Raw genomic sequence first — 72,089 nt, forward strand, 5'->3', positions numbered from 1 at the left:
ACAGGAATCTCCTTTCCTACACTGACTGAATATTCTCGTACACACTCAGCCCCCACACTTCTGTAATTACCTGATCTGTTCAGCATAAGTTTTCTCCAGCTATTCTCTTTCTGAATTTGGCTCCCTTGAAGATTAACTCCAGTGAAAACAAGCGTCTTTCGTTGTCAAACCGGGGTTATTGCCTGGAATTCTCAGCTTTTGCAGCAGGAATGATTCAGCCAGGAAACAGGTCCTTCTCCCAGCTCTGCCAAATCTCGATTGTCCTCCCCCTCTCCTCAAGCTTCCCCAGCAAAACTCTAATCACTGCCTCTAACATGATACTTGCTATGACACTGCTCCAATCAGAATCAATCATGCCATCTCCTCCCTCACTACACAATGGTTCATTTCTACAGTAACAATTTGTAACCACCTGATTTCCTGTTCCTTCGAGCCCTTTCTTGCCTGTAGTTATGTGGACAGAGCAGCAGAGAAAACAAGAAAAAAAAATGAATGTGCGTTTAAAAGTTCACTTTCAGAGTAGGCCTAATTCTGCAGTGGAGACACATTTTTATTAGTGGGTTATGTTAAATGCAGTTTTATTAGTCAGGTTAGTTATTAATAAGGTTAGTTATTAATTTTCAAATGTGTCTCTTGCACCATAGGCATTTCAGGTGAAAAATAGTGTGCATTTTTGAATGTGCACGTGTGCTTTTAACTGTAAAAATAGATTTGCATCTTATATGTAAAAAACGTTTTTGACTGAATAGCCTGTCTTTACTTATATGTCCATGTTACTCTGGCAACACATATAGCAATGCACCACACCCATGTGGTGGTGCTGCATCAAAAAATATTTTCTACCTGTGCAGTAGTGCTGTACTCTGTGCTGTAACACGCCAAATATCCTTGCAGACGCCATTTGAGAATACATTGAAAATACTTTTTTGTTGAATGTGATGAGATGTGCAAGTGCATCTCACCTCTTGCATGAAAAACGTGTGAGAATATGACCCACCGTTTCTTAAAATCTACATGGATGTTATCCTAATTCGAGCCATAGTATGCTATGGCGTGAATTGGGTTTTCTTAAAGGTCTGATTCAATACAAATCAGACAGTAAGTGACTTTGCTTGATGCGGGTCATGAGCAACCTCGATGGATGCTTGAATAGCTCGAGCTGATCCAAACTTTTCCTGCAGAGGCTCAAACCAGCATTCTTGTTGAGCACTTTACTGCTTGCCCATTAACAGTTTAAAGTATTTTAAGTGTGACATTTGTATAGGTTACCTTATTTTCAAATAAATACCTATGTATCAGTTACTGGATCCTGTAAAAACATTCTCAAATGGTTTCCAGTGGATCTAGTTGCTGACATGTGACAGGTCATTATAAATCTTGTGAAATAATGTAAAGAGCCTGTTTGTAGTTATTTGTGTCCTTCCTGGTGCACTCACCACCCCTATGTCCCTGTCTCTACATCTGCAAACATCGCCCTGCAATATACATGCTTCTCCTACCTCCTCGTCTCTATTTTTGTTATGTTATGTTGATTTATAACGCACACCGCTACCACCCCTGGGGTGTTGCGCAGGAGTTCATGTAGTTCTGCAAAAAAGAGGTAGGGGTGAGTTAGTGAGGGTGGAAAGATAGATAGGTCCGAAACCAGGAAAAACTGGTGTCTGTGTGTGTTGGCTTGCAGAGGGGATGATTGCATCCACTGGCTTGTTATATCTGTATGGGTAAGGCCCAATGCCTGGGTTGTTTTTCTATGTGAATGTTTGTTATGTTGGTGGGGTGTTTGTGTGTTTTATGTGTAATTTGGCTGGTAGATTGATTGTGGGTACTGACTTGTTATATCCATAGGGGTGAGGTCCAGTGCCTGGGATTGTTTGTTGTTTGCAAATGTTATTCATGTTGGAGTGTGTTTGTCTAATTTGCCTAGCTCTTAGGGCGTGTATAGTACTTGGGAGGTATGTTGGAGGGGAGCAGGCGGAGGGTGGTTAGTACACTGGGTGCTCCCAAAGTTCTTCCAAGTGTGACCACAGAGCTCAACTTGCTGCAAATCATTAGTACCCTCCAATTGTCAAGTGCAAAACACTGACCGCCCCCAGCATCCTTTCGAGCTCAATACACTAGCCACTCCCACAAATTCCTATAAATGCAAAAACATTGCCTAATCCCACTAGCCTCTCTGCGCAGCAAGGAATACCGGACACAAAGTGGAATTCTGGGTGCAGCAATATTAAACATCACATATGACACATGGTTATTCTTCACAAATCTATCTAAATGTGATGCATGGCTAATCTTCACAATTCTTTCAAAATATATATATATATATATATATATATATATATATATATATATATATATATATATCACTAACGCTGTGGAATTTCGTAATTTCTGTTTTTGAGGGTTTTCTCTTTTTAATTTTGTTTCGCAGATGGTGCAGTTACATTTGTAGATGGTGCAGTTACATTTCCAAATTTATCTGGGGCAGGAGTTTCAAAGTAGTCCCAAATCCAAGATCTTAAGTTTCTACATTGAATGGTACCATAGGTAGTTATCTTTTGCTCACTATTTGCCACTCTCTTTCTCTCGCTCATCTTCTTGTATTCTTGTATAGTAGCATACTGCTTTTGCACTTGGGCTGCTATCAAGTGTTCTATTTATAATTTTTTTTCATTAAATGTGTTATTGGTTAAAAGTCAAACATGTTTGAAGGAAAACAATCATTAACTTAAAATAAACCATTAACATGTTTTTGTTCCAAAAAAAAAGACTATCCACAAATAAAGAAAATTTAAAAAAAACAAAACCAGGAAAAAAAGAAAAATCATTCCCCTAAGATTAAACCGTTAACATCTCCATTTTGGGTACCATCCACAGCTTCAACAAAAACCCCTCCACTAGTTCACAAAATAATACTATGTCAAAGCCAACAGTTGGACAATTCGAATCAACAACAATCAAACAAAAATCCCTTACACCCCACCTTCCCACCCTATTTCCCACCCTGTTTTTTGGTTAGCACAGCCTTAACCATTTTCATCACAGCTATAACCAACCTAGGATGATCACCAATTAAAATCCACTTCCACCATTCCCCTCTTGAAAGAGTTGATTCCCTCCATAACATCTCCTCTAGATATAGCATTGGAATCTTAGTCAATGCTTCACAGTTCATTACTAGATGCTCCGGGGTTTCCACGCAGCAAGCATTCTTACAATACCAACAGTTTGCATTTTCAATCCCCCCCATTTTCCTCTTAAACAAAATCTCTCTTGTGTGTAGGATATTTAAATGACACCTGAGAAGAAGGTCGCAATATTTTGGGGCGGGGGATTTAATCATAAATTTCGGTATTTCATTAACTCTTCCCCACTCCACAGACAGTAATTATCTAGACCCTAGACCACTGCACTGATCCATAGTGGTAATCCAATCTCGGAGCAGCAATTTCTTTCTCACACTCGTTGGATTGCACAGTAGCAAATTTACGGACACATCCTTCTCCCACATAAGGGCTTCCACCTTATTTCTCCATTCATCAAATGATCCATTTACCACCTTATTATCCAATGCCAAGATCTTAAACGGTTTCTCAACTTTCTCTAAGGCACATTTCCTATAAAATGATACCGTCTTCCAAGCTACCAATGACTCCAAAGACTGGAGCCTCAGTTCAAACCTAATTCTACACATTGGGAGATCATTGGGTAGGCGCAATATCTTACGCCAAAAAAGAGCCTCCAATTGCACCCAACAATCACATGAAAGGCGGAGAACTGTCTCAGCTCCATACGTCAGGGTCTGTGCCACCTTTTGTTTATAAAAAGGAAATGATGATGTAAATTTACCAAACTTCCGGTGCAGCACCCTACCCTGGTTCACCAGAGGAATCATTTTCTGCCATAGATATGCATAATGAGCAGCCTCATCAGCGTTTTTATTAACCGTGACCCCCAAATAAACTATCCACTGTCTCTAGGGCAGTTCCTACAACCCTCCAGGTAAAGTTCTCTTTCTTCACCGTTCTTGCCTTCTTCATCGGTAGCACCTTAGATTTACTTGCATTGATTTTCATACCATTGCTCTTAAGATATGATTCAAACTCTAGGAGACGTCACTGAAGGCCTATGGGAGTGCAATCAAGAAAGACCCGGTCATCCACGAAGAGAATCCACGGTACCTGTGCTCCGTTTATTAACGGCGGAAAGGCTCGAACATTCTCCTGGGACAATATCAAGTCGGATATGTATAGACAGAACAGGAGCAGTGCTAGGGCACACCCTGTTTCAGTCCCCGATGGGTGTAAATTTTACTGGATAGCGCTCCCCTTGTGCTGAGCCTAATTCGCACCGCGGTGTCAATATAAAGTGCTTCCATTGCTTCTACGAGATCTCCCGGGCAGCCCCACAAATGCAGTTTTGCCCATAAATAGCTCCTAAGAACACTATCAAATGCCTTTTCGAAGTCCATGAATGCCAAGAACAGCGTTGATCCATTCTCAAAACTCCTCTCCTTAAGTAAATTCAATAGGAAGAGGTTTAGGGAGGTGCCCACTCCCCTCACAAAACCTGTTTGCCTAGGGTCTAAGATACCATTGCCATCAGCCCATATCTTCAGATCGCGGAGGAGAAGAGTTTCAAAAATCTTTCCCAACGCATCCAAAAGGGCGCTAGGGCGATAGTTTTTGGGATCAGTCCTATCGCCCTTTTTAAAGATGGGCACAATTAGGGCCTCATTCCAAGACTCATGGATCACACTGTTAGTCATGATTTGTCTAAACATTGTTAAGATAACACTTGCCCAGTGGTCTTTGTTAATTCGTAGTTTGAAATCCCATCGGGACCCGCCGCACGGGATGCACAGAGCTTTCCAATCATAAGACTTACATCATGGCTATCCAGAAGAAAATTCCATGCCCCCTATCCCTGGCCTTAGAGATAGCCGGACCCTCACCTGGGTCAGAGAACAAGGACTAATAATGCTTAATCCAGTCTCTCTCCGCCACCATCAACAAGGAATTCTCGTGGCGGAAGACCCCACCATTGTTGATTAACTCCCATGTAGATCTAGAGTCCTTCTTACAGACTGCTTGCAGCATGCACTAAGCATCATGCTGAAAACGCAAGTGTTGAGTGCTTCTACACCATTTTTTATAGGTCTGACAGACTTTTCTTAGCCTTTCTTTTTTCTCAGAACCAGAATCTCCCCTTATTTCTTTCAATGCTCTATGCATACCTTTTCTTTTTATGACTAGATCAACGTCGTAGGCATGTTTTCTGACCACGGCAAATCACGCCTCCTATAATCAATATTCCTGGGGTCAATCAACAGCTGAGTCTTGTAAACTCTATTAATTCTCCTGACCTCATATTCTTTCAATCTTAGGCGAATCCTACAACTCCTTAATTCAACCTCTTCCATTACATTCATCCGATTCCGAGCTCCCCAACCCCCAAAACTTATGGTCAGTAAATCATGATCATTGATGGACTGGGGAGTCACCACACAGGTCTCAATACTCTCCTTAAGATTATTAGAGATAAAGCAATAGTCAATGCAAGATGTCAATGATCCATTCCTCCATGTCGGGTGACCAGGGATATCTCCCTCTGTTTGACCATTTACCAAATGCATTTCTCTCGACTTCATATTCCTCATCCACTTCTTCTCTCTTTCATTCCATTCCTTCTTATCACACACTTTCCCTGTCTTGTCTAACAGTTGGATATTAAGGTCACCACACAGCACTATCTTAACTCCTTCCACCTCACAAACAGCGTCATCAATCAGATTAGCTACAGCCTTCGTAAAATCAAATTCCTTCCCCACATTGACTCGCGAATAAACGTTATCAGAACCAAGAAAGATCCACACCATCTTGTTCATCTTTTTAAGTAGATTGCTTGGACATAAGGATTAGGGCATTTGGTTGCCATCACTGACCAACCCAAATCATTCTTCATCATCACCAATAATCCAGAAAATGGGTGGCCCAACAACCCTTTTGGTGCCGGGTTTAAGTACACCACATACCCATCAGACTGAGGAGCATAGCTCCCAACTCACACGCTTTTGGCGGGTGTCACCCGCCTTGTAAACAGCGGACTCACCCGCCAAACCTCATGCAGGCCCATTCATTTCAATGGGCCTCTCACCCGCCAAAAGTAAAATCGGGAGTTTTCACCCGCTTTTGTGACATAAATGGTTGAGAGCTATGGAGGAGGCTTCCTTAACCAAGTTTCTTGGAACACAAGGATATCCAAATCCGCCAAAGCCAACATCCCACCCACAAACGGGCTTCGGAACCCTCTAGTGTTCCAACAGCCAATCCTCAATAGATTCAACTTATTTTCACCAACAGTCCAACATCCTCTGGGATGGCTCAATGCCCCTGCTAACCATGACCAGGATGGTGTAGTAGCAGAGGGAGATTAAACAAGGCCATCCTTCTTTGTTCAAGAGTTTTGAAGAGCCCCATATGATTATCCGACTTATTCACACCCTCTTTAAGGAGAGCAGAGACTTCACCAGGTTTCCGTTTTTCTTCTATATTAAGGGCCCGCAGCAAAATTTTCGCGGGGACTGTGATCAGTAAGAGCATTTCCTTAGACGCTTGATCAACCGAGTGCAAGCCGGGAGCCCTTGGTTCCAAAAGGCCTTCCATTAGTTCCCATTCAGAGTTACTAACGTCTTTCCATTTCACATCTTAATCAGCTCTCTTCAGTTCTTCCACTAACAAGCTCAGCTCCCCTATGGAGGTATCCGGTAGGGGGGGGGGGCAGATCTCTCCTAGGTTTCTTCACAACCGGGAGGCTAAGGGGCACAGGTGGTGATCTAATATTCCGAAGGATGGCTCAAGAACCCTTCACCTTCCTTTTTGCATTCAATGGCATCTTTTTTTTATTTTTTTGTCGCTTTTAATTTTAGCTTCCCCAGGGGCATACTCACAGCACTATCCACGCCATCCTTCAAAAGACTGTGCTCCGTTGCCCCCATAGGTTTAGGGTCCTTCTTTGTATTGAAGACTGAAAAGACATTCTTCGCTGCAGAGGGGGCCTTTTCCCCTGTCAAATCAATTGCAGGCAGCTGCTCATTTGGACCAGGAGGCAAAACCTTAGATGATTCGGCCGCACTTTCTTTCACCGGGGACGACACTCTCGTCAAACCTTTCATCTGAGTCCTCATCCACTAAAAATCTTGGAGAAGGGCTTCCATCATGAGGGACTTGTCCACATTTTCACGACAAGCCAAATTGCATAGTCTATTTTGCCACATAAGCGAGGTTTCAGCTTCCCTATCTAGTCTCTTATCAACACTTGTAGCTAGAGCTTCCATAGTTTGCATTTTTTCTAGCAGCCTACCAATCAAGGCTGATTGGGATTGGTTAGATTCATTCAGACTCTCATATAGCTTTGTGAATGGCCCTAGGGATATGGACAGAGAAGCCATAACAAGTTGCTGCAATTGTATTTCGATTTTCCCCTTGTCCACCATCCACAGCACTTCTCTTTCGTTGTCCTCGTTGTTCATGAATCCTGGGAGAATAGTCTGGAGACAGACTCCCAGATGAGGAGGACTCCGATGGCACCTCGCTTTCCGATTAAGACCTTTGTGAATCACTCCTAACAGGGGGGCTATTTACTACCAAGGGTAGATTAGGACTGTTCATAGGAGCATCAACCGCACCCACTAGGGGAATTTCCAATGACTCGTCCCCCTCAAACAACACCGGACAGTCCCCATTCCGAGGGGAATCGATACAATCCCCAACCCCCACTTCTCCAGCCCTATTCAGCTCATCTGCAGCAACGGCCGCTCTGTCCACCAAGTCCTCTGCTTCCAGGAAGGATTTGGCCAGGAGTCTAAGGCATTCATTCACCCTGGACATACTTAGTCTTTTTTGATTGGCAATTTTGACCGTGAGGTCCGAAAGGTCATTGGCCAGTTTACTCGCCAGCTCCTCATTTGCTCCTTTAGCATTTGCAGGGTTGACACTCAAAACCGCTAATTGCAGACAGGAGTTTACACTGGGGAAAGGAACATCTCGCTCCAAAGGCACCACCACCTCCGGGCTACCCTGCCTCTTCACTCCATCATAGTCTTCCCCTGGGGGTGAGGTAGCGTCCAAGGTACTGGAATTTAAGACATCCCGAGGGATTGGCACCCTGGCCTGAGACCCTGCCCCCAACGCCAAAAGCCCGGGGTGGGCACCCGCTCCATCTTTACTGGGCATCAGTACCTCCGTCATAGCAGGTTCCATCAAGGGGCAACAATCCATTATTCAACGTGTTGAATGGGCCCTTCCTTTGCGGGAACACACAATCATCAATGGCAGGCTCCGACCCCACCACTCCTCTCCTTACCCGCTGCCGGGTTTTCGCACAATGCAGTGAGGAGGATCTTAGTTTCTCCATTTCTTTTAATCACTCTCTGTGGCGCACAATCTCTGTGCCACCTCACGCCAACTCCTGCTAACTCCACTTATCTGCACTTATCACACGCCATAAATAGATTAGGAACTCTACCCAATGCCACTATAATACCATCCTCCTGTATTCAAAGTGGACAAGGGTCTTATTTAGGCAGTTCCATCTTTTGTTTGTGATACTTCTTTGGGGCAGCGAGATCAAAGGACGTTTCTCCCACATTCTCCCGCTGTACCCCAGATGTTAAGATACAGGACAATAAACAGATCTTCCTACTGTTCCTTCTTCAACTGCTGGCCGATGGTATTTGGGAGCTCCGCAGCCCCGCCCCCCAACACAACAGCAAAACAGCACAATTAGCCCTTTCGTCAAAGGTGTCCTATGACATTGTAAAAACCAGGAATTTAAATCAATACAAGCATGAGCATTAAGGACACACACTCAATTTAGGTGGTAGGTCATGGGAGACAGGGATATATGTTTCTTCCTCTGGCTTTTGGGGTTAAATGTATTGATTTATTTTGAGATCTAGGTGGCTATATTCCATGTTAAGCAAATGCCTCTGGCATGGGGAACTCCTTCATGCTGTAAATTAGATTGGTTACAAGGCCAACATAGCCCTTCATCCGTCCAAGCTCCATAAATAGAGTGCCCCTACATTGGGCACTAGCAACAAGTATTATTACAGCGCTTAGAAGTAGGAGGAATTTGTCATCAACCTCTGCATGAGGAAATATTATAATCTTACTGGACGTTCCGAAAACAGATCAAGGCTTTACTCTTGGCCACAAACTTGCCTCGCTGAGCCATCTTGGGCCTCCTATACTAAGAGGCATTAATCCCCTATAATGAGCATCCTGATAACACTCTGCTCTCCTGGCAGGGTTTATCCTCATTCACAATGTAGGTTTCTTGGAATAACTGTGATCTTATGTACCTTTTGTAAGCATCCTTCAGCCATCACCTTCAACTATGTAACCAGTGCCGTGATGCCCATGGGTTTAGTGTGCTCAATAAATGCAATAAATAAATAAATAAAAAACATTCCAGATTTATGAAAGGGAAGATGTAAAGGCACATTTAAGATTTACTTTTAATCATAGGCTTTAGTCAAGATATTGGGCCTCCTTATGACCCTGGCGGTAGGGGGTTAACGGCACCGGTAGAGCTGCCAGTGACGTTTGACCCTCTACCACCTCATTACGAGGTCTGCTTGCGGGACCCGCTAAGGACGCCTGCTAAAACCAGGCGTCCTTAGCGGGTCCCGCGAGCAGACCAGGATGCTAACGACGGGCTCGTCATTAACGGTCCCATTGTTAGCATCATCCCCATTCCCATTGAGCCCTATGGGGGCTCAAATGGGAATGGGGATGTACAGCGTCCGGGTTCCTTGAATGGGAAAATACCGGGCCCTCCAGGGTCGGCATGGCCCGGTATTTCCCCGTTCAGGGAACCCGGACCTGGTACCCGGTATGGGGGTAGCCAAGCCGCTAAAAGAACAGGGTGTTTATTTATCAATTTAAGTTTTATGGAGCACATTAGCGTGGCAGTTGAGAGTCCATTTGGCATCTGATAACTGCAGCTGCACATGAAGTCTCATAGATTGACTGGCAATATTTAAACAGCACACCCATACCTGAAGAGGTCTCCAGGCGCTAGTCTTCTTGCTGTTAGTGGAACTGGAGGGATGTTACTAGGGACCTGAAGACTGTGAATGGCTTGAGGGTAGGCAATTTTATTGGATGCTTTCACCAGGAAATGCAGGCCCCCTTTCAAGGAGAGATTAAAAGGGAGTGGGCACATGATAATGTCTGACTGTAACTTTTTAGGGACCAAGAGTTGTTATAACGATAGGGGCCCTGTTAAGGGGCCGGAGAGCCACTTTATTCACACATGTATAGGCTTGGCAGGCTACAGTAGTGTGTCCAGACTCTTTTGACTGGGGTGGCCCAAGTGGGGCACTGAACTATGCATGGGGTGGCATGAAGTACGAGCGCAAACACACACACACACAATGATCATAGTTTAGGATAATGGGGTGGCACCTGGCTGGGCCAATCAGATTCCCGGGGTAGCATGTGCCACTCCAGGCCACTCCCTGGACATGCCACTGGCAGGCAATTTTAAATTGTATTCTGCCCTGTATGTCCAGCCAGTGAAGATACATTATATCTCATGGGGAGGCCAGGGATGTGCATTACAACATCATTCTGTACTCTACAGATCCAATGCCAGGGCAGCAAGCCACGGGTGTAGAGCATTGGCTAATTCTAAAACAGAGGTCAATGTGCTGTGATGGAATTAAGAGGGAATGAAAAGACTATAACGTCCCGCTCCCGAGTCACCGGAGCGAGACACAGTTACCAGGATCACCCAGACAATGTAACAGGCAGTGAGCGTGTAGCGGAGCGGACCATAGGGGGAACCATGCAGTATCTGGACCACCAGACTGGGCAACAGTGCTGGGAGCACCCATCGGACCTCCGCCTCGGCATTGTGGGCACACAGGCAGGGGGTGGTGCACAGGTTGTGATCACACGGCAACCAGTCATACAATAATGACACAGACACACGTTTTGCCCCTAACTGGGTCTCTGCCGCAGTGTCCTCACGTGCCTGCAGATGCCCCTTTTATTAAAACGAGTCATGACGACATCATGACTCGTATCCTTAAAGGGATAACACACCCCCAGTTAAAGTGGCGACACACAACAATGACCATCTTTAAAAGTCTGAGTTGGTGGAAACAATGGCTAGTTGCAGCCTTAACATGTGATGCTAAGGACATAGCAAAGTAAAAAATGACACCAAGGATCTTTAATTAATCTTAGCACGACTCTGGGAGTCGTCCTGCTTCCAAGACAAACACATTTCCCCTGAGCTATTTCTGTGTAAGGGTAAATGAGAGCAAAACAAGGGTGGGACATACCCGTTCTGAAAGAGTTTCCTTTTCCCTCATGCAATCAAATCACCTCCGTTTTCTGGCAGTTCCAGTCCACATTTGGATATTTATGAAGTTCAACAAAGTCCCAATCCCTGTAAAACTGAACACACATACGATTGGTGACTGTGCAGTGCCCCCAATACCGCCGCACCCACAATAGATGTTGACAAGTCAGAAGCACTGCCAGAACCGAAATCTGGGGAGTTCCCTGCAACATGCAAGAAATGTGGTCATGAAATTACCTTCAAACACTCCCACAAAGAACCCACATTATTCCACATAGACCCCAACTTTGCCCCAACGAATCCAGTGCTATTGACGAGTATGCTCGTCCTTTTTCCATAGACTTGATTAAAGCTCAGCAGTTAAGGGGTTACGGCGGCAAAACTGAAGCCTGTACTATACTGGGTCAGGATCTGGAGTACCCATTTCTGACAAGCTATTAAGAAGCTGTGATTGCCTTCCTAGAATCTCCTCGGGCCATTATATGCACCTGGGTGAGGTGCATTGAAATGGTGTTTAATAGGCTACAAAAGCAAGAGTTATGGGAGTGCCAAGAGCTAATCTCCATGATACGGTAAAGACATGGCCTACTGAGAATGGGAAACAAGGCCAACATAGCCCTTCATCCGTCCAAGCTCCATAAATAGAGTGCCCCTACATTGGGCACTAGCAACAAGTATTATTACAGCGCTTAGAAGTAGGAGGAATTTGTCATCAACCTCTGCATGAGGAAATATTATAATCTTACTGGACGTTCCGAAAACAGATCAAGGCTTTACTCTTGGCCACAAACTTGCCTCGCTGAGCCATCTTGGGCCTCCTATACTAAGAGGCATTAATCCCCTATAATGAGCATCCTGATAACACTCTGCTCTCCTGGCAGGGTTTATCCTCATTCACAATGTAGGTTTCTTGGAATAACTGTGATCTTATGTACCTTTTGTAAGCATCCTTCAGCCATCACCTTCAACTATGTAACCAGTGCCGTGATGCCCATGGGTTTAGTGTGCTCAATAAATGCAATAAATAAATAAATAAAAAACATTCCAGATTTATGAAAGGGAAGATGTAAAGGCACATTTAAGATTTACTTTTAATCATAGGCTTTAGTCAAGATATTGGGCCTCCTTATGACCCTGGCGGTAGGGGGTTAACGGCGCCGGTAGAGCTGCCAGTGACGTTTGACCCTCTACCACCTCATTACGAGGTCTGCTTGCGGGACCCGCTAAGGACGCCTGCTAAAACCAGGCGTCCTTAGCGGGTCCCGCGAGCAGACCAGGATGCTAACGACGGGCTCGTCATTAACGGTCCCATTGTTAGCATCATCCCCATTCCCATTGAGCCCTATGGGGGCTCAAATGGGAATGGGGATGTACAGCGTCCGGGTTCCTTGAATGGGAAAATACTGGGCCCTCCAGGGTCGGCATGGCCCGGTATTTCCCCGTTCAGGGAACCCGGACCTGGTACCCGGTATGGGGGTAGCCAAGCCGCTAAAAGAACAGGGTGTTTATTTATCAATTTAAGTTTTATGGAGCACATTAGCGTGGCAGTTGAGAGTCCATTTGGCATCTGATAACTGCAGCTGCACATGAAGTCTCATAGATTGACTGGCAATATTTAAACAGCACACCCATACCTGAAGAGGTCTCCAGGCGCTAGTCTTCTTGCTGTTAGTGGAACTGGAGGGATGTTACTAGGGACCTGAAGACTGTGAATGGCTTGAGGGTAGGCAATTTTATTGGATGCTTTCACCAGGAAATGCAGGCCCCCTTTCAAGGAGAGATTAAAAGGGAGTGGGCACATGATAATGTCTGACTGTAACTTTTTAGGGACCAAGAGTTGTTATAACGATAGGGGCCCTGTTAAGGGGCCGGAGAGCCACTTTATTCACACATGTATAGGCTTGGCAGGCTACAGTAGTGTGTCCAGACTCTTTTGACTGGGGTGGCCCAAGTGGGGCACTGAACTATGCATGGGGTGGCATGAAGTACGAGCGCAAACACACACACACACAATGATCATAGTTTAGGATAATGGGGTGGCACCTGGCTGGGCCAATCAGATTCCCGGGGTAGCATGTGCCACTCCAGGCCACTCCCTGGACATGCCACTGGCAGGCAATTTTAAATTGTATTCTGCCCTGTATGTCCAGCCAGTGAAGATACATTATATCTCATGGGGAGGCCAGGGATGTGCATTACAACATCATTCTGTACTCTACAGATCCAATGCCAGGGCAGCAAGCCACGGGTGTAGAGCATTGGCTAATTCTAAAACAGAGGTCAATGTGCTGTGATGGAATTAAGAGGGAATGAAAAGACTATAACGTCCCGCTCCCGAGTCACCGGAGCGAGACACAGTTACCAGGATCACCCAGACAATGTAACAGGCAGTGAGCGTGTAGCGGAGCGGACCATAGGGGGAACCATGCAGTATCTGGACCACCAGACTGGGCAACAGTGCTGGGAGCACCCATCGGACCTCCGCCTCGGCATTGTGGGCACACAGGCAGGGGGTGGTGCACAGGTTGTGATCACACGGCAACCAGTCATACAATAATGACACAGACACACGTTTTGCCCCTAACTGGGTCTCTGCCGCAGTGTCCTCACGTGCCTGCAGATGCCCCTTTTATTAAAACGAGTCATGACGACATCATGACTCGTATCCTTAAAGGGATAACACACCCCCAGTTAAAGTGGCGACACACAACAATGACCATCTTTAAATGTCTGAGTTGGTGGAAACAATGGCTAGTTGCAGCCTTAACATGTGATGCTAAGGACATAGCAAAGTAAAAAATGACACCAAGGATCTTTAATTAATCTTAGCACGACTCTGGGAGTCGTCCTGCTTCCAAGACAAACACATTTCCCCTGAGCTATTTCTGTGTAAGGGTAAATGAGAGCAAAACAAGGGTGGGACATACCCGTTCTGAAAGAGTTTCCTTTTCCCTCATGCAATCAAATCACCTCCGTTTTCTGGCAGTTCCAGTCCACATTTGGATATTTATGCAGTTCAACAAAGTCCCAATCCCTGTAAAACTGAACACACATACGATTGGTGACTGTGCAGTGCCCCCAATACCGCCGCACCCACAATAGATGTTGACAAGTCAGAAGCACTGCCAGAACCGAAATCTGGGGAGTTCCCTGCAACATGCAAGAAATGTGGTCATGAAATTACCTTCAAACACTCCCACAAAGAACCCACATTATTCCACATAGACCCGAACTTTGCCCCAACGAATCCAGTGCTATTGACGAGTATGCTCGTCCTTTTTCCATAGACTTGATTAAAGCTCAGCAGTTAAGGGGTTACGGCGGCAAAACTGAAGCCTGTACTATACTGGGTCAGGATCTGGAGTACCCATTTCTGACAAGCTATTAAGAAGCTGTGATTGCCTTCCTAGAATCTCCTCGGGCCATTATATGCACCTGGGTGAGGTGCATTGAAATGGTGTTTAATAGGCTACAAAAGCAAGAGTTATGGGAGTGCCAAGAGCTAATCTCCATGATACGGTAAAGACATGGCCTACTGAGAATGGGAAACAAGGCCAACATAGCCCTTCATCCGTCCAAGCTCCATAAATAGAGTGCCCCTACATTGGGCACTAGCAACAAGTATTATTACAGCGCTTAGAAGTAGGAGGAATTTGTCATCAACCTCTGCATGAGGAAATATTATAATCTTACTGGACGTTCCGAAAACAGATCAAGGCTTTACTCTTGGCCACAAACTTGCCTCGCTGAGCCATCTTGGGCCTCCTATACTAAGAGGCATTAATCCCCTATAATGAGCATCCTGATAACACTCTGCTCTCCTGGCAGGGTTTATCCTCATTCACAATGTAGGTTTCTTGGAATAACTGTGATCTTATGTACCTTTTGTAAGCATCCTTCAGCCATCACCTTCAACTATGTAACCAGTGCCGTGATGCCCATGGGTTTAGTGTGCTCAATAAATGCAATAAATAAATAAATAAAAAACATTCCAGATTTATGAAAGGGAAGATGTAAAGGCACATTTAAGATTTACTTTTAATCATAGGCTTTAGTCAAGATATTGGGCCTCCTTATGACCCTGGCGGTAGGGGGTTAACGGCGCCGGTAGAGCTGCCAGTGACGTTTGACCCTCTACCACCTCATTACGAGGTCTGCTTGCGGGACCCGCTAAGGACGCCTGCTAAAACCAGGCGTCCTTAGCGGGTCCCGCGAGCAGACCAGGATGCTAACGACGGGCTCGTCATTAACGGTCCCATTGTTAGCATCATCCCCATTCCCATTGAGCCCTATGGGTGCTCAAATGGGAATGGGGATGTACAGCGTCCGGGTTCCTTGAATGGGAAAATACCGGGCCCTCCAGGGTCGGCATGGCCCGGTATTTCCCCGTTCAGGGAACCCGGACCTGGTACCCGGTATGGGGGTAGCCAAGCCGCTAAAAGAACAGGGTGTTTATTTATCAATTTAAGTTTTATGGAGCACATTAGCGTGGCAGTTGAGAGTCCATTTGGCATCTGATAACTGCAGCTGCACATGAAGTCTCATAGATTGACTGGCAATATTTAAACAGCACACCCATACCTGAAGAGGTCTCCAGGCGCTAGTCTTCTTGCTGTTAGTGGAACTGGAGGGATGTTACTAGGGACCTGAAGACTGTGAATGGCTTGAGGGTAGGCAATTTTATTGGATGCTTTCACCAGGAAATGCAGGCCCCCTTTCAAGGAGAGATTAAAAGGGAGTGGGCACATGATAATGTCTGACTGTAACTTTTTAGGGACCAAGAGTTGTTATAACGATAGGGGCCCTGTTAAGGGGCCGGAGAGCCACTTTATTCACACATGTATAGGCTTGGCAGGCTACAGTAGTGTGTCCAGACTCTTTTGACTGGGGTGGCCCAAGTGGGGCACTGAACTATGCATGGGGTGGCATGAAGTACGAGCGCAAACACACACATACACAATGATCATAGTTTAGGATAATGGGGTGGCACCTGGTAGGGCCAATCAGATTCCCGGGGTAGCATGTGCCACTCCAGGCCACTCCCTGGATATGCCACTGGCAGGCAATTTTAAATTGTATTCTGCCCTGTATGTCCAGCCAGTGAAGATACATTATATCTCATGGGGAGGCCAGGGATGTGCATTACAACATCATTCTGTACTCTACAGATCCAATGCCAGGGCAGCAAGCCACGGGTGTAGAGCATTGGCTAATTCTAAAACAGAGGTCAATGTGCTGTGATGGAATTAAGAGGGAATGAAAAGACTATAACGTCCCGCTCCCGAGTCACCGGAGCGAGACACAGTTACCAGGATCACCCAGACAATGTAACAGGCAGTGAGCGTGTAGCGGAGCGGACCATAGGGGGAACCATGCAGTATCTGGACCACCAGACTGGGCAACAGTGCTGGGAGCACCCATCGGACCTCCGCCTCGGCATTGTGGGCACACAGGCAGGGGGTGGTGCACAGGTTGTGATCACACGGCAACCAGTCATACAATAATGACACAGACACACCTTTTGCCCCTAACTGGGTCTCTGCCGCAGTGTCCTCACGTGCCTGCAGATGCCCCTTTTATTAAAACGAGTCATGACGACATCATGACTCGTATCCTTAAAGGGATAACACACCCCCAGTTAAAGTGGCGACACACAACAATGACCATCTTTAAAAGTCTGAGTTGGTGGAAACAATGGCTAGTTGCAGCCTTAACATGTGATGCTAAGGACATAGCAAAGTAAAAAATGACACCAAGGATCTTTAATTAATCTTAGCACGACTCTGGGAGTCGTCCTGCTTCCAAGACAAACACATTTCCCCTGAGCTATTTCTGTGTAAGGGTAAATGAGAGCAAAACAAGGGTGGGACATACCCGTTCTGAAAGAGTTTCCTTTTCCCTCATGCAATCAAATCACCTCCGTTTTCTGGCAGTTCCAGTCCACATTTGGATATTTATGCAGTTCAACAAAGTCCCAATCCCTGTAAAACTGAACACACATACGATTGGTGACTGTGCAGTGCCCCCAATACCGCCGCACCCACAATAGATGTTGACAAGTCAGAAGCACTGCCAGAACCGAAATCTGGGGAGTTCCCTGCAACATGCAAGAAATGTGGTCATGAAATTACCTTCAAACACTCCCACAAAGAACCCACATTATTCCACATAGACCCCAACTTTGCCCCAACGAATCCAGTGCTATTGACGAGTATGCTCGTCCTTTTTCCATAGACTTGATTAAAGCTCAGCAGTTAAGGGGTTACGGCGGCAAAACTGAAGCCTGTACTATACTGGGTCAGGATCTGGAGTACCCATTTCTGACAAGCTATTAAGAAGCTGTGATTGCCTTCCTAGAATCTCCTCGGGCCATTATATGCACCTGGGTGAGGTGCATTGAAATGGTGTTTAATAGGCTACAAAAGCAAGAGTTATGGGAGTGCCAAGAGCTAATCTCCATGATACGGTAAAGACATGGCCTACTGAGAATGGGAAACAAGGCCAACATAGCCCTTCATCCGTCCAAGCTCCATAAATAGAGTGCCCCTACATTGGGCACTAGCAACAAGTATTATTACAGCGCTTAGAAGTAGGAGGAATTTGTCATCAACCTCTGCATGAGGAAATATTATAATCTTACTGGACGTTCCGAAAACAGATCAAGGCTTTACTCTTGGCCACAAACTTGCCTCGCTGAGCCATCTTGGGCCTCCTATACTAAGAGGCATTAATCCCCTATAATGAGCATCCTGATAACACTCTGCTCTCCTGGCAGGGTTTATCCTCATTCACAATGTAGGTTTCTTGGAATAACTGTGATCTTATGTACCTTTTGTAAGCATCCTTCAGCCATCACCTTCAACTATGTAACCAGTGCCGTGATGCCCATGGGTTTAGTGTGCTCAATAAATGCAATAAATAAATAAATAAAAAACATTCCAGATTTATGAAAGGGAAGATGTAAAGGCACATTTAAGATTTACTTTTAATCATAGGCTTTAGTCAAGATATTGGGCCTCCTTATGACCCTGGCGGTAGGGGGTTAACGGCGCCGGTAGAGCTGCCAGTGACGTTTGACCCTCTACCACCTCATTACGAGGTCTGCTTGCGGGACCCGCTAAGGACGCCTGCTAAAACCAGGCGTCCTTAGCGGGTCCCGCGAGCAGACCAGGATGCTAACGACGGGCTCGTCATTAACGGTCCCATTGTTAGCATCATCCCCATTCCCATTGAGCCCTATGGGGGCTCAAATGGGAATGGGGATGTACAGCGTCCGGGTTCCTTGAATGGGAAAATACCGGGCCCTCCAGGGTCGGCATGGCCCGGTATTTCCCCGTTCAGGGAACCCGGACCTGGTACCCGGTATGGGGGTAGCCAAGCCGCTAAAAGAACAGGGTGTTTATTTATCAATTTAAGTTTTATGGAGCACATTAGCGTGGCAGTTGAGAGTCCATTTGGCATCTGATAACTGCAGCTGCACATGAAGTCTCATAGATTGACTGGCAATATTTAAACAGCACACCCATACCTGAAGAGGTCTCCAGGCGCTAGTCTTCTTGCTGTTAGTGGAACTGGAGGGATGTTACTAGGGACCTGAAGACTGTGAATGGCTTGAGGGTAGGCAATTTTATTGGATGCTTTCACCAGGAAATGCAGGCCCCCTTTCAAGGAGAGATTAAAAGGGAGTGGGCACATGATAATGTCTGACTGTAACTTTTTAGGGACCAAGAGTTGTTATAACGATAGGGGCCCTGTTAAGGGGCCGGAGAGCCACTTTATTCACACATGTATAGGCTTGGCAGGCTACAGTAGTGTGTCCAGACTCTTTTGACTGGGGTGGCCCAAGTGGGGCACTGAACTATGCATGGGGTGGCATGAAGTACGAGCGCAAACACACACACACACAATGATCATAGTTTAGGATAATGGGGTGGCACCTGGCTGGGCCAATCAGATTCCCGGGGTAGCATGTGCCACTCCAGGCCACTCCCTGGACATGCCACTGGCAGGCAATTTTAAATTGTATTCTGCCCTGTATGTCCAGCCAGTGAAGATACATTATATCTCATGGGGAGGCCAGGGATGTGCATTACAACATCATTCTGTACTCTACAGATCCAATGCCAGGGCAGCAAGCCACGGGTGTAGAGCATTGGCTAATTCTAAAACAGAGGTCAATGTGCTGTGATGGAATTAAGAGGGAATGAAAAGACTATAACGTCCCGCTCCCGAGTCACCGGAGCGAGACACAGTTACCAGGATCACCCAGACAATGTAACAGGCAGTGAGCGTGTAGCGGAGCGGACCATAGGGGGAACCATGCAGTATCTGGACCACCAGACTGGGCAACAGTGCTGGGAGCACCCATCGGACCTCCGCCTCGGCATTGTGGGCACACAGGCAGGGGGTGGTGCACAGGTTGTGATCACACGGCAACCAGTCATACAATAATGACACAGACACACGTTTTGCCCCTAACTGGGTCTCTGCCGCAGTGTCCTCACGTGCCTGCAGATGCCCCTTTTATTAAAACGAGTCATGACGACATCATGACTCGTATCCTTAACGGGATAACACACCCCCAGTTAAAGTGGCGACACACAACAATGACCATCTTTAAAAGTCTGAGTTGGTGGAAACAATGGCTAGTTGCAGCCTTAACATGTGATGCTAAGGACATAGCAAAGTAAAAAATGACACCAAGGATCTTTAATTAATCTTAGCACGACTCTGGGAGTCGTCCCGCTTCCAAGACAAACACATTTCCCCTGAGCTATTTCTGTGTAAGGGTAAATGAGAGCAAAACAAGGGTGGGACATACCCGTTCTGAAAGAGTTTCCTTTTCCCTCATGCAATCAAATCACCTCGGTTTTCTGGCAGTTCCAGTCCACATTTGGATATTTATGCAGTTCAACAAAGTCCCAATCCCTGTAAAACTGAACACACATACGATTGGTGACTGTGCAGTGCCCCCAATACCGCCGCACCCACAATAGATGTTGACAAGTCAGAAGCACTGCCAGAACCGAAATCTGGGGAGTTCCCTGCAACATGCAAGAAATGTGGTCATGAAATTACCTTCAAACACTCCCACAAAGAACCCACATTATTCCACATAGACCCGAACTTTGCCCCAACGAATCCAGTGCTATTGACGAGTATGCTCGTCCTTTTTCCATAGACTTGATTAAAGCTCAGCAGTTAAGGGGTTACGGCGGCAAAACTGAAGCCTGTACTATACTGGGTCAGGATCTGGAGTACCCATTTCTGACAAGCTATTAAGAAGCTGTGATTGCCTTCCTAGAATCTCCTCGGGCCATTATATGCACCTGGGTGAGGTGCATTGAAATGGTGTTTAATAGGCTACAAAAGCAAGAGTTATGGGAGTGCCAAGAGCTAATCTCCATGATACGGTAAAGACATGGCCTACTGAGAATGGGAAACAAGGCCAACATAGCCCTTCATCCGTCCAAGCTCCATAAATAGAGTGCCCCTACATTGGGCACTAGCAACAAGTATTATTACAGCGCTTAGAAGTAGGAGGAATTTGTCATCAACCTCTGCATGAGGAAATATTATAATCTTACTGGACGTTCCGAAAACAGATCAAGGCTTTACTCTTGGCCACAAACTTGCCTCGCTGAGCCATCTTGGGCCTCCTATACTAAGAGGCATTAATCCCCTATAATGAGCATCCTGATAACACTCTGCTCTCCTGGCAGGGTTTATCCTCATTCACAATGTAGGTTTCTTGGAATAACTGTGATCTTATGTACCTTTTGTAAGCATCCTTCAGCCATCACCTTCAACTATGTAACCAGTGCCGTGATGCCCATGGGTTTAGTGTGCTCAATAAATGCAATAAATAAATAAATAAAAAACATTCCAGATTTATGAAAGGGAAGATGTAAAGGCACATTTAAGATTTACTTTTAATCATAGGCTTTAGTCAAGATATTGGGCCTCCTTATGACCCTGGCGGTAGGGGGTTAACGGCGCCGGTAGAGCTGCCAGTGACGTTTGACCCTCTACCACCTCATTACGAGGTCTGCTTGCGGGACCCGCTAAGGACGCCTGCTAAAACCAGGCGTCCTTAGCGGGTCCCGCGAGCAGACCAGGATGCTAACGACGGGCTCGTCATTAACGGTCCCATTGTTAGCATCATCCCCATTCCCATTGAGCCCTATGGGGGCTCAAATGGGAATGGGGATGTACAGCGTCCGGGTTCCTTGAATGGGAAAATACCGGGCCCTCCAGGGTCGGCATGGCCCGGTATTTCCCCGTTCAGGGAACCCGGACCTGGTACCCGGTATGGGGGTAGCCAAGCCGCTAAAAGAACAGGGTGTTTATTTATCAATTTAAGTTTTATGGAGCACATTAGCGTGGCAGTTGAGAGTCCATTTGGCATCTGATAACTGCAGCTGCACATGAAGTCTCATAGATTGACTGGCAATATTTAAACAGCACACCCATACCTGAAGAGGTCTCCAGGCGCTAGTCTTCTTGCTGTTAGTGGAACTGGAGGGATGTTACTAGGGACCTGAAGACTGTGAATGGCTTGAGGGTAGGCAATTTTATTGGATGCTTTCACCAGGAAATGCAGGCCCCCTTTCAAGGAGAGATTAAAAGGGAGTGGGCACATGATAATGTCTGACTGTAACTTTTTAGGGACCAAGAGTTGTTATAACGATAGGGGACCTGTTAAGGGGCCGGAGAGCCACTTTATTCACACATGTATAGGCTTGGCAGGCTACAGTAGTGTGTCCAGACTCTTTTGACTGGGGTGGCCCAAGTGGGGCACTGAACTATGCATGGGGTGGCATGAAGTACGAGCGCAAACACACACACACACAATGATCATAGTTTAGGATAATGGGGTGGCACCTGGCTGGGCCAATCAGATTCCCGGGGTAGCATGTGCCACTCCAGGCCACTCCCTGGACATGCCACTGGCAGGCAATTTTAAATTGTATTCTGCCCTGTATGTCCAGCCAGTGAAGATACATTATATCTCATGGGGAGGCCAGGGATGTGCATTACAACATCATTCTGTACTCTACAGATCCAATGCCAGGGCAGCAAGCCACGGGTGTAGAGCATTGGCTAATTCTAAAACAGAGGTCAATGTGCTGTGATGGAATTAAGAGGGAATGAAAAGACTATAACGTCCCGCTCCCGAGTCACCGGAGCGAGACACAGTTACCAGGATCACCCAGACAATGTAACAGGCAGTGAGCGTGTAGCGGAGCAGACCATAGGGGGAACCATGCAGTATCTGGACCACCAGACTGGGCAACAGTGCTGGGAGCACCCATCGGACCTCTGCCTCGGCATTGTGGGCACACAGGCAGGGGGTGGTGCACAGGTTGTGATCACACGGCAACCAGTCATACAATAATGACACAGACACACGTTTTGCCCCTAACTGGGTCTCTGCCGCAGTGTCCTCACGTGCCTGCAGATGCCCCTTTTATTAAAACGAGTCATGACGACATCATGACTCGTATCCTTAAAGGGATAACACACCCCCAGTTAAAGTGGCGACACACAACAATGACCATCTTTAAAAGTCTGAGTTGGTGGAAACAATGGCTAGTTGCAGCCTTAACATGTGATGCTAAGGACATAGCAAAGTAAAAAATGACACCAAGGATCTTCAATTAATCTTAGCACGACTCTGGGAGTCGTCCTGCTTCCAAGACAAACACATTTCCCCTGAGCTATTTCTGTGTAAGGGTAAATGAGAGCAAAACAAGGGTGGGACATACCCGTTCTGAAAGAGTTTCCTTTTCCCTCATGCAATCAAATCACCTCCGTTTTCTGGCAGTTCCAGTCCACATTTGGATATTTATGCAGTTCAACAAAGTCCCAATCCCTGTAAAACTGAACACACATACGATTGGTGACTGTGCAGTGCCCCCAATACCGCCGCACCCACAATAGATGTTGACAAGTCAGAAGCACTGCCAGAACCGAAATCTGGGGAGTTCCCTGCAACATGCAAGAAATGTGGTCATGAAATTACCTTCAAACACTCCCACAAAGAACCCACATTATTCCACATAGACCCGAACTTTGCCTCAACGAATCCAGTGCTATTGACGAGTATGCTCGTCCTTTTTCCATAGACTTGATTAAAGCTCAGCAGTTAAGGGGTTACGGCGGCAAAACTGAAGCCTGTACTATACTGGGTCAGGATCTGGAGTACCCATTTCTGACAAGCTATTAAGAAGCTGTGATTGCCTTCCTAGAATCTCCTCGGGCCATTATATGCACCTGGGTGAGGTGCATTGAAATAGTGTTTAATAGGCTACAAAAGCAAGAGTTATGGGAGTGCCAAGAGCTAATCTCCATGATACGGTAAAGAAATGGCCTACTGAGAATGGGAAACGCGTCAGACTAAACGGACTGGCTCACATCGTTTCTGACTAGTTAAGCACATTAAAATAATAATTTAGCATTTAGATAGTGGCTACAAACCCTACGGCATCTGGGCGCTGCTTATTATTACACGAAAGCCTATGTTTAGGCCCTGCCGGGATTCGAACCTGCATTCGCAGGCTCTGCATGGATGTGAAAGCAAGTACTGTACTGGCTGTGCTATGGGGACGGCTACACATGGAGCCTAAAAGCAAGGGGGAATGGAGTCATACCTTTGCAACATTACCGTGCGCTGAAAGAGAGCTTGCATCAAAACGAGGCGGGGCATCTTACTGCTGAGCTCTCTCACCAGTACATGGTGGTCCACGATTGACAAACATGGCTGGAGTTGCTCTGGGCACAAAATAAAAGAAGACTCACGACACTTTCTCTCCATCTATCCAAAATACTGAGAAGCCAGGACTTTCTGGTGATCTCCCATCGTTTGAGCCCAGGAAATGAGGACAGTCCCGGGCACTCTGAAGTGATGCTGCACTTAATGTAATGTTATCTAAGTGGGCTGGTATAGATCCTGTCTCCCACTATTGATGGCCTTGCTGCGCTTGACTTTCTGAAAGAAAGAATAGGGGTGAGGTTCCTTAGTGGGACAGTGGGAAAGACAAATGCAAACACCTGTGGTTTGATGGGTACAGGTTGGAAGTAGCTGGTTCCTGAGTGCTAATCCAGTGGTCGAAGTGTACGAAAAGAAGTAGTGGAACTATGCTCCCTGCTGGTCTGTCCCCGCTCGCCACAAGCCCCATTATCACGCCCCCTCCCACGTGCAATCCAAACCCTCAAACAAACACACCTGCTGTTTAAGGGAATGTTCAGTGCAGTGCACTGAAGAGTAAGTTTAAATGTCTTCCTACACTTTTATTTTTAAAGCAAACCATTCAAGAAGGGTTTATTTTTAAAATAAAAGTATTGGAATAGTAACATGTTAAAAAGAAAAAGTAGAGGAGCACCACACCCGCCCACTTCGACCACTGTGCTAATCTGCTTGTTATAGGTTTGGTGGAGAAACTTACATAACGTAATTTACTTTGATGGAACAATAGTACTCGCTAGCAGGGCAGGCTCTGCCTCCTGACCTGTTTAACAGCCTAACCGGCATGGGGAGGGGCATTGATGCTTATCTAAACAAGTGTGTAATTGTCTGCTGAACACTTTGGGCCTCATCACGAGTTGGGCGGTATCCCCAGCAGTATTATCGCTGAGGCTATTAGCGTTACCGCTAACTCCCCCGGCGCTATAAGCGCCGGTTTACGGGTCTGGCGGAACGGTAAGTCCCCATTCCCCATTGGGCCCATTCGGGAATTCCCCATTGGGGCCAATGGGGAATGTTCAGCACTACTACCACCAGCGGTATTAGCGCGGCAGGAATAGCACTGAAAATTGGCAAACTCAAATCGTATCTGCCCCCAGCTCAGAGCTGCCAAACCCATGATTTGGCGTACCCTTAAATGTGGCACTGTTAGCAGTACCGCTGCATTTAAGGGTTACCGCCAAACTCGTGATGAGACAGTTTGTCTATGATCCTAGATACAAAAGGAAGGTGAGTAATAGTGTTATTTCCCTTACTATTCCAGCCATATTAAGACATTGTTTGGTTATTCAAGGCCGCACTCCACACATGAGAGCAAAAACGTATTGGCTTTGGCAATTCTTGTTTTCCCCACATTGGATACTGGGACTCACATGGACGCCGTGCCTGCTTCAGAATTTCTGCCGCCAACGTTGGAGTTTTTTTTTTTCCTTGTTGCCCAAAGCATTTATAGCCACTTATATTTAATAGAAGGTTCATTTGCATACATGGAGATTAGTTAAAATGGATGCACCCTGTGATTTTGCTTTAACTAATTGATGCAAATTGCTATGGAGAGTGATTCACTGAGAAGCGATGGCGGCGTCTCTGGTGGCAGTGGGAACAATGCGGCGAATAGGCTTGGGATATTTTTTGTAATCTTTACTATAAAAGGACAGTGGTGAGAGAGTGGGAAGTAATCGGATAAATGTGTGCCCCAATTATACAAATGGCATTAAAGGAGACCTTCTGGGCCTTGATATTGTCTGTGTCTTTCCTGCCTTGTGTTTTTGAAACTGCCTTTAAACTCCCCCCCCCCCCCCAAAATAAAATGTGGGTGTCCTCTGGCACGATACGATATGTATAACTGGAATTTGCACACAGAAACATCACCTGCTAGTATGAGGTCATGTCTTTGCAGTCAGTGATGCAGCGAGAAGGCCCTGTAATTGGTCCCTGTTCGTTCTTCATCCGTACGCCAATCAGATCTCTGTAATACACTTAAGGCCCGATTCACATAGTGGCATAGAGCAATTGCCCATTGGGCGTTATGTAAGCTGAACATATTGCATTAGTGTACAGATAGGAAGGAATGGTATATGGTGAGGGGCACGCAGCCTGTCTGTGTTGTTTGGTTACTTTCCCTCTCATTGCCTGACTTAATTGGAGTTGCAAACCAGCTACAGGTGTCAAGAAATGTCAATCAGGTCTGCCTTCAGCCGCTCGATTTATGAGCACGCTGTGTCCTTCACTGAAGCCCTGTTAAAAACAAGCATTGGCAAAGCCAACATTTTTGGCTTGTGTATAAGTATTAGGCATTTGACAGGCACTGGTATTAGATGTCCAAGTATTCGCACCATTTTGCACCTACTACCATCAATGGGCAGTGAAAACCATTATGTCTGTGCCTGGATAGTGCCTTTCCAATGTTTACACAAATGTCCTAGCTGTTAGCATTGCCATTGCTTTTTAGGTTCCTTTTTTAGACTGCTACATTTGAGTTTCTCTAAAGAGGAGGAGTAGTAGTTTGTCATTTACATAGAACCTTAATCCTATTTGTATGGCTTAAACTTGCTAGTGGGGGAACGCACCCGGGATACTGAAGTCCGCAGTATGAGCAGAATTGTTAGAGAGCTTTATAATGCCTGTTTGCATTTGGCTAAAATAGTTGGTTGGGATGTCCGAGCTCCAGTAAGCTACCCATGACAGTCAGGCATGTGGGTGGCTGCTGAGAGGAGGTCAGGAGAGTGCGCAAGTTCGAAAGACTTGTTAAGTGTCCATCTAGATCGAATTGTAAATCGTATGACATAGCTCCATTGTGATGGCAGAGATCTCGTGCTTCGTGTTTAGTCCAATACTTGCAGGAATGTGGCTGTGCCTGAGGCTGAAGTTCCATAAGCATTGGGTGCGACAAATCTAATACATTGGCTATACTTTAACAAATGCCTTCGTTCTGACCATCCGCCCTATTCTATAGTGCTTAGGCTGGTCTCAGGTAGGCTGGGGAGTGGAGCGTGTGTGGACACAGGTGTTAGGGAGGAGCCATTCCTTGAAGAGGAGGGTCTTGAGCTCCTTCCTGAAGGCTACAAGAGCTGCAGACAGCAACACGAGCTATTTGTACCACTCCATGTAGCCTATGGAGTGACCTTAAATGAACCATATTACAGCTGGCTGGGTGATCTGATCCCTGCTGTTTCCCAATCCGGTTGTGTGTAGATCCTGCGTTGACAAATAGCCCACCTCCCCCTCCCCTGCAATCTTCTTACTCCCTTGTTTCTCTTCTCCCCTCAACATGTTATTCCACCTATGACTATAAAGTGCTTTGTTGCTTCTTAAATTTAGTTATGTGCTCAATAAATACCATAATAATAATAATAATAATAATAATAATAATAATAATAATAATAATAATAATAATAATAATAATAATATTAGAGGGTTCCTTTTTGCACAACAAATGCAGCATTCTGTTGCCAAAGAATACCGCATCAAAATACATACAAGGAAGGTAAGGTGCTAGGGAGAAAACACTACATAAGGTCAACCTACAAACTTTAAGGAGTGTCTTAAAAAGTATATATTTAGTTGTGTGTGCATGAATGTGTGTATGTGTGTCTGTGATGGGTGAGGTGAGGGTGGAGTAGTGGACATGGCTTTGTCGTATCTGCTTCCACTTTAAAGCCTTAACAGGATCAAACAGGATTGCCCTCTACCTTCTGTTATGTGCCCTTAGCTATGGACAACAATGGATGCATGCAGTGTGTGGGAGTAAGTGCTGTATGAATGCATTTTCCACTCAGTAGTCCTGCCTGGGCTTAAAATGGCTGACAGGTGGGCTTTTTTCTGTAAGAAGAGCATTCCATATTGATATTTTATTTGCATCGTGCTCGTACACAAGAGTTTCAGAGCACGACAAGGCAAGGGAGGGAAACAAGGGAGAACAAAAACAATTTTACTAGGCCAAGTGACATTGAGAACATGCATGTGCATGTCAGAAGGGTAGGGGGAAGTGCATGGAAGAGGGGGGAGAAGTGGGAAAGAGCAGAGCAAGAAAAAAGCAGATACATAATAAATAAATAAATAATACAGGCAACAAACAGTGGTAGTGCAGCCAACAAGTGGCAAGTGCTGGGTATAGGGCTGCTGAAAGGGTAGGTATGGTAAGTGCAGGAAGAGAAAAGGGGGGGCTGTATGGGTAAAGATTACAGACCCCTGTGCAAAGGGTGGCCTGGAGGCAGTGCGGGATAGTGGCAGGGTGGCAGGTACCTCGGCCCAGAAGACAGAGGGTAGGCCAGCTGCACGGTGTTGAGGGAGAACAGATCAGCAGGGGAGAGGAGGGGTAAAGGTAGAAGCAAAGAGGAAGGTCTTGAGGAGCTTCTGGAACCGGAGATGGTCCTCCTCAAGTTTCAGAGTGGCAGGCAGGCTGTTCCAGAGAAAGGCCCCAGCCGAGGACAGAGATCTGCCCCAGCTCGGCAGGGGTGGGGTGCCTCCATAGAAGTAGCTGAAGGATTCCATGAGGAAACCTTTACCAACTGTAGATATCACAATAACCTCTTCTCGCTGTCATGAGATCATAACTGCGATTCACGGCCACAGCTGGAGTCCAGAATCGTGCAGTGGCATAAGAGGTCTCAAAGCTTCAACCCTGTAGGGCCTGTAGTCTGTAATTTTCCATCATATTTCAAAGGGGGCAACATGAGAAGACATGGGTATGACGCTGCTGCAATGCTGCTTGTATGGGTTACTGGAAGGTGTTGCAAGAGGCATGTGACAAACACAGGGACAGTGTCAAGAATTGTGTTCCACATATAGAAGGGCTGTTTTCTGCACAACCAAAGCTGTGAGACAATACATCATGCTGCATAAGAGGATGACAATGTCTCATGTTGAAAGCACTCTTTCATTGTCTACATTATGTACAATATATAGTAGAGGCAAAATATATGGGCGAAAAACCCTCTTTTTTAGGGGGCCTGACTCTTGAGGGTAGAAATGATGCACAATTATAGAGGGGTAGAGTCAACAGGGTTCCCTAGCCAGTAGCGTGATGGGTGGTCGGTAGGACCTTGCAAGAGAACTACTGTATTGTTAGTTCGTCAGGAACAAAAATCACCATGGTGCGCATGAAACAATGATCAACATTTATTTTCAACAAAAGAGGAAATTTTGTCTGAAGAAATTCTTCTGTGCCGTCGCACAACACAGGTACATATAAAAGTGCATGTATACTCTGCACGGTGGTGGGTTAGTAAAAAGTGGTTACAAAACATTCAGTGTATCGCCATTGTACAGTGAACATTACTAAGTTGATGACAATCTCTTATACATATTGTTCAAGGTCACAATATATCAAACAGTGTCGACACTTAGATGTGTGTTTCTGGTTCGGTAGTTGGTTGGCGGAGCGCAGGGCTGGTAAACATGAGACAGCGCTGCAAGATGGATACCGAACTGTCTTCAGGACGTGTGCGTCAGTAGTCAAACTGGAAAGTAAGAAAATGGCGTCATCCTACAGTGAGACGGAAAACTAACGTTTAAAATGGTGAATTTGTCTAACATTAGTGGAAAGAGGGAATGCAAGGAACTATGACCTACCAAGACAGTAAATTAGTTAACGCTCTGGCTGTAGTCCATAGGTGGTGCAGCTGCTTATGGTGCGGCTGGGGCGAATCTGCATAAGTCAGGCGCTCGAGTCTGTAATTGAAAAGATTGACTATTAGGATTGGGCATATAAGTTATGCTCCAACTTAGTGGGGGAGTGCTAATAGCTGAAAGAACACAAGCCCTTGCAGAGCCCGTGTAGATGCATCTGCTAGGTGAGCAGTGGTTAACGTGGTTGAGGTGGATGCTAATTAAAATATATGCATCTTGCAGTACAACGTTGTTTCTTATGTACTGTGCATTTAAAGAGGATAAAGTGCAGGCAGTATTTAGGGCCCTGTGACTTCGTCGGCAGAGTTATCAAAAATGCGTGCCGTAACAGTAGTATATTGTAAATATGGGCCGGAGGTCGAGTGCCGGGAAATTTGTGAAAAAAGCTAGGTCCTAGAGGACGAACGCATAGTGACAGCATCGGACGGATATTACAAGCCGGAACGCAAGGATGCGGCCGTGAGCTTACCTTTAGTTGGCCCAAGTGAGCTGTGTCAGTCGGAGTCTGTGCGCAAGCGTAGTGGACAAGCCTCGATATAAGTCGAGATGTTTATAAGTACTCATGCGCCAGGGAGTATGTGTGCCAGTCATGTGATGCAACAAGGAAGCCCCAACCAGGCGCCTGTTTTAAATTACTGAATCAGTTCGACCACAAAGAGTAACATGTTTAAATATTCGAAATTGTAAGGCTTACTTACAGTTGAAAAAACATTTGTATTGCATGTAAAAACGCTGTTTGACCTTGTATTTCACATGGTGTATCATTTGAATACGCCATCCGTGTGCATTAGATTGCAATCACAGTTCGCCCCCAGTGGGCTGTGTAGGTTTGAGGCTGTGCGCGGGCGTGGTGGACAAGTCTCGGTGTGAAACGAGATGCCTATAGCTGTGTATGCGCCGTGCGCCAGTTACATGATGCACAGGGCTAATGTATCTAGGATGTCAATACTAGATGCCCGTTCGTTATTAATAGATTAATTCAAAACAATGTAAGAAAAGAGGCAAGGCAATTGTAAAAACATATTATCAGAACAATTAAATAAAATATTGAAATATTCGATATTTTGTGACATTCTTAGAGGCTTGCTTACAGTGGAGCTGCATTTGTTCTGCATGTGGAAACAAAAAAGTTATTCTTTCACTTTGTTTTGTCATTTAAATGCTCATCACAGTGCAATATCTGGCATAATGTGTTGATGGTACTTGCATGTGGATGATAGGTCGTTAGTTTGAAGTGTGGGGCTACGGGATAACAAGGTAGCCCAATAAAAAACCATATTACTGGCACAAAAGATGTTCGTAGTGATGGCATATGGGTAGTGTATCATTTTTAGTGGTATATATGGGGCATATGATTGATCAATGTGACCCATTGAAAAGGCTTATGGGATACATTAGGGCATATGAAACATCAATGTGACCCATTAGAAGGTTTTTTTTTAGACACTTTGAAAGATGTTACAAAAGTCATAGTAAGAGAGGGGAGCAGATCCAGAGGTGTGCCATGGCAGTGGTCAGAAAAAGAAAATGGTATGGAGATGAACACACAGGAGCTGAAGTTGTTGTATAGTCTCTGGTGTAGCGAAATATGGACTATTTGTTGAAAAAGAGATTCCATTCGATCGAGATATTGAGGCCATGTTTCACAGAGTCCAGCCGATAGATCCACTTTTGTTCGAGTTTACGGAGGGCGAGATCTCTATCGCCTCCGCAGAAAGGGTTACGGACCGTTTGTAATATTGCCCAGAACAAGTCGTTGTGAGTGTGTTTCATTTTCTTGAAATGTGCCACCAGAGGTTTGTCATCGACCTGATTTTGTATGCACGATCGATGTTCACATATGCGTAATCTGATTTCTCTTTTCGATTTGCCTATGTATATCAGGTCGCACGGGCACTTTATGATGTAGACACTCCATTTGGTTTTGCAATTGGTGAAGGAATTGAATGTCCACGGGTTTCCTTTAAGGTCGATGGTCTTGATATTTGCTGTTAGGCTGCAGACAGAACAGTTTCCGCATTTAAAATGGCCTTTCACCGGGGGTAGATGCCATAGTGTGGTTTGGGTGTTGCTGGTGGTATCAACCTCTGTATATGTGTGTACAAGGATGTCCTTTAGATTCCGACACCCAACCCACACTATGGCATCTACCCCCGGTGAAAGGCCATTTTAAATGCAGAAACTGTTCTGTCTGCAGCCTAACAGCAAATATCAAGACCATCGACCTTAAAGGAAACCCGTGGACATTCAATTCCTTCACCAATTGCAAAACCAAATGGAGTGTCTACATCATAAAGTGCCCGTGCGACCTGATATACATAGGCAAATCGAAAAGAGAAATCAGATTACGCATATGTGAACATCGATCGTGCATACGAAATCAGGTCGATGACAAACCTCTGGTGGCACATTTCAAGAAAATGAAACACACTCACAACGACTTGTTCTGGGCAATATTACAAACGGTCCGTAACCCTTTCCGCGGAGGCGATAGAGATCTCGCCCTCCGTAAACTCGAACAAAAGTGGATCTATCGGCTGGACTCTGTGAAACATGGCCTCAATATCTCGATCGAATGGAATCTCTTTTTCAACAAATAGTCCATATTTCGCTACACCAGAGACTATACAACAACTTCAGCTCCTGTGTGTTCATCTCCATACCATTTTCTTTTTCTGACCACTGCCATGGCACACTTCTGGATCTGCTCCCCTCTCTTACTATGACTTTTGTAACACCTTTCAATGTGTCTAAAAAAAAACCTTCTAATGGGTCACATTGATGTTTCATATGCCCTAATGTATCCCATAAGCCTTTTCAATGGGTCACATTGATCAATCATATGCCCCATATATACCACTAAAAATGATACACTACCCATATGCCATCACTACGAACATCTTTTGTGCCAGTAATATGGTTTTTTATTGGGCTACCTTGTTACCCCATAGCCCCACACTTCAAACTAACGACCTATCATCCACATGCAAGTACCATCAACACATTATGCCAGATATTGCACTGTGATGACCATATATGTTTGCATTTAAATGACAAAACAAAGTGAAAGAATAACTTTTTGTTTCCACATGCAGAACAAATGCAGCTCCACTGTAAGCAAGCCTCTAAGAATGTCACAAAATATCGAATATTTCAATATTTTATTTAATTGTTCTGATAATATGTTTTTACAATTGCCTTGCCTCTTTTCTTACATTGTTTTGAATTCATCTATTAATAACGAACGGGCATCTAGTATTGACATCCTAGATACATTAGCCCTGTGCATCATATAACTGGTGCACGGCGCATACACAGCTATAGGCATCTCGTTTCACACCGAGACTTGTCCACCACGCCCGCGCACAGCCTCAAACCTACACAGCCCACTGGGGGCGAACTGTGATTGCAATCTAATGCACACGGATGGCGTATTCAAATGATACACCATGTGAAATACAAGGTCAAACAGCGTTTTTACATGCAATACAAATGTTTTTTCAACTGTAAGTAAGCCTTACAATTTCGAATATTTAAACATGTTACTCTTTGTGGTCGAACTGATTCAGTAATATAAAACAGGCGCCTGGTTGGGGCTTCCTTGTTGCATCACATGACTGGCGCACAACGCAGACATTACTCCCTGGCGCATGCGTACTTATAAACATCTCGACTTATATCGAGGCTTGTCCACTACGCTTGCGCACAGACTACGACTGTCACAGCTCACTTGGGCCTACTAAAGGTAAGCTCACGGCCGCATCCTTGCGTTCCGGCTTGTAATATCCGTCCGATGCTGTTACTATGCGTTCGTCCTCTAGGACCTAGCTTTTTTCACTAATTTACCGACACTCGACCTCCGGCCCATATTTACAATATACTACTGTTACGGCACGCATTTTTGATAACTCTGCCGACGAAGTCACAGGGCCCTAAATACTGCCCGCACTTTATCCTCTTTAAATGCACAGCACATAAGAAACAACGTCGTACTGCAAGATGCATATATTTTAATTAGCATCCACCTCAACCACGTTATCCACTGCTCACCTAGCAGATGCATCTACACGGGCTCTGCACGGGCTTGTGTTCTTTCAGCTATTAGCACTCCCCCACTAAGTTGGAGCATAACTTATATGCCCAATCCTAATAGTCAATCTTTTCAATTACAGACTCGAGCACCTGACCTATGCAGATTCGCCCCAGCCGCACCATAAGCAGCTGCACCACCTATGGACTACAGCCAGAGCGTTAACTAATTTACTGTCTTGGTAGGTCATAGTTCCTTGCATTCCCTCTTTCCACTAATGTTAGACAAAATCACCATTTTAAACGTTAGTTTTCCGTCTCACTGTAGGATGACGCCATTTTCTTACTATCCAGTTTGACTACTGACGCACACGTCCTGAAGACAGTTCGGTATCCATCTTGCAACGCTGTCTCATGTTTACCAGCCCTGCGCTCCGCCAACCAACTACCGAACCAGAAACACACATCTAAGTATCGACACTGTTTGATATATTGTGACCTTGAACAATATGTATAAGAGATTGTCATCAACTTAGTAATGTTCACTGTACAATGGCGATACACTGAATGTTTTGTAACCACTTTTTACTAACCCACCACCGTGCAGAGTATACATGCACTTTTATATGTACCTGTGTTGTGCGACGGCACAGAAGAATTTCTTCAGACAAAATTTCCTCTTTTGTTGAAAATAAATGTTGATCATTGTTTCATGCGCACCATGGTGATTTTTGTTCCTGACGAACTAACAATACAGTAGTTCTCTTGCAAGGTCCTACCGACCACCCATCACGCTACTGGCTAGGGAAGCCTGTTGACTCTACCCCTCTATAATTGTGCAATATATAGTAGAGTCATGGGTGATAGTGTTTTAGGATATTGATGTTTCATGCAATGGTCACACAAGGAGGAGTAATACAGGCCCGCAAATTAGTATATAAAAAAAAAAAAACAGTCCATTTGAATGACAGAAGAACCGGTAATGAAGCTGCAAAGACTGGCCATCAAAACACAAGCCTCATTACAACAATTGCGGAATGCGTTTATGGTGCCGGCGCCGTTAAACGCATTCTGCAATATTATGAGGGTCCCCCGCGGGACCCGCTCTGGACGTCTGGTTTTGAAGGGGACCAGGGAGTTAACAACGGCCCAGTCGTAATCGGCCCTTTGTTAGCTCCCGCACCCATTCCCATTGAGCCCTATGGGGGCTCAAAGGGGAATGGGGAAGGTCCGGGCCCGGGTTCCCTGAAGGAGGAATTACCGGGCCCTCCAAACTCGGAACGGCCCGGTAATTCCCCATTCAGGGAACCCGGAAACGGTTTTGGAGGCAGCCACGCCCTTATTAAGGGCATGGCTACCGCCAATGTCATAATGAGGACCTTAGTCTTCAGAGTATCTGCTTATTTGCAACCTTTGCATAACTTCAGGTAGGCAATTACACCCTTTAAAAAGTTTGTCAGTACTCTGCAAATTACATTCAGCTGCTTTGTATTTATAGTTAAGTCATTTCACTAATAAGGCCAGTCATTTGTCTATGTTGTTTCTAGATATCTAATCTGGGGGACATATTGGACTGGTGACTGTTTCCCAAGAACTCCATATGCAGAACTTAACAGTACCCCTTTTATTTCAGTCTCCCCACTGCTTCCATCCAATCTTCTTCTGAGCCAGATCTGAGCCAGACGTATTGTCTTTTCGATGCTGACAGCACCACTTCCCCTAAATTACCTTTCACCCTTCTTTAGTTTCCTGAGTAATCTGCATCTTAAACAAGAAACCATGACACACCCTGCTGGTTTCCAGGACTTCTTCCCAGGGACACACCTGTCCAATGAACCAGATATTGTAGCTGTTCTCTACACATCAAAGAAACTATATAACATGCTGTCCCTCATATTTTGGGAATTTTCAATAATGACTTGAGTTGGGTGACTACCTGAGTATAAAGGCGGTAGTACATGTTTTAGTAGAATTCACACCTTTCATCATCCTTCCCTCTTCCATTTCCCCAAACAATACAATGTTTCCCTTAAATGTATTACACACTGGAATGCTAACCTTTGCTCCTGTCCAGCCATAAAGCTCACTGGGGTAGCCTCTGCCTATGCCAGCAAGGCCTAACCATCCCTCTTTAGATTTCCCAAATAAGATTAAACAACTTGTAACATTGACTAACTAAATCATGCCATCCTCCCCAGCCTAGACAGAATTTCATCATTGTAGGGCACTCAGACGTCCGAATTTCTCCTGGGTATTATGAACGCGATCCATTTGTTTAAAAGCCTGTTTGGTAAGCATTCACAATATTCACTGGGATAAATTAAAAATACAAGCATTGGATTCTCATCCATCAGATGACGCTTTGGTTCCTTCTACAATTCCGTTGCCATTTTCTTGGACCTAGCTCCTAAAATCCCCCTTTCCAATACTCCCTTTTGCAGCCACCATGAGGTCATCCCCCAGTGGTTCAGTGTCTGTATTATTGAAGCTGTTCACTTTTTCCTCAATCTTCTTCAACAGAGTCTCCTCCCCCTCCACGGTCCTCTGTCCCTTTTCTTTCCCCTCCTCCAGCCCCCGTTTCCAATTGTCTCCACACCTCACATATCTTATCAAAAGTCCCTCCGCCCCACCATACCCAAGCTCTATGGTAATAGTCTTAAACATTTTTGGGACTGGGCCCCACTGAGCAACATGCCTGGCCCCAGCAAAAATGGCAAATGGACAGTATGTATTGTGTGACATCACCACACCCTACTCCCAATATAGTCCCTGGGCTCCCCCACCTGCTCCCATCAGTCGCTGGGCTCCCTCATCCCAGTCCCTGGGCTCTCCCCATCCCATCACACACCCTGGGCTCTCCCCACCCTGCTCCACCACTGTCCCATGGTTCTCGCCCATCCTGCTCCCACCACAGTCCTTGGGCTCCCCCCATCCCGTTCCCAAAACAGTCCGAGGACCAGTGGTGGCTGGTGAATTTTTGAAGTGGAGCAGCATAACTATTTCCCCCAAAGTGACCGAGCGCAGAGAGGGAACCCGAACCAATCCAGTGGGATTTGGGGGGTTATCCCCCAATACATTTTCTTTCAAATAATGGGTTAAAATGTTGCATTGTAGAGCATACCTCAAACAAAAAAAATTGGTAAATAGCCAAACTATTTTAAATTGGTGCTGGGGGGACTAGGGGGAAGGCATGACATGTTTTACTGGACATCTATGATAGATATCCAGTAAAAAGATACCACCCCTGTCCCCTGGGCCCCACTGGGCCTAACACAAATTACATGATTATCTGTGTATGCAAGGCGCTGGGGTTGCAAGGGGGAAAGCATGGTATTTTTGACTGGCCATCTATGATAGAAATCCAGTAAATAAATACCACCCCTGTCCCCTGGGCTCCACTGCACCTCAGAAGGAGAGCAGATTTTGGCGGGTGGGTAGGGGGATTGTGCAACAAAGGCATTAAGGCATTTTTAAAATGCCTTTGTTGTACAACCCTCCGCCCCCCCCTCTATCCACCACTTGCCAAAATCAGCTCAACGTACCAAAACAAACACACACACACACACACACACACACATTCATACAGCATGTTTCCCTTTGACAGTTCCGCCAGCACAGGAGCACTCCCTCAGCTGGAAAAAGCAGTGCTCATCGTTTCACTGGGCTGGCTTCTTAGCTCCTCCATAATGGGTGAGGGGGCCACTGGGGGTGCGCCCCCTCACCATTATGGATGAGCCACCAGGCTCGGACTGGCCTATAGGGAAATAGGACAATGCCTGTCCCAAAAATGCAAAATGCTAGTTTTTGGCCAATCAAAATAGGCCACTTTTTGGCCAATGTGGGCCAGTTTGATGAGTTACTTCACTATGCAGTTAGTGATTTTGACCATTTTTGATGAACAAATATTCTTTCAATATAACAATTTACTTACATTTTAACACTAGTACTATTCAGTCTGTGACTAAAGAAATGAATATCCATTTTCAACTGTGGGTCACTTTTTCATTGGTTCCTAAGACAGTTTCATACTTCAACCCGACCATATGAGCCGCCCCTACCCATTTCTTTCAATCTTAAAAGAATGATTTTTTTTACAAATAATTATTTTTACAATTCATGCTGGGCTCTCACGGCCCCCAGTTTGAATACCACTTCTCTATTGCATCCCTGATTGCTGGAATATCTGTGATATCCATGCCCGGACCCTACCCTATCAATAATGTCAACAATCCAACCCCTCCCCTGCCCTGGCTCTTCCTCACTCACAACCATCGCACCCAGTTTCAAAATACTATCAACCAATCCTCTATACCCTCACCTCTGCAGCCTGGGATCATCCTCAGTCTACCGCTGTTCCGGTCCTTCTCCGCTTGCCCCTTTCGATCTGTGGGATAGGTCCCTGAAAGCTAGACAGCCAATTGTCATTCAGTGGGGTCTCCTGCTATAGAGCCACTGTGTCCTTGGCCATGCATAGAGCTCAGACCTCCAGACCACCTGATGCCCAAGCCTCCCAATAAATGTCACAATTTATTGGACGGTCAATCTCAACTCAGGGAGTTCCTCCTCCCACCGGCCAAGCAAAGTGGCACACAACAAAGCACTTTGCAGATTCAACTTTCGTGAGATCTCCAAACTATATAGTACCATTCAGCAAATACCCTCTTTACCACCAATAAGCTGGGAACCAGGCCCTGTATAGTAAGAACATATATTTATTTAGGTTTTTACAAAGGCTTATAGAACAGTCGAAAGAGTACCAGCTACCACCACTGTGGCACTACACAATATCACAATTTCAGATTACTCGCACCAATTGATTGACCTATATTTCGAATGGACTTTCAGTTACTACAACAAAGAGGTAACACTGGAAGATGGGCAGTCATTACTTTTCATCGGATTTCTTGCTAATAAACCCATAGAAAAATGTAAAACACGCATAGATTGCTTAGTTTGTTAACATGTACTTTTCTACCAGCCACACCCACCTTCCAGGCATCATGCAGATAGATCCCCTTTGGTGTGAAGGCAAGGTACAGGTAGTGGGAGTGCAATAGAAACATTGTTTTGGCTTTTTATTTGAAAGGCAAGGTTTGGGAATGAACTCTCTGGGAAGAATCATTTTTCAACACACAATAAAGTGAAATGCAAGTCTTTGGAGATCCTGGTTTGAAAATACAATGGGAATAAATGGTAAATTTCGTTTTGCACCACACAAACAAGGGAAAAGTAATGCTTTGGGATTATATATATATATATATTTTTATGAATGGAAACATGTGTTCACACACTCTACATTCACTTGAAAGGCACAGTTTGAGGGATACTTCTTTTGGGGATCAAGCACACCCCCTGAATGGGGGACGGGTGTAGGCGGGAAAAGCAATCTACTTTTATTACACTTATTCTTACTATTAGATATTTAACCTGCCTCCAACATGTTTCCAACAACCCTTGCTTACCTGATCTCAGGATCACCCAATGCGTACCTCTGATGGAAAATGGGCATGGGTGGGACAGGCTGTGGTAAGGATTCCTCAAATGCCACAGGAAAGAAACACTGGGTTACAATAACTATCAACCACACACAAAAAACGACAGACAAAGAAATGTTCATGTATGGTTGCTTTAGTTGATATAAAGACATTTACTTTCTCCCAGAACACAAACAGTTTTTAACTTTTGTTATAAAAAGAGGGAGGCACAGAACACTATATACACATCATGTAACTATACCTAAGCAGTTGTATAAAAGAAACAATAGGAGTTCTGAACACTAAAAAAGTCTTTTGAAAATATAAAAAAGTTATTTGAAAGTATAAAACAAAGTACTTAAAAAATATATTGCAAGAATGCTTAAACAGGGCATTTAAACTATATATAAAAACTTCACTTAGCTCACAGCCTGTCCAGGACTGTCTCATTGTCCTTACTGCTGTGGGTCAGGGTTGGTGCTTGTTTTGCAGGCAGGCAGAGCAGTAGCAATCAGTGGGGGTGGGGGCAAAGTTCTCGAAAGCTGAGCTGTGTATTTCAGAAACAGCCCAGAAACTCAGCAGCACTGCAGATGACCTTTTGTTGATGACTGGCTGGGCTGCCTATGACAGGTGTAGCCCAGGGTGGGTTGCAGCAGCATGGGGGCTCCAGTCCACTTCCTCAACCCCGGACGCATCTGCCAGCAGTGTCCTGGTCGTCTTTGAGGCCCGCCTTGGCAGGGGGCAGACCGAAGGAATTCACAGGATGCTCCCCTTCCTAGGCAGGGAGCACCATGTAGTGCTTGAGCAGCCCGGGTGGGGCATCTGTGAGAGTTGGGTGTTCCCTGTACTTACGGATAGTGCTAATGAATGAGGTCAACCCAGTGCGGTGAAGGGCGGCATTGGCATGTGATGGTCACTGTGTACACTTCCCTTCTTCTGACAAGGAGCAACATTCTTTGGAGCCTGGGCCTCCACTCATGCCTCTGTGGCATACTTTTTAGTCTACATTTGAAGGGTTCCCTGTGTGGCATTACATGCCGGGAAGCCTTCATGTTTTTTTTTCTTCTCATTCCTTGTCTTTATTGTTCTTCCTCAGACAGAGTTTTACACAATAGCTACCCGCTGCACCATGGACCCTGCAATCTTGCATTCTGCACCCTCCAACACCTGACTTAAATCCCCAAATCATTTGAAACACTTCCTCCACCATGCCTCTACCCCTAGAACTGACGCACTTACAGTCACTGGACATATCCCCAGGTCTGATCCCAGCAGGCCTCTAGCACTCATTTCTAGAGAAGCCATCGCCTAGTCCTGTGTTTCTTTTGGAAATACAGATGAGAGACCCTCTGCCCTACCCATACTTCTCACAACCAACTTGGAGCTGTGCTGCACCACCAAACACCATACTGTTTACATGGTCGGATGATCTACCATACAATTTTCTTCATAGCCACATTAGTGGTTGCACCCAGCCCTTCCAACCATTGACTCAGATTGAACATTCGCACCTTAGCCCACCTCAGAGCCCACCGCACCGCATCCATAAATCTCTCCTCCCACCTTCCTTGCTGACACCAGTGAAGAGAGGGCTCCTGGAATGCCCCTCCTCACCCCCATTAACAGAACAGCACGCAGAGTCAAAAACGCACAAAGCATCTCACTGTTTGGACAGCTCACAGGAGGGCCAAGACATCCACATGTACGAACAGATAGTCTCTGAGACAGCCATTCAAACCTTATCCATTCAACGTCTTTATGGAGACAGATGCCGCTACGCTGATCATGGATCCAAACGCTTCGATGGATCAGATTTACTAACAACAGAAAACCATTGTGCAGATGTAATTAGTGACACCACGACATAGCAACGATAGTCATGAGGTAAACTTGCAGCCATGCACAAAGGTACACAAATACACACATGCTCAAAGAAAGAAAATGCTTACACAGTTCTGTTGATAGAGGACAGATACATATACATACTGTCAAAAGCTTTTATTATTGTTCTCATTAGCCAAATGCAGACACGATGAACACAAGGCAAATAAAGAGATGCAGAGCAAGCTTGTAGACTCTTATCAAAACTAACCCTATTGAACTACAGGATCGTATTAAAGGCCTGGAAGAACCGAATACTGCTAACATATGGGAAACATAGCACGGTTCACATATATAGAAATCATAGTATAACTATAATGAGGTTACATGAGGCCACAAGTCGCAGGATGAGAGACAAAGAAAAGCAGAACTTGGCTGCACAGAACAGCAGGTCTGGGCTTGCAGCCAACGTCAGAGATACACAGCACACTCGAACGCTAAGCGACACAGAGCCATCTGCAGAATAAATCTTCATAAATGACAGATCAGAGAGTTCAGTTTCGTGGTCCTCAATTATGTGATGCAACCGAGTTAGACAATGGTCATTCACCCGCAGTGGGAAGACGAACGGTTTCAGCAACACAGACATGAAGTGAAACATGTAATCCTTAACAATGTCTGAGGGCACTCTCACAAGGAAAAGTGGTAGCACTAAGAGTTACATTGGGAACACATAGGGACTCATTATTAAGGGCATAGCTGCCTCCAAACTCGGGTCCATGTCCGTGGTCCCTGAATGGGGAATTACCAGGCCATTCTGACATTTGGAGGGCCTGGTATTTCCCCATTCAGGGAACCCAGACCCGGACGTTCCTCATTCCCATTTGAGCCCCTAAAGGGCTCAATGGGAATGGGGAGCATGCCAACAACGGGCACGTTAATAATGGGCCCATTGTTAGCATGCTAGTTCCCTCTCGGGACCCGCAAAGGATGTTTATTCTGACAAGACGCCCAGAGTTGGTCCCGCGAAGGAACCTTGTAATAGGATGGAATGGGTTTAACGGCCCCGGCACCCTTACCAGTGCCGTTAAACCCACTCCGCCAGGGTCGTAATGAGGTCCATAGTTTTTCTCATCACCTTGCGAAAGTGCACTGAGCGCTGTGAACAGAGCTGGGTCCCAGACCAGGGGAGATCAGCTCCAGCCAATCAGGGAACAGAAATCCAGGGGTGTATGGCAGCGGGCAAAGGCCAATGGTAATCCTATGACCCTGCAAAAATGTGATAGTTTTGTGGGGAAGGGGCAGGCAAGCCACTTGATATGTGAGGACCTACAGCATAATATCTATATAAGCCAGCCATAGGTGATAGCACCCCAATCACCCAATCAGGCAGACTCTTAGGGGGAAGTTTTGTGGAAGAGGCCCATGTTGTGACACATAAATGAAACAAAATGGTCCAGCACAGGCTTAGGAGCTGTGGGGCTGGGGGGAAATCTCGAATGTCATGTAAGATCCCTGCCTGTTTGTGTGATAAACAACAGTTCTAACGTGCCCTTGGTTGATTCCTCTGCCTGTGCCCTGGGAGAGGGTTTTTTGGGCCCTGGGAGCTGGAACAATGAGCTCGTAGTGTGACCCCCCAGTCCCTCTGGCACACCTAAACCAACAAGTTGGTAGCAGAGGATGGTTAACTATGGCCATTTGGCATAATCCACCTCTTCTGCCACAGCACCTGGAGGGCTGTGGGTGCCTCATCAAAAGAAAACCCAATGGGAGGTGCACCCCCATACAGAGGCCATCAGGAGCCAGTTTGTAGAATATACTGAATGTGGTCCATGAGGAGACCAGCAGACCAAAAGGGTGATGTGCACCTTTGAAAGAGCCGGTAGCTGAGCAGCATCAGTGGATAACAGAGTGTAAGTATTGACTCAGCCACACAACAACTCAGGGGGGTAGTAAAGTAATGTCAGGTGTGGAGTATTTTTGAAGTATTGCTGAGTATTGTTTAGTAGTGTAAAGTAGTGTGAAGTATAGTGGGGAAAGGAGCAGAGGTAGATGTCGTTTTTTTGTGGTCAGGGAGCATTCAGTCTTGAGGTAAAAGGTTCTGACGAATAACCTAGACTATTGATTTAAGGGTATGGATGATAAATGTTTTTTAGATATTGGATTCCCCAAGGATTGGGCATTTTAGCTCAGGTCATGGATGATGGTAGTCCTGTGTATGGGCTTAGCAAAGGGAGCTAGCTCAGATTGCCGAAGGGGTTTTTCTGGTTAAGTCTCACAGAGGATTTTTATCTATAAGGTGATTCTGTAGGCACAGATTGAGCATGAGAAATATTGGTATCCCCTGTTAGAAGGCATGAAGACAGCTTTAGATATGTGTTGGGTTCATAAAAATTGTTTGTGTGATGGAACAATAGTGCTGTGAGTTATGTTAGTGATTTATTTCTGCACATGTTTAGTGAAGTGGTGATGTCACCCATAGGGCTTGTGCATAGGACTAGGACAGCATGAGGAGGTACAGAATCTGGTGGTCGTAATGTGCAATTGACAGTGTCAGCTGGTTGGTGGTGGTGCGTGGATGGTGCATGCGCAAGTTTGGTGGGTGTGCCTTAGGAGGTGGAGAGCTGTAGAAGGGTGGTGCATGGAGCATGCCTGAAAGATTGGTTGGGAGCCAGAGAGGCTCGGGAGAATTGACACAAACTGGAATTTGTGAAATTGAGAAAAATAGAATCAAAAGTATTTTTGTGTTGGTACTATAACTGAAGAATCGAAAGCCTCGACTTGAGGTCAAGTATAAAGCAATGTATCAAGGGAAGTGCAGGGCAATACGCCCCTACAGGCCCTCCCACAAGATAAGGACAATATTTGTAAATATAACACGGAATGCATGAGAAACACAGAAGGTGAATTGACTAAGCCATGGCCACAATACAGAAGTTTCTCCAAATACTTGGAGCAATCATTACACACACACATACAAGAGGCTTACAAGGAGAATAAAATAAGTAGTCGTATGGCGATATGCAATCTCTGGAAGATGTTTCAGGAAGACAGGGGGAAGTGGTGAGGTGCCAGTGGATGCTGAGCCAGCGGGAGACTCTGGGTGCAACACCCTTGGCCGCCGCTCCTCCAGGAGGAGTCCTGACCATGAGACAGAAGGGGCTACCACAGAAGCACTTGGATTATACCCCATACATGAATTAAAAGTGGCAGAGGGGTAAACAAATCCAACATTCAAACCTCCACCATGTCCCAAAGAGGAGGGGCAAAAAGGGGCATTCAGCGAGACCCAGATAGGCCCCAAGGATGGGCTGGGAGGAATGGCATCACATGAGGGGGTAGGAGGGCAAATACTATTAAAATTAGATGAGAAGACAGCAGGATTAAAAGGAGGGGAGAGTAAGGAAGTAGCTAGATGAAAGAGAATTAGTGAAGTACAAGAGTGGGCAGGGATAATGGAAGAAGTAGAAAGAGAAGAGAAAGAAGAGAAGAAGGGGCGTGAGAAGGTGCAGAAAGACAAGCAAAGAGAAGAAGGGAAAGAGTAGGAGCAGCGAGAGATGAGGAGAAAGAGGGAGCTTGAGGGGTTAGGGTGACGAAGAGAGGAAGATGAGAAGGAAAGGCAAGTTTTAGTAAGAAGGGAAAGGAAGAAGTGAGAACTAGAGCAGCTCGCAAGAGAGCACACACGCAAGGAGGAGGAGGAGCGTGCAGTAAAATAAATAAGACTGAAATGGGGAATAACTGCATCCATCGATAACGCAGGAAGAGATAGGCAAGCGGAGCAGGATCGCAGTAAGACATATGAAAGGGCACCTTGCTGCCAGACCGAACTGACATGGGATCCTCACTGAAGTGGGACAGCAGGAATCTGATGGACTTAGGAGGGGAGCAACAGGTAGGCAAGGTACTGAGGAGACTAAGCTTCCATGACAGTTTCTACAGTTACCTGGGAGACACTGACTTGGCTGACGAGGGGATGGGACAACTTGCTTGTCAGTTGACAGGGAATAAGAATGATCCAAGCTCGACATAGGGAGCAGACAGAGATGTAGGTGAATTGCAGGGTGACAAGGGGGGTCCTGGGAGTCCCTCTGCCAGACATTAGTCCTGGTTACAAGGGACTTACCCAGAGTCTTTAGCTCACTATCTTTCACAGAGAAGAAATATCCCAAACATATCAGTCTTTGTCCTGCACTGGGGCAGTCCAGTACCGAAATGCTAGGCAATTCTCCTCTGAACAAGAGTACCAACAGCATCCCCAGACACGTGTTTCGGTCTGGTTGGACCTCATCAGTAGGAAGGAGCTGTGACTCTCTAAGAATAGTGAGCAAGGGGTCCACGTCTGGATTCCCCTAGTAACTTAGGGTGAGACCCAAAGTTACTTAATTATGCAAATTGACAAGGGGGGTCCTGGGAGTCCCTCTGCCAGACATTAGTCCTGGTTACAAGGGATTTACCCAGAGTCTTTAGCTCACTATCTTTCACAAAGAAGAAATATCCCAAACATATCAATCTTTGTCCTGCCCTGGGGCAGTCCAGTACCGAAATGCTAGGCAATTCTCCTCTGAACAAGAGTACCAACAGCATCCCCAGACACGTGTTTCAGTCTGGTTGGACCTCATCAGTAGGGAGGAGCTGTGCCTCTCTAAGAATAGTGAGCAAGGGGTCCAAGTCTGGATTCCCCTAGTAACTTAGGGTGAGACCCAAAGTTACTTAATTATGCAAATTGACAAGGGGTGTCCTGGGAGTCCCTCTGCCAGACATTAGTCCTGGTTACAAGGGACTTACCCAGAGTCTTTAGCTCACTATCTTTCACAGAGAAGAAATATCCCAAACATATCAGTCTTTGTCCTGCCCTGGGGCAGTCCAGTACCGAAATGCTAGGCAATTCTCCTCTGAACAAGAGTACCAACAGCATCCCCAGACACGTGTTTCGGTCTGGTTTGACCTCATCAGTAGGGAGGAGCTGTGCCTCTCTAAGAATAGTGAGCAAGGGGTGCATGTCTGGATTCCCCTAGTAACTTAGGGTGAGACCCAAAGTTACTTAATTATGCAAATTGACAAGGGGGGTCCTGGGAGTCCCTCTGCCAGACATTAGTCCTGATTACGAGGGACTTACCCAGAGTCTTTAGCTCACTATCTTTCACAGAGAAGAAATATACAAAACATATCAGTCTTTGTCCTGCCCTGGGGCAGTCCAGTTACGAAATGCTAGGCAATTCTCCTCTGAACAAGAGTACCAACAGCATCCCCCAGACACGTGTTTCAGTCTGGTTGGACCTCATCAGTAGGGAGGAGCTGTGCCTCTCTAAGAATAGTGAGCAAGGGGTCCACGTCTGGATTCCCCTAGTAACTTAGGGTGAGACCCAAAGTTACTTAATTATGCAAATTGACAAGGGGGGTCCTGGGAGTCCCTCTGCCAGACATTAGTCCTGGTTACGAGGGACTTACCCAGAGTCTTTAGCTCACTATCTTTCACAATAAATATGTCAATTTGCATAATTAAGTATCTTTGGGTCTCACCCTAAGTTACCAGGGGAATCCAGACATGGACCCCTTGCTCACTATTCTTAGAGAGGCACAGCTCCTCCCTACTCATGAGGTTCAACCAGACCGAAACACGTGTCTGGGGATGCTGTTGGTACTCTTGTTCAGAGGAGAATTGCCTAGCATTTCAGGTGCTGGACTGCCCCAGGGCAGGGCAAAGACTGATATGTTTGGGATATTTCTTCTCTGTGAAAGATAGTGAGCTAAAGACTCTGGGTAAGCTCCTCGTAACCAGGACTAATGTCTGGCAGAGGGACTCCCAGGACCCCCCTTGTCAATTTGCATAATTAAGTAACTTTGGGTCTCACCCTAAGTTACCAGGGGAATCCAGACGTGGACCCCTTGTTCACTATTCTTAGAGAGGCACAGCTCCTCCCTACTGATGAGGTCCAACCAGACCGAAACACGTGTCTGGGGATGCTGTTGGTACTCTTGTTCAGAGGAGAATTGCCTAGCATTTCGGTGCTGGACTTCCCCAGGGCAGGACAAAGACTGATATGTTTGGGATATTTCTTCTCTGTGAAAGATAGTGAGCTAAAGACTCTGGGTAAGTCCCTCGTAACCAGGACTACTGTCTGGCAGAGGGACTCCCAGGACCCCCCTTGTCAATTTGGTGAATTGCAGGGTGAGAAAGATGAGAGACCATGACATTCCAGGGAGGCATCGCACAACTTGGATAGTGTAACCCCATATGCACAGAGGTATAGAGACCTCCCAACACGAAGGAGGGGGGAAATGGTCAAGGCGTTCACCACCACCAAAGACACCAGAGATTAGAGGGGGGAAAAAGTTGACAAGGGGGCCGGATGGTGAGATTTGGTTCACACACATGCCCTTACTTGAAAAAGGAGGGAGCGACCTCAGTACCTACCATGGAAACATATAGACAAGGAAAATGTGAGATGCAGGCTAACCTTGTTGACTGCGGATGTGGGGAAATGGATATACGAGATGGAAAGAATGATGGACGGACAGAAATTAGCCATAGGGGACATAAAATGTTTACTAGTGGCGACCCTCGGAGAGACAACTGATGACGGATGGCAAAGGGCAAAGGGTGGGGTACCCAGGAGTAACAACCCTGAGCATTGCACACAATGGTTTGCCATTTGCTAACTGCCGAGCAGCTGTATGGCAAGCTCTACGGACACAGTACCCATACACGTCAGAAATTAGTGTGATTATGGAATGCAGAATGGGGAAGATGAAGACCTGCTACAATATATTCAGATTATTTAAGAACTTTGGTGCCTTAAAAGGCACGAACTGTGGGATAAAACTGGGGCATTTTTCTATCATATACTATGCCAAGGGTGCCAGAACAAGAGCAAAGGCAGCTGAAGAAGCTGGTGGGGATGTGAGCAAAACCATGGCCAGAAATACAACTCATAATAGGACATTACTGCAGGTTAATGCAAGAGAACATGATGAAAAAGCACAAGGAAAGAAAGCAAGAGGAGGAAAAGTTAGTACAGAAGAAGCTATCTAAATACCTCATGGAATGGGCAGTATTGACAAGCACGGGAGGACAAGGAGAACCACAGACACAGTATGCACAACTGCCAACAAGAGGGGGGTTCATGAGGTGGGGGGAAGAACAGCATGTGTCTTGAGGAAGAGGGGGGTCCACCAAGGGGACACAGGTATGGACATCAAATGCAACACAACCAGGGGGAGTTTCAGGAGGGTATCTGGGATATGGACAACAAATGGAACAGGGTCCAGATGGTTTTCCTGGAGGGTATCAGAGGCAGTAAGAGATCCGCCCCAGTTCTTGGTGTGTGGACAGATAGTCGATATCTCAAGGTTATGTAGGAGCAGGGGAGGGATACAACAAAATAAGGGTATGCAATACCAGCCAGAATATCCAGGGGAACAAAACACGTTCTATGCCCAGGACCAGATGCAACAACAAGGACAGGCACCAAGTGCATACCAGCTGACACACCAGCCCATGACACACACACCACAAATGCCGGTGCCCATGCAGCAGTTTTCGCGGGCACCACAGATGCAGGGCAAAACACAGCAATTATACATGGCACAGCAAATACCACAGATGCAGAACAGCACACAACCAAACAACGGGACAGTGGCATGCACAGACTCCATGACGACTCTCATAAGGATATTAGGGGGGTCACTGTAGTGGGGGGCAACCCATTCTTTGGAAATGGAATGTCATTGTACCTTCAATAGGACAGACCACAGATGGACTTGATGTGTTTCATCCTATCGATTACCCCCAAGCCTGCAGAGGAACCACACATAGGGGTGGCGATAGGTGACAAGACTTTTACCTTTCTTGTAGTCACAGGGGTGAATAAGTCCTGCATCCCGGAGGGGAAATTCAGTATGTCAGATGATGCCAAGAATGCTCAAGGGTTCTCTGGGGCAACAGAAGTAGTTCCTTTCACAGACGATATTGCACTTTTCATAAGGGAGCATGACTTAACTATGCCTCTACTTTATTATCGACAGACACCCATACACATACTGGGGAGAAATATCATGAACAGACTTAACATGACCATTTAATTCACTGACAAGGGGATAGTGTGTTCCACACCAGAGATACACCTTCTAAACATAAGGGAGATCATTCAAGGTTATTGTTGAAAGAAGTTACAGAGGGGAGTGCTAGTGGCAGAGGAACTGTTTCAGTATGGGACTGAAATAATGATAGCATGGCTCCCGGGGATTCAGGGCAACATGTGGCGCCTTGCAAATGAGTACTTTTGCAGGCCAGAAATACTATTACATGAGAAGGACGGGACTATAGCGCCACTGGAATTAGAGGCAGTAATAGGGGGGGACAAGTGGATAGCAGTGCATGGGACAGATGACACAGGGGGACCACGGCGAACAGTAATCGCCGTGGCAGAAGATATAGGGTGACCACAGTTACAGACGAAGAAATATTCAAAGACAACAGATCAGATCACGGGATGGTGTCAAAATTAGCATCACATATCGTGGAGAATACATTACAGAGACGTATCACAGAGAATGCCGATGGCACCTGGAGCACCACCAACCTTTCTCAAGGAGGATATTGCAAAGGTCTCCAGCATCCTATGGACCACAAGCCCCTATGACGTGAGGCTCATGAAAGGGATAGGAGCAGTGAAAATAATGCTGAAGCATCGAGCTATCTTGCCATGCACCCACTATTGGGAGAGGCAGACAAAGGTATCTATGAGACCATTGCAGCACTAGTGAAACAAGGCATCCTAGTGCCATCTGAATTACCATGCAACATGGCTGTGTACCCTTTCCAAAAGGCGACAGCGGGGTCATGGCATTTTATACAGACCTAGCACCCTCTAACCACATTGTAGGGGCAGAATTTCCAGGAGTTCCAAATCCAGTGACAATTTTGCGTAGCATCTCCAAGGAAGCTTCCTAATTCTTGGTCATATGTTTGAAGAATGCATTCTTCTCTATACCACTACACCCAGGACCTGACTTCATTTCTATACAGAAATAAGAAGTAGAAACATGCAAGACATCCTCAAGGGTACTGTAAATCACTTTCAATATTCAATAGGGCACTCCAAATGGACCTAGGCAAAGCACAGATATATATCACGGTTATACAGTACGTAGATGACATATTGATTTGCAGTAAGACAGAAGAACAGTTTAGAAATGACTGAGTACACATGTTGACAGTACTAGCACAAAAGGGTATAAGGTAGACAAAGCCAAGTTATACTATTGGCAGACAGAAGTGTTGCATACTGGTAAGATCATATCCCAAAACAGTAGGAGAGCAACACCAGAAAGGGCAGAAGCAATACACACAACACCAAAACCCACAACTGTGAGACAAATGCAGCAGTTCCTAGACTTTGTAGCTATTGCAGGGAATGGGTATTCGACTATAGTACTTACACTAGGTCCTTATTAAGCAAACTGAAGGAAGCACAAAGAGTGAAGAAAACATTAAAATGGACGACAGAAATGACTGAGGCATTTGACCAGCTAAGAGAAGCAATAGGCACAGCTCCAGGGTTAGGGATCCCAGATTATAAAGAAAAATCTTCATATTTTCAACACTCTGAGGGAGTGGTTATGACCGTAATACTGACAGCCGAGATGAGCCTGGGGCACACACCTCTAGCCTACTACAGTGGGAAATTAGTCACAGTCATCAGAGGACACTATCCCTGTGAACAGGCATTGGCTGCAGTCACATTTGCAGTGGACAAATCTGCGAGTATTACTATGGATTGCATCACAACTCTTTATGTGGAGCATGCTCTTTTTACAATATTGAAAGACCAAAAGGTACATTGACAAGACACAGAGATTTGGGGTACAAAGTGGTATTGTCAAACCCAGCTCTCATGATAGAAAAATGCAAACTTGTGAAACCAGCGACTTCTATCGCCAATGTCATAAAGAAGGGGAACTATGAATACAACTGCACAGCACACAGAAGATTTCAGTGATATTTGCAAGGTACATAAGGATGCACTTGAGGGGGAGACGTACTTTACATTGATGGGTCTTCACAATTTACCAAATGACTGGGGAATGGCAAACTGGGACAGCGGTGGTGAGATTGAGAGAGGACGGGACAAGCAAAGTGGTGAAAAGCGCAGGTCTGCCATCACAGTATTCAGCACAAGCAGCAGAATTAGTGGCCTTAATATTGGCACTAGTGCACAGCATGGAGAAGGAAGTAACAATGTATTCAGATTCTACCTACGTGGCATCCATAGTGCATTCTGGGCTGTCACATTGACTGAGTAGGGGCTTCAGGTATGCTGTTGGGACATGTGTGCAGCACACACTCCTATTGGGCAGATTGATATAGGTCATAGACTTCCCACAATGAACAGCAGTAGCAAAATGCCAAGCACACCCTTAGGGGTAAGACACTATCTCCAGGGGTAAGGAAGCAGCAGACGCAGAAGTAAAATGTGCCAATATGTGACCATCATAAGTAAGCAAATGGGGTGTGTGAGCACCTCAACGGCTTGCTCAAGGAAAATATAGCTAAAAAGACACTGAACAAAAATTGGCTCCAATGCCATCCCTTAGCTTTGTTCGCATTGCGCATTAAGCCCAGGTCCGCACATCATTTAACCCCACATGAGCTGGTAACAAGGTGGCGTACGCGACTACCCCTGGCTCCTCCCACTAGGGCAATCAAAAACGCTAAGAATGCATCTGATGTATTGGGTCAGGAAATGTACAAGTATAGTGCTACCTTGATTGCTAGTGCCTCTTTTCTTTCTTGCCATCTGCAAAGACAGCAGGAGAGACCTGAAGCCTGAGAAGAGAGTGACAGCACTGAAGCTAATAAGGGCTTACTTAAGGAGCCACTTTCTATCCGTGGACCAAGTCCTCTTTTGCAATTCCTCCACAAAGCGGGACGCACCACGGTTCACAGGTCCACACGTTGTAGAACTGATAATTGAACAAGCAGTCAAACGTGTTGGGAAGAACACTTGGAACTACCTCGGTGACATCAAGCCCTACAAAGCGGGGGCCTCTCCTACCATCGATATCGACAGGGCCAATGATCCACAAACGGAAAAGCAAAACAACAATTTGGAATCAGCACAACCCAAAAGAGGACATCCAATGGTTACCCGCTCACGTGCAGGAGAGATAGGGTAAGGACTTCCTACACATCCAGAGTGAGGGCACACTGCCTATTTATTATTTTCTTTCCGCACACATTCATTGTGAAAGTGTGATTGTTTTTATTGTACTTGTTGCATGATTGCCTGTGATCCCCATCCTGAAACCTTCCAAGGCCAATGTGTCCAATTTGTTAGGAGATCCAACATTACCATAAGAAGTAATCCTAACGTGTATGTACGTGTCTTAATAGCTGATTTGTCCCAAGTATAACCACACCTGGACAGGGGAAATCCATCTGTACTCTCAGTATTAGGTTATCCCGGAATAAAAGCTGTATGGGAACAGCTATTCCTTCTTGCTATGGCAGACTTTTTCATTCGTGGGCCTTGAACTAATACAATACTAACCCAATAACGCTTATTTTGTGCATTTCAGGCAGACAACTGATATTTTCAACTACACAAAGAGCCAAAAGGAGCATAAGTGAAGGAAATGGTTATTAAAAGATTCCTCATTTTGTCTTGTCTCTTATTTCCAAGTGGTGTCTTTGTTTTTCTTTTTTGGTGAATATCCCATGTTGCTAGCAATACTGCTCTATCCTCTACTAACACAACCTCAACTCTAGCAGGCAGAACGACCATGTCAGGTGGACGAGTAAGCACTGTAAGTACTCTAAGGAGAGCTAGACGCAATGCAGATGCAGACATGGGGGGGTGTAAAGACTGGAGGGGGGTGTCTGTACTTCTGCGCTCTATATAGCAGAGGAGAGGCACAGAGGACCCCAGCCAAGATTCTCTATTATTGGTAATGTAGTCGAGCAATCAAGGCCTAGCTTCTCAGGAGGTGATGCAGGCTGGTTCTGAAGTACAGTGTAGTCCCCAAGCCCCCACAAAGGAATGTCCACACACTGTATTAGTTAAAATATGGTCTTTATATAATTAAGTTCAAGGTTATGTACACTATAACAATAACTCACTTTGTGCTCAGAAAATCTACAATGGCAAAAATATACAGTTCTAAAGTGGTACCACAATTATTATCAGATCTCAATAAAGTGCATCAACTATACTCTGGTCAAATATCACACAGATCACTTAATAAAGGCAATCAACAATAGACATAGGAGAAAAGCAGTTGGTTAGAACAATTGGCAGAATACTGGCCCCTACCAACTAGACACAGTTCTGTGTGGATATCCCCCCACCTGGGCAACCTGTAAAGCAAAGATGTATCACAATCCCAGTCCATGTAGTGTTCTATAAGTCTTATTTCCTTCTATAATGTTTCTACCACCCCAATGTAGCAGAGTTCGATGTCGGGTCATTGACAGATCCTTCTTGAGTGGCTCCCTTTACAGCAGAAGCCACGGATCATCGAGATCCCTCAAAGAAAGTGAACTCGGCATCGAGGCGGCAGCTTCGGTCCCAGCGGTGCTCGCCGACAACGATTCAAAGACGTCCTGCAAGGAGGAGGCGTGCGGGGCACCTCGATGTCAATAGTTCAGGACTGCAAAGTGATTGTGAAGAACTGTGGCCCAGCAAGGGCGTTGAGTTGTCTGGCGCCTCTAGGGTCATTGGGTGGTGGGAAACCCACCGGCGAATGCTCATTGGTGCGTCGATGGCCTGGCCTCCTCCAGCAGGATAAGGCAGGCTTCGGTGCGGATGAGCGCATCTGTGAATCGAAAGTCTTAGGCAAAGGAACGTGCGGCTTCGGTCGTCGACTTGCAGTCCCTGGTCCACGCCAGTGGATGGACTGTCCGGTGCTGATCTTAGTTCTCCTTGGCGGTCCCATTCTCCGGTCAGCAGCCTTTCGAGGGTCTGACTTCCAGGGTGCTTCGGCGAAGGTTAGCGGTGCTCAATGGTCCATCAAAGCATGGGAAGAGGGCACCTAACCAGGTCTTCTCTTGGATCAGTCTCAACGGCTTTCGGATTTCGGCAAAGGGAGACAGCAGTCAACCTTCTTCTTCAGGCTCGGCTTTGAAAGTAAGCATCAGTTTTAACTTCAGCTTCTAAACAATTTCTAGTGGTGAGAGTTCCCCAGATATACTATTCTTTCTCTCATCCACACTGCTGGGTCACACTCAGCAGCCAATCATACAGAAGGGCATTCATGCAGTCAGTCAGCCAATCAGGCATACAATGCATTCAGGCCATACACCTCCCTCTCAGACACTCACAACAAGGAATGTGGATTGGGATAAGTACCCAGCCATTCAACACTACACACTGCATTCATACCGGGCAGGGCTGTCTCAGTCATTAGGCCTCATTACGAGACAGGTGCTCCCGTAATGAAGGGTGCCGGTACAGGACCGGCACCGTTCATTACGGGATGCCTGATTATGAGGTCCCCTAGCGGGACCCGGAACAGACGTCTGGTTTAAACCAGACGTCCTTTCCATGTCCCGTGAGGGGACCAAGGAGCTAATAACGGGCCTGTTATTAAAGGGCCCGTTATTAGCTCCATCCCCATTCCCATCGAGCCCTATAGGGGTCCTCCAAGGTCGGAATGACCCGGTAATTCCTCATTCACAGAACCCGGTACTGGACCCCGGTATGGAGGCAGCCAGGCCCTTATTAAGGGCATGGCTGCTTCCATGCTCGTAATAAGGCCCATTGTGTCAAACACCAGAAACCAGACATCCACAACAAGAAGTGCATATAGGTCACATACTCCATCACCCAGGTCCCACCCACAGGGTTTACCCACAACATACAGTCACTGGGAAGGCTCCAGCCAGTCTGGCCTGGACTTCACAACAACACCATATATGGAACTTCCACCCAACAGCCAGTCAGGGGGAATGGATAGAGTCAGGGCTTCCCAGGAATTTGGGAAAACAAGGTAACAGGCAATATAAAGCAAGAGGCCAGAGGGGCCATCTTGTTTCCTATCAGGAATCAACTGATTCCAAAGGCAGGGCCTGGGTATCCCAAAATGAAGGATACTCAGAGAACCTGTCAAATTCAGCATGGAGCTGCCACCAGCCCATACCCTGCTCTGTGGGCCACACACAGGTGCCCACAACATACACTAGGGGCACCGGGTTGTACCCCCACCCATGGGTGACATATGGGTATCCCATGGGTCTGTACACCAAACAAAAAACCGGAAGAGCTGCACTGCCAGGAGTCCCACATAGACTCCTGGGCAGAAAACAATACAGAACACAAATGAAAAAGGACTACAGGACAAGGACCGGGAGGCCCTGCCCATCCAATGCATTTTCAGCATCACAGTCGACCCACCTAATCTCCCACGAGATAGACACCCTCATCCAGGCAGTCAACATACCTTCTGGAAAGGCCATCTGCATTATTGTGACTCTTCCCTGGTCTATGCTCTATGGTGAGGTCTATCCCCTGCAGGCTAATGGACCACCTGAGCAGTTTCGGGTTCTCACCCTTCATCTGCCTAAGCCACTTCAGTGGCTTATTATCTGTTTGGAACTTGAAGGTAGACCCTGTAAGGGAGGGCCAAAACTATACTGAAACATTCCTTTTCAACAGTAGCCCACCTAAGTCTCTACCCTTGAGTTGTCTACTGATGAAGATGATCGGATGTTCCCTCCCTTTGTCATCTAACTGGGACAAGACAGCTTCAATTCTGGTGTCGCAGGCATCCGTCTGGTTGATAAAGGGTTTGCTGGAGTCAGGCGCTCACAACGCAGGTGCCCTACACAGACTGTCTTTCAAGCCATCAAAGGCTCTCTGACAGTCTTCAGTCCAATTAATCTTCCTACGCTGTTTGGGTGAAGTCAGAGCTGTCAGTGGTGCAGCTATGGTTCCATAGTCTGCCATGGAATTGCGATAGTATCCAGTGAGGCCCAAAAAGGCTCTCACCTGGGTTTGAGTAGTGGGAGTCTCCCAGTCATGTATGCCCTATACTTTACTGGGGAGAGGTTGGATTTGACCCCCTCCTACCTCATGACCAAGATATGTAACTTTCCCCTAAGCTATCTGGCACTTGGTGGCATTGATAGTGAGGTTAGCCCTTTTCAAGGCCTGCAACACCTTATCCAGATGTGTCAAAATCTCTTGCCAAGTGGAACTGTAGACAGCAACGTCATCTAAGTAGGCCACACAAAAGCCTCCAGCCCACTGAGCGCATGATTGACCAATCTCTGGAGGTTGGCAGGGGCATTCTTCAACCCAAACGGCATGACCCTAAACTGGTAGAGTCCCTCAGGTGTTGAGAATGCGATCTTTTCCTTGGCATGGTCCATCAGAGCTATTTGCCAATAGCCTGAGGTAAGGTCAAAGGGGCTCACAAAGTTGGTAGCACCTATGGTGTCCACAGGCTCATCAGTGCTGGGAAATGGGTGCGCGTCAGTTTTGGTGACAGCACTGACTCCTTCGTAGTCCACACAGAATCCTTGGTACCTGCCTGGGAACTTGCCTTCGGGTCAAGGACCACTGGACTGGACCAGGGACTGGTTGAGGGTTCAATAACACCCAGATCCAACATCTTGGCGACCTCAGCTCAGTTATTAACTGTATCTGACATACGGTAGCACATGCTTTTAACATGCACGCTGTCACCAGTGTCAATTTCGTGCCTACTCCACGGTGTAAGGCCTGGTGTCAGTGAAAACAGAGAGGCATACTGCCGGAGCAAAGCACTGCAGGCCCTCTGCTGCTCTGTCGTCAGATCTGGAGAGAGATGTACTCCCTCCACTGAGCCAACCTGAGGGTTGCTATGCAGCAAATCAGGAAGGGGCTCACTCTCATCCTCATCTTGCTCTGAAGCTAGCAAGAGACATGAGACTTCTGATCGCCTGTGGAAAGGCTTGAGCCTGTTAACATGGAATACCTGAGGGGCTACCCCAGGGACTCCCATGTCAACCAGATAATTGACTTTGCCCATCTTGGAGATGATCCTGAAGGGTCCACTCTACTTGTCTGCCAAAGCTCTAGGCTTGGTAGGCTCCATCACAAGGATTTCCTGTCCTGGAGTCCAATCCAGTTGCAAGGCTTTAAGGTCATGCCAGTACTTGTTCAATTCCTGGTTGGACTTGAGGTTTGCTGTTGCCTGACCCGTCATCTGTGTCATCCTCTGTCTGAGGCCTAACACATAATCCCACACTTGCTTAGCGGGACCTGGAGGGGTGGCTTCCAAACCTTTTCTGATCAAGACAAGGGGCCCCCTCACGGGATATCCAAAGAGCAACTCAAAGGGGCTGAAACCAACATCCTCTTGATGTACCTCTCTGTAAGCAAACAGCAGACATGGCAGGAGGAGATCCCATTTCCTCCTTAGGGGCTCTTCCAAAGCACCTGGCATGACTTTGAGAGTTTTATTAAATCTCTCAACCAGACCATTGGTCTGGAGGTGGTAAGAGGTGAAGAACGTATAGGTTACCCCGCACTCTTTCCACATGGTTTTCATGTAACTAGACATGAAGTTGGATCCTCTGTCAGAGACAACCTACTTAGGGAATCCAACACGGGGGAAAATGCCCAGGAAAGCTCTGGCAACCACCTTGGCAGTAACAGTCCGAAGCGGGTATAGCCTCAGGGTACCTGGTGGCATGATCTACCAAGACCAGGATGAACCGATGTCCACCTGAAGTGGGAGGGTCAAGGGGACTGACAATGTCGATGCCCACCCTCTCAAATGGTGTGCCAACCACTGGCAATGGTTGCAGTGGGGCAGTGACACTGTCTCCAGTCTTGCCAGACAACTGACAAGCTGGGCAGGTCCTGCAGTGGGACTCCACTTCTACTCCCATCCATGGCTAGTAGAAATGGGCAGAGAGCCTCTGCTCAGTCTTCTTGGTCCCAAGATAACAGCTAAGGGCACCTCATGCGCCAACTGCAGCAAGAAGGGCCTGTAAACCTGGGGTACCACCAACCTCTTGAGGGCACCATGTTCAGGCTTAGTGGGCTCACTAACAAGGAGCACACCCTCCCAATCGATCTGGAATGTCCTAGGTACTTCTCCTAGCCTGTTTCCTCAGACCCTCAGAGAGTGGCACTCTCTCTGTCCCTTACAGAAGTCCACCTGGAGGGTCCCCCTTCAGCCAGCAGGCATTGAAGGTCGGAGTAGTCCTCTGGGTTGAGAACCTCTCCCGCAGGAGAGTCTTCTATCTCTTTGCCCTCAGGAGTTGAGTTTGGGTTTTCCACTGGACCCAGCCCATCCGGGGCATGGATCCCAATGGGTGCTGTAGGAACAGCAGGAAGAGAAGGAGCCCCCTTCACAGAGGTGGCCTTCTTGTTCGCCTGTCTTCTTGCCTTAATCCTTGCCTTTGGCTCGGGTACCTGACTCACAGCCAGACCCTGTGTCACCTGTGACCTACTGACTGCAGCAGCAGTCATGGGAAGACCATCCGAGTTCAACCCCAACTCCACTAGATCATTACCTAACAGAATGTTAGCAGGGACATTGTCCTGAACCAGGACAGGAAGCTTTGCTGTCTTGTCTCCAATCACAAGTATGACTAAGGCTACAGGCGATAATTTGGGAGGCCCACCAGCTAAACTGGTGGTTCTCAGAGGAGCACCTACATAGTCCTCTGGTTTGAGCAGGGTCCTGTCCACCACTGTCATTATTGTCCCAGTTCTCTCAAGCCAGTAGAAGGCTGGCCATTCAAGAGGACACTTCTCAAAAATGTATGGGTTTTCTGTGGGATAGTTGCCAGTACTTCAGCGTTCTGGTCCCAGGACCCAAGGGACATTTAGGAAATCTCTACAGGAGCACCGAAGGTGATCTCTGTAGAGGAGGGGAGAATAGTAGCCTCCACCTCAGACATGGGGTAAGGGTAGGTCAGGCTGACAGCCTGTACTCCAAGTGCCTTACCTTTACACTTGGAGTCACCCTTCTTGTGATCTAGAGCCCCACATTCCCAACAAGTGGCAGGAATGCGGGGTACAGTACTGGAACAACTGGGAGCTTGTTTTGCAGCAGGTGGACCACTACTCTTATTCCCACTCCCAGATGACTTAGCCCCACTAGATTTTTGGGTCTTAGGAGAGGAAGGTTTTGGTTTACCCGACTGTGACTGCTTTTGGTACTCCTCAGCTTTCTGAGAGGTCCTCTTTTCTTTGTACTTGTCCTTCCCACTGGAGTCCTTAGGGGACACCCGGTGGGAGACCCACTTGTCAGCCAACCTCGCCAGATTAAAGGGATCCAAAATGTTCTGGTCAGCAACATACTGATGAAGCTCTGGTTGTTAAGTTCTGTTTCCTTAACTCCCCAGATTCCAATCCTTCTTCCTCCTCCTCCTCACCTGATTTCCTCGGTGTCTGTAATCTGGGTCGCTGAGCGCTGTAGTCTGTCTTCTTCTTGCGAAGAGAAGGTCTCTCCCAGAAAGGATCCACAGTGAAGCCTCAGACTCGGCTTTCCTGTGAACCCTCTCCGATGGGAGACGACTGGGGAAAAAGCCGATACTGGCCGAAATAAAACCCACTTGTGAATGGAGTCTCCGGAGCGTAGATCGTCAGAAAGCATACTGGAATGAAATGTGGGCTCCAATGAAATGGAACCGAGCCAAATACCAAAACAAAGCACGCTGAGTGCGGGACACCCAGAGGAGGCGTACTAGAGAAAGAGGAAATGCACAAAGCAAGGTAAGCTAAGGTAACGTAGCCTGCCAAGGGACCGAAAGAATGGAGAGCGGGAGAGCCGCTTGCAACAAAGAGTCAAGACAAGCAAAGTAGAGAGGAAAAGTCAGAGGCAGGTCTTCCCAAGCAGGGAGACACAGAGAAAGAGAGAGAGGAGTCAGCCAAAGCCAAGGAGAAACTTAGCGAAACGCAACCAAAGCTGCAGCGAGGAAACTGCACAGTTGCAACGCACCGGCCCCAAGGTTGGCGGGGCTTAAATACGCAATGTGGGGAAGCATAAACAAAACAACTAGAACGTGGCTTGCACTCTAGGGAAGCGATACTTAGACCACAAGCGCCACGGATAGTTACCCATGACAGTATGCCCTCCCCTCATCCGAATCCCCCTGGCTTCCCTGGATGGGCAAAATGGAATTTGCAGAGGAGGACTGGGGCAAAGATTTGAGACATGGGCTCCCAAGTGTCTTCCGAATGAGGATATCATTTCCAGTGCACCAGGTATTCCAGCCGCCCTCATCTGTATCTGGAATCACACAGTTGTTCTAATTCGTCCTCTTGTGAAGGGGGATTGCTGGTTTTTACTGGATCCGAACACACACTAGAACCTGGTGTCACTCCTTTGAGGAGAGAAGAATGAAACACCGGATGTACTCGTCTCAAATTGGTAGGTAACTGGAGGCGGAAGGCAACTGGGTTGATCCTTTCTATAATGGGATAAGGATCGATATACTTGGGGGAGAGAGTAGACCGTCGTACCCATCTAGGTAGGTATTTAGTGAATAGCCAAACCTTTGAGCCCACCTTCCACTCTGGATTCTCTCGACAATGCTTATCCGCTTGATTCTTGCGCCTCATTCTGCTATCCTGCAGGCTGAGTAAGGCCGTCTTGTGAGCCTCCGAAATGCTGTGTATGGCATCTTCCACTACTGGTAGTTGAGTGGGTACTGAGAAATGTGTTATTTTAGCAAGAGGATGTTGGCCGAAAGTGCAATAGAATGGAGTCATACCTGTCGCTGAATGTTGGGTGTTATTATAAGCAAACTCTGCAGTGGGCAGAAGAGATACCCAATTGTCTTGTTCCCTGTTGACGTAACATTGTAGATATTGTTTGAGAATACCATTCAGTTGTTTGGTCTCTCCATTTGTTTGGGGATGAAGTCCTGATGACAGAGCCCGTTCAATACCTAAATTGGCACTCACGGATTTCCAAAACATGGAGGTGTACTGGCTCCCTCGATCAGCGGTAATCTTCTCGGGCATGCTGTGCAGACGAAATATATCCTTGAGAAAGACTTCGGCCATGCCAGCTGCCGTTGGTAGACCAGGGAGAGTAGAGAAATGGGCCAACATGGTCAATGTATCTACCGTGACCATCATTCAAGTACAGGACTGTGAAAGAGGCAGGTCCACAATGAAGTCAGTTGAGATATGACCCCAAGGACACAAGGGTAATTGATCCTGTTGAAGCAACCCATAGGCCTTCCATGTATCATATTTGTTTTGGGCACAAATTGTACATGATTGAACATACTTATCCACATCTGACCGCAGTGAAGGCTAAAAGAACGACCTTCCAAGCAATTCTGTAGTACCAGGCCGACCACGGTGACCTGCAATTTTGGAATCATGACACTATTCAAGTGCTTGTTGACGAAGAGAGGAGGTGGGAAGGTGTAATCTACTGCCCAGAAAAGGCAACCCTTCACGGATGATAGGACTGCTTTCGATGGAAGAATCGGAAATCAGCACTTCCCTGCATTCTTGAAGGAAGGAAGAAACATGGGCTATAACAAGATTCTTCTGGAAGAAACATTCTGTCTGAAATGCTGTGTCCCTTTCTCCAATGTTTTGCGTGACCAGGAATCTGCTACTGTATTTTGAGATCCAGGAATGTAAGTGATATTGAAATCGTATTGAGCAAAAAAAATGAGCCCACCTGGCCTGGCGGGAGTTGACGCATTCCATGGACTGTAACACCTGTAGATTTTTATGATCAGTGCGGATGGTGAAAGGATGTAAACCACCTTGCAATAAATGTCTCCATTCTTCACACGTTAATTTCATAGCCAAGAGTTCTTTTTCCAGCAGCAAGTAGTTCTTTTGGCTATCTGTAAGGTTGCGAGAAAGGTAAGCTATGCGATGTTCCTTGTTCTTGAATTCTTGAAGTACCACTGCTCTGATAGCGAAGGCTGAGGCATCGGTCTCCACTACAAAAGGTTTCTGTTGGTTTGGGTGCCTCAGAATGGGAGCCGTACAGAATAGATCCTTTAGTTTCTTAAAGCCTTCTTCAACCCCAGAACTCCAAAGAATATTTAAAGAAGTTTTTTTAGTAGTTGGGATATTGGCAGAACTGTTTCTGAAAAATTGAAAATAAACCGTCGATAGAAATTGGCTAGTCCCAGAAATCTCTGTACTTCTTTGACAGATGTAGGGGACTCCCATTTCAGAATCGCTTCCACCTTCTTGTCTTCCATGAGAATATCTCCTTGAGATAGGATAAATCCGAGGTAAGGCACTGAATTTACCCCAGACACTTTCCTTTCATGGCAAACAAATAGTGGGTCCGCAGTTGGCTCAGAACCTCTTTAAGATGATCGTCATGCTTCTGGGGATCTCTGGAGAAAACAATGATGTTGTCTAAGTAGACGATGACTGACATGAACATCAGATCCGAGAAGATTCGATCCATGAACCTTTGAAAAAAAGAAGGGGCATTAACAAGCCCAAATGGCATCATGCAATATTCAAATAGCCCAAATGGTGTACGGAAAGCTGTTTTCCATTCATCATCTGCCTTTATTCGAAGGAGATGATAGGCGCTGCGAAGATCCAACTTAGAGAAGATTTGTGCACCTTGGACTGCTTCCAGGATGTCAGTAATAAGGGGCATGGGAAAACGGTCTCTGATGGTGACCTTATTTAGGCCTCTGAAGTCAATACAAGGACGTAATTCTCATGTGTCTTTCTTTGGTATGAAAAACAAAGATGCCCCTGCGGGGGACTTGGAGGGTCGGATGAGTCCATGCTTGAGGTTGCCATCCAAGTATGACCGAAGGGTTTGTCTTTCCTAAAAAGACAAGGAGAACATGCGTCCAAACGGAACCAATGCATTGGGTTGTCAGATCAATGGCACAGTCCTCTGGTCTGTGGGGTGGCAGTTGGAGAACTGCAACTTCTGCATACTCCATGAGATCACCTGGAAGTGAATGAACTCTCACAGTGGGAGAGGTAATCGTAGCTTGAGTAGGAGTACGTTGAGGCATCGGTACTGGCAAACAGTGTTCCTTGCAGTACTGGGAATCGAACACTAGTTGATTTGCGGTCCAATTTTCTGTGGATTATGTTTACGCAGCCAAGTGATTCCCAAAATTATGGGAAAATGAGCTGCTCTGATGATGTCAAAACAGATAGTGTCCTGATGTTGAAATATGGTGATAAGTAGGTTATCGGTGGTTTGAGTTATGAGTCCCGAGCTGAGTGGGGTGCCATCCACTCCTTCTACCTTCTGATCTTCCTTGCGTTCTTTGCGGTGTAATCCCACCTGATTTGCCCACATGGTATCCACGAAGTTCCCTGCTGCCCGCAGTCCAGAAGGCGAAGGACCTCTAAGTCCTTAGAACCTACTGTCAGTTTTACACCAATCACCATGAGTCTTGAGTCGTCTGAGGTAGAGCTAGGGTTTATGGAGAGAGGAACATAGGGACTTCCAGCTTGTCCTCGGTAGCCTGTCCCTATTGGGGCCGAGGATGATCGTTTCCCGAGTTCCAGGAAACCAATTCCGAACAGTTCTTGATTAAGTGGGAATCAGAGACACAATAGGCACCAAGACCCCTTTCTCTTCTGCGACGTCGTTCTTCCGAGGTCAAAGGTGATCAAGTAGACCTATCTGCATGGGTTCATCTGTGCAGGAGGTTGAGGTCGCAGGAGGAGGAGATTCGGAATAAGGGAAAGAACTCTTCATTCGACGCCTTTCCTGTCGTCGTTCTTGAAGCCGGAATTCAATATGAAGAGCAGCTGACACTAATTCTGGAAACGTAGAGGGACGAGGTGCTCTGGCTAATTCGTCCTTAATGTCTTCCTTAAGTCCTCTTCGGAAAATCACGTACTGTGCCTGCTCAGACCAGCCGGCCCCTGTGGCTAGTCTTTTGAAAGTTGTAATGTAGGAAAGAACATCCATTTGTCTCTGTCGAGAATCTAACATGTCTTCACATACCTTATAGGTAATTTCCGGTCTCTCAAATGCTTGCTTTAACTGACGAGTAAAAGCTGCAAAGTCCTGTAAAACTGGATCTGAATTGGTAACTAGTGGGGTAGCCCACGCCAGAGCGTTACCCGTGAAATTAGAAATGAGATATCCCACCTTGGTATGGTCTGTGGAATATGTATTGGTGCGGAATGCAAAATGGATATGACAAGCATCCAAGAATTCCTTTAAGCTCTTGGGAGAGCCATCAAACTTGTCAGTAGACAATGCTATGGGCGTGAGATCTGAAGGGCGAACTTCTTTCGTGGTCATCATCTGCCGTAAGACATTGTTTTCTGTTTTTAACGTTTGCATTTCGCTGTCATATTCTGTACAGCTGCTACTAGCTCTTGTAGCTGTTCTGGCATTGCCATATTTTGGGCGTTGCAATCTGTTAAATTCTGTTTCCTTAACTTCCCCAGATTCCAATCCTTCTACCTCCTCCTCCTCACCTGATTTCCTTGGTGTCTGTAATCTGGGTCGCTGAGCGCTGTAGTCTGTCTTCTTCTTGCGAAGAGAAGGTCTCTCCCGGAAAGGATCCACAGTGAAGCCTCAGACTCGGCTTTTCTGTGAACCCTCTCCGACGGGAGACGACTGGGGAAAAAGCTGATACTGGCCGAAAAAACCCCGCTTATGAATGGCGTCTCCGGAGCGTAGATCGTCAGAAAGTGTACCGGAACGAAATGTGGGCTCCAATGGAACGGAACTGAGCCAAATACCAGAACAAAGCATGCCGGGTGCGGGACACCCAGAGGAGGCATACTAGAGAAAATGGAAAGGCAGAAAGCAAGGTAAGCCAAGGTAATGTAGCCTGCCAAGGGACCGGAAGAAAGGAGAGTGGGAGAGTGGCTCGCAACAGAGAGTCAAGACAAGCAAAGGAGAGAGGAAAAGTCAGAGGCAGGTCTTCCCAAGCGCGGAGACATAGAGAAAGAGAGAGAGGAGGCAGCCAAAGCCAAGAGAAAATTTAGCAAAATGCAACTAAAGCCGCAGCGAGGAAACTGTACAGTTGCAACACACCGGGCCCAAGGTGGGTGGGACTTAAATACGAAACATGGGGAAGTGTAAACTAAACAACTAGAACCCAGCTTGCAGTCTAGGGAAGCGACACTTAGACCACAATCGCCACAGATAGTTACCCATGGCACTGGTGAACAGGCTTCAGAAAAAATGCTCAAAAACAAAAGTTGAGACAATTCAACAAACATTTTCACTTTCTAACCATCGATCCACTCCATCATGTTCATGTGCGCAGCACTCACCCAATCAACCCAAGACACATTCTCTCTTTTCTTAAACTCCCTGAACCTTTTAAGGTTTTGGGTAGGTGTCTTGCCAAAGTTGGCAATCAAAGCAGACTTCATGCACTCATACTGACACCTTTCTTCCACACTCAGTTTCAGAATACAGTCATATCCAGTCTGAGGCACTCTGCTTAACAAACACTTAGCCCAATCTCTCTTATCAACATCATGAATTGCACAAGCCATTTCAAATGCTTCAATCCATTGGAGGATATCTGAACGCTCCACAAACACACCAACAAAATCTTTCATAAACTTGGTGGCTGGGGACCTGCCACTCTCAACTGGTTTAGCTGAAGTTTCCACTCTAGCTTTCTCTAGCTGGATTCTCTGACATTCAGCGTCCTTGTCTTTGAGTTCAAGAACCCTATTATTGAGTTCCACTTGTTGTGCCAACTCCTCTTTCTTAAGCTCAGCTTCCATTTCCAACTTGCAGTATTCAAAGGCCAATATCATCCTTAATAACTCAAGTTCCATGAAATTGCTGGTGGGCGAAAAGAGGCAGCAGGAATGGCACATTCCCAGAAATAGATTCAGCAAAAACCCCAGGGGCAGAGTCCTCATTGGTTGCATCCCTCCCTTCAAGAGTTTCACCATCAGTCGGTAGTCCACCAGTTTTGCTATCAGCTCAGCCCTAGACTTATCCACAAAGTCTAACTCCCTTGCTTCACAAGCACACTGGAGAGCCTCTAAGCTCATCCTAGTCAATTTACCATTTACAATAGGCTCCATTGCTTGTAATGCAGTTATCTTGTACCCAACTAAACCTCCATTTAACAAGGTGCAGATATTTTGTAAGTGGCACAGTTATAGACTGATTCTTTAAACCATAAGAATCCCACCCCTGCCACCAGTGTAAAGACTGGAGGGGGTGTTTGTATTTCTGCTCTCTATATGGCAGAGGAGAGGCACAGAGGACCCCAGGCAAGATTCTCTATTATTGGTAACGTAGTCGAGCAATCAAGGCCTAGCTTCTCAGGAGGTGATGCGGGCTGGTTCTTAAGTGCAGTGTAGTCCCCAAGCCCCCACTAAGGAATGTCCACATGCTGTATTAGTTAAAACACAGTCTTTATATGATTAAGTTCAAGGTTATGTACACTATCACAGTAACTCACTTTGTGCTCAGAAAATCTACAATGGAGAATATATACAGTTCTATAGTGGTCCCACAATTATTATCAGATCTCATTAAAGTGCATCAACTATACTCTGGTCAAATGTCACACAGATCACTAAATAACGGCAGCCAACAATAGACATGGGAGGAAAGCAGTTGGTTAGAACAATTGGCAGAACACTGGCCCCTACCAACTAGACACAGTTCTGTGTGGAGATCCCTCCACCTGGGCAACCTGTAAAGCAAAGATGTATCACAAGGCCAGTCCATGTAGTGTTCTATAAGTCTTATTTCCTTCTATAATGTTTCAACCACCCCAATGTACCTGGAATAGCAGAGTTCGACATCGGGTCGTCGACGGATCCTTCTTGAGTGGCTCCCTTTAAAGCAGGAGCCACGGATCGTCGAGATCCTTAGAAGAAAGTGAACTCAGCATCGAGGCAGCAGGATCGGTCCCAGCGGTGCTTGTCGTCAATGAAGAATTGACGAAGATTTGAAGACATCCTGCAAGGAGGAGGCGTGCAGGGCACCTCGATGTCGATAGTTCAGGACCGCAAAGAGATTGTGAAGAACTGTGGCCCAGAAAGTGCGTTGAGTCGTCTGCCGTCTCCACGGTCGTTGGGTGGCGGGAAACCCACTGGCAGATTCTCCTCGGCGCGTCGACGGCCTGGCCTCCTCCAGCGGGATAAGGCAGACTGCGGTGTGGACGAGCACGTCCGTGAATCGAAAGTCTTAGGCAAAGGAGCATGCGGCTCCAGTCATCGGAGGCTCGGCATCAATCGGTCCCCTCTTCTGGGCAACACGGCTTCGATGGGCCTCCAGCGGTTACAGCAAACTTGTGAACCCTGCACAACGGCGGTGGATGGAATGTCCTGTGCTGATCTTCATTCTCCTCAGCAGTCCCAGGCTCCAGTCGGCAGCCTTTTGAGGGCCTGACTTCCAGGGCGCTTTGGCGAAGGTTAGCTGTGCTCAATGGTCCCTCAGAGCAACGGAAGAGGGTGCCTAACCAGGCCCTCTCTTGGATCAGTCTCGACGGCTTTCGGATTTCGGCAAAGGGACACAGCAGTCAACCTTCTTGTTCAGGCTCGGCTTCGAGAGTAAGCATCAGTTTCAACTTCAGCTTCTGAACAATTTCTACTGGTGAGAGTTCCCCAGATATACTTTTCTGTCTCTCATCCACAGTGCTGGGTCACACTCAGCAGCCAATCATACAGAAGGGCATTCATGCAGTCAGTCAGCCAATCAAGCATACAGTGCATTCAGGCCATACTCCTCCCTCTCAGGCACTCACAACAAGGAATGCGGATTTGGACAAGTATCCAGCCATTCAACACTACACACTGCATTCATACCAGTTTTGGGCAGGGCTGTCTCAGTCATTGTGTCAAACACCAGAAACCAGACATCCACAACAAGAAGTGCATATTGGTCACAAACTACATTTACCCAGGTCCCACCCACAGGGTTTACCCACAGCATACAGTCACTGGGAAGGCTCCAGCCAGTCTGGCCTGGACCTCACAACAACATCACATATGGAACTTCCACCCAATAGCCAGTCAGGGGGAAGGGACAGAGTCAGGGCTTCCCAGGACTTTGGGAAAACAAGATAACAGGCAATAGAAAGCAAGAGGCCACAGGGGCCATCTTGTTTCCTATCAGGAATCAACTAATTCCAATTGCAGGGCCTGGGTATCCCAAAATGGAGGATACTCAGAGCACCTGTCAAATTAAACATGGAGCTGCCACCATCCCATAGCCTTCTCTGTGGGCCACACACAGGTGCCCTAACACATACACTAGGGGCACAGGGTTGAACCCCTACCCCTGGGTGCCATAAGGGTATCCCATGGGTCTGTGAACCAAACAAAAACAGGAAGAGCTGCACTGCCAGGAGTCCCACATGGACTCCTGGGCAGAAAACAATACAGAGCACAAATGAAAAAGGACTACAGGACAAGGACAGGGAGGCCCTGTCCCGCCAATGCATTTCCAGATTCGCAGGCTGGAACTCTATCTTACTGATACTGCTCGAGAATCTAACAACATGTGTACAAGCACATGACCAAAGTGGGTAAAAAGACAACTGGGCAGAGCTGCCATGTCTGCTCACTAATCTCCATGAGTGCCTCCAGAACATTTATAGCAACTGAAATAAGAGCAGCAGGAGCACAATGCCTTATGTACCTATCCATGGTTAAAACCCAAGGAAGATTCCAAGGGAAAACAGCAACATTGAAATGGATGTCCAAGGCAACATTTCCCTATGAAGACAGTAATAGGAAGACACTTGACATGATGTACAATTACCGGCAGCTAGATCAAGCCATACAATACATAACTGATGGCCCACAGAAAGGAGAAACAAAAACGATATGACTCAAGGAATTACAATACCCCAATAAAGGACCCAAGGAAATAGCAAGAATACCGGGATGTTGGGAACAACCACAAATGCGTGTGTATGGTCAAGTATACACAGTGGAAGGATGCAAGAATGGAGTAGTAGGTAGCAATGGACACACCCTAGTGCAAGCATTGGTAAACACAGTACAAAGAGAAAAGGAACAGTGACTTAAGGAGTGGGATATGAGTACCAAGTTACTGACCTGGGTGAACAATGAAGCTGGACAAATGCTCATAGTACCACTGAAGAAACCAGCATTGTGTTTCCAGAAAGATGGATCAGTAAAGGTTGTAGAAAACACAGGGTGCAGGTACACAGAAAAACACCCAGCACTGTAGATGGGGATGGTAATACTAATGGATCACTATTGGGTGTACGGATCTAAGCATACAAGAAGCTGCCACCCAACTGGGGAGGAGTATATTCAATGGTACATATCAATATGCAAGCGCTATTAGTACTGTGGAACGAAATCAAGATAGATGAATTCCCCAAAAATGGACAATACGAAAAGAAAGAAAAGGTCAGTGGAAATGTGTAGAGTGAAAAGAGAAAACTACTTCTCATCAGCATCAGAAGCATCACTGGATGATGTGTCACCTGAACACTGCCAGTTCAGTAGGACAGAATTGTTTTTCGTGTCAGTAGGTCCAGCTGTGTAGACATACACAAATGTGAAATGGGTGCAGAACAAGATGTGAGCTAATGCAGACAATAATCTCAGCAGACCTTGCTTTCAATGCGATAAAAGAAGAGCTCTGAGCCGTAAGGTTGATGGCTCTTCAGAACAGATATGTTCTGGACATTCTCACAATAATGGAACAAGGAAGTTAGACCAAAATCGTGAGTTACTGTTGTACATTTGTGCCCGCAAATTACAGAGAGAATGACATACTGACAGAAGCCCTGACAAGATTATCAAAAATCTGCGTCAAAATGGAGGAGGAAGTGAAAGGAACAGGAAAACACCAGAGCTGGCTATCAAATCTATAGTCATGTATGGCAGACAGACTAACAGTATTAATTTGAGCACTAATACAGGTACTAGGAGGACTGTGTGTGATTAGGATCTGCATTAGAGAATGCCCCAAAACGACTGAGAAAACAATAGGGATGAAAGTTTTAGTGGCTATAAACAATGAAGAAGAAAATGATAAAATAGTGGAAAAAAGAAATAGCCTGCAGGCAAGGATATAGGAGTGCCCACTGTTCCCGACCAAGATGATAACATTCGATGATACCGTTGACAACAAGTACTGGGCGAGATGGGTATGGTGCAACCCAGAAGTGACTGTAGTTACATGACATGGAGTTTCGATGACCATGCAAATTACTATGTGCATCTTAGAGGAATAACAAAGATATGGTTGCCAAAAGCAACAGTGACTATGTATGGCGGTTCGGTCAAAAGGTCGAACAGACGGCAGAGTGAAGAGAGGGTCCCTAGAATGCTTCCCTTCAACCCCATTAACATGACAGCCAGCAGAGTCAAAAACGCACAAAGCAATTTACTGTTTGGACCGCGCCCAGGAGGGCCAGTGACATTCACATATGCAAACAGATATTCTCTTAGACAGCCATTCAAGCCTTATCCAGTCAACGTCTTTATGGATGCAGGTGCTGCTACCCTGATTATGGATCCAAACGCTTTGATGGATCAGATTGACTAACGACGGAAAACCAGTATGCTGACATCATTAGTGATGCCACAACATAACCTTAGTCATTAGGTAAACTTCCAGCCATGCACGAATTTGCATGAACACACACACAGAACATGCTCTGTAGATAGAGGACAGATACATATACATACTGTCAAAGGCTTTTATTATTTTTCCTATTAGCCAAATGCAGAAATGCTGAATGAAAGGCAAATGAAGAGATGCAGAGCAAGCTTGCAAACACTTATTACAACTAATCCTATGGAACTACAGGATCAGATAAAAGGCATGGAAGAACCAAATACTACTAACCTATGGGAAACATAGCACAGTATAGATATATAGAAATCATAGTATAACTATAATGAGGTTACGTGAAGCCTCCAGACACAGGATGAGAGATGAAGAAAAGCAGAACTAAGCTGAACAGTACAGCAGGCCAGTGTTCGCAGACACGGTCAGAGACAAAGAGCACATTTGGAAGCTAAGACACACAGAGATATCTGAAGAGAGTTGAATAAATCCTCATAAATTGCAGACCAGAGAATGCAATTTCACGGTCCTCAATCACGTGTTTCAGCCGTATTAGACAATGGCATTCACCCATGGTCAGAAGATGAACGGTTCTCAGTATTATTATTATTATTATTATTATTATTATTATTATTAGCAACACAGACGAAGTAAAATATGGTATTATTAACAATTTTGCAATGCTACGGGCACTCTCACAGGCAAATGTGGTAGCACTAACAGTTACTTTGGGAACTGTGAGGACCTCTTGGTGGCAACAAGTAAGACAAACACAAGTGATCACAGCTCAAGGGTGTTTATTGAACAATGAATTCTGTTTGCAGGGTGGAAAAACGCCTATTCTAAACTTAAATCTAGGATGGGAGAAAGCGTCAACCATCAAATAAAAAAGAAGGCAGTCCTAGTGAAATTGTGTCAAAATAAAAGGCCTATTCTAAGAAACATATTGCCAAACCTCACAATTAATACAAAAAGAGGTGTGGGATAGTTCTCAAGAAAAGAAGTGTTCTCAAATAATATGTCAGGATTCGATAACCTGGGTCTTCCTAGACCTGTATTGGAAGACACCAGTCCCTAACTTGCACCCCTAACACAACCCCCTCTTGCCCAAACTGTCCCCATCACAAGGCTGTACTAGATATATCCTCTCCTGCTTTTCTCTATGCCTCACAACCTGCTCATTTACTGCCCTCCACATTCATATCTATCCTCCTCTTCCTCTTCTCTGACACTTGTATCTCCTCATTCATCTGCACTCCTTTCAACCCCACAACACTCTGTCTCCATCTTGGACTTCAATTGTAACTGACACCATGCCCATTGTGGGATGGGCTTCACTTGCACCTACTCCTTGCTTCAGAGCTCCAGGACCCGCTAACAGGGGCTTGCACCTTAACACCACCTCCCTTGTCCTACTTAATACTGCACAGACATACAGTGTATAGTTCCATGTAATAATGTCACCGCAAAAATATCCCCTGACAAGAAATCTGCTGTTATTGTGGAGACATTACATTGGCTAACTTTCTGAACCATGTGTTTGGTCA

Source organism: Ambystoma mexicanum, chromosome 11, assembly GCF_040938575.1.
Source record: "Ambystoma mexicanum isolate Mex_15411 chromosome 11, UKY_AmexF1_1, whole genome shotgun sequence".
Lineage (NCBI taxonomy): Eukaryota > Metazoa > Chordata > Amphibia > Caudata > Ambystomatidae > Ambystoma > Ambystoma mexicanum.